Raw genomic sequence first — 72,089 nt, 5'->3', positions numbered from 1 at the left:
ATCTCCACCAGCAGCCCGCTTGATCCCAGGACCTGCAGTGCAAGCTCCAGGACTCAGAGTCCAGGGTCTCAGTTAAGATCAGCAAAGGGGCAGCACAGTGGCAACCCGCAAGACCCGCTGGAGTGTTGTCTCTACCTTGTCCAAGGTCCTGGACCTGGCATCCAGTGTGGCCTGCCTCATGGCTCTCTAGACTCAATCCCCAGAGAACACACACGTGGTGCACCGTTTCTTCTTGGCTCCTCGTTTCCCTGGCCACTGTCTGGACAGGGTCCTTGTAGTGACTTGGCAGCTAAGGACAACATCCTCTGGCTTCTGGTTGCACTGTCTCCGCTTTCCCCAGTGCTCCACAGCTGCGGCCTGGCCCGAGACCACCTTGAGAACCACCTCGCACCCCCGGGCCAGCTTCTCCCGCCTGCCTCACCTCTGCCCAGCCAGGGACGCCCACGAGGCTGACAGGGCCCAGGACAGAAGAGGGCCTCCTCTGAGGGGCGCTCTCCAACACAGTTCAGGTCAGGGACACTGACAACAATGACAGTTACCGGCCTCAGGGCACAGCAGCCACCCTCATTCTTTAGGGCTTGGGGGGAGGGGAGGGAGGAAACCGTTTCAATACTCGTCCCCACCAGCCTCGGGATCAGCGGGATCAGCGGCAGTCCTAGATTCACCGGCCTCAGGGCACAGCGGCCATCCTCTTGATCTCCAGGTTCAGGGTACAGCAGCCACCCTCCGTTCGAACACTTCAGGATCAACGGCATCCTTGGCTCATGAGCATCAGTTACAATGGCCGCACTTGTGCTTGCTGGCTTCAGGTGCGGGCACTGAGCATGCGCAGCGGAAGAGTTCCGTGGGTCACGGGGTCATGCAGGATACACAAGGCGCTTGTGGGCAGAAGAGACTTCCTGAGGGCGGGTGTACAGCTGCAGCTGCGCATGCGTGACCGAGTCAAGCAAGAAAGGCAAAAGGAGCTGAATGAGATAAGGAAAAATGGAGTAACTGATGTGAAAAGCGCTTTGATAGCAACCAAAAGAAGACATTACATAAAAGCAAACTAAAGGGCTATTCAAGATGAACTGTTGATCTTCTGAATACCATCTGCATTATGTAGCAACAGTAAATAGATTCTAATTTAGATTAAAATTTTAATTTCACAAATATAAGATTAGAGAGGAACAAGAGACCAGTGTCGCACCAGTAACTGACAGATTTTTTAAAAGTAAGGAAATCATTTAAAAGGAACTGGTGCATGAACACAGAGAAAGACATCCTAGTTATGAAGTCTTTTTTTTTATTTTTTTAAAGATTTATTTTTATTATTATTTTTTTTATTGGAAAGGCGGATATACAGACAGGAGAGACAGAGAGGAAGATCTTCCGTCCGATGATTCACTCCTCAAATGAGCACAACGGCCGATACTATGCCGATCCGAAGCCAGGAGCCTCTTCCGGGTCTCCCACGCGGGTGCAGGGTCCCAAAGCTTTGGGCCGTCCTCGACTGCTTTCCCAGGCCACAGGCAGGGAGCTGGAAGGGAAGCGGGGCTGCCGGGATTAGAACCGGCGCCCATATGGGATCCCGGGCGTGCACGGTGAGGACCTTAATCACTGCGCCACCGCGCCGGGCCCTAGTTATGAAGTCTTAAGCAGTATTATCAACAGAATATATGACAGTACATCATCTTTCCATTTTCCAAATCCATTTTAAGTAAAATCTCTAAACAGCATTTTGTGCAAAGGAAATTGTGTGGATATATAGAACAGGGAGAAATGAATGTCTGTGGGAATAAATGTGGAAAGATACTGATGTACAAAGTGGTGGGGATACATAAAATCGGTTTCTGTCAAAATTCAATGATTTAACAGAAGAGTAAACTTAAAGGACATTTTATAACTTGTGCTCCTGGTTTTGCACAAAATACATTCAGGCTCATTTGGCATTATTACTTCTTCAAAATCAGTAAGGCACAAGTCTCAAAGATAACAAAACGACCCTAGAATTTGCAGAAAGAACAAAACTGGTCGGCAAAATCTGACAGAGAAACTAGGAATTTAGTTTAAGAATACTTGAATTAAAATAAATGCAAATCTAGAATGTTGTTAATCAGATAAAACATAACTAAGTGGAATCAATTCCAGTGAGAAGGGAGGAATCAGTGGAGCTAAACCCTATTAGTATATAATCAGAGAGAGAATAAACATGATACACCACTCGATGGTGAAGCTATTTGATAATACTAAGCAATAATTTCTGATAACAGTGGTGTTAGCTGAGAGAAAGCAAAAACTTCCCTAAAATTCTAAATCAGGGATGAAACTCCTAAGAGCATAGCACTGTCCTTTTTCCTATTAAATTTTGATTGAAAGCATAGGAATGTATGTATGTGCTTGTATCTGTGTGTCGAATTCAATACACTTATTATCAAATATAAATAAACATTAGCTAAGTTAACACGGAAGGATAAAATTTGTGAATATACTACTAGTGGGTGACAAAAACTACAATAAAAATTTAATGTAATATATGCAAAAGTAGACACCCACTAGCCAGCAGTGAAGCTTAGTGAGTTGAAGTGCTGTCTCCAGGGCCAGCAGCCTAAATAGGCACAGGCTTGAGTCTCAGCTTCTCCACTTTTGATTCAGCTAACTGCTCATTTTCTTGGGAAAGCAATGGAGGACAGCCCAAAATCTTGGGCCCCTTCTGCTCTCTGAAAAAATATGAAAGAAGCTCCCTGTTCGTCCCGGTTCAGTAGTCTAGTGGTAATAGTCTTCAACTTGAATGCATCAGGATCCCATATGGGCGCTGGTTCACGTCCTGGCTGCTCCACTTCCCTTCTAGCTCCCTGCTTGTGGCCTGGGAAAGCAGTAAAGGATGACCCAAGTCCTTGGACCCTGTACTCACGTGGGATACCCAGAAGAAGCTCCTGGCTCTTGACTTTGGTACAGCTCAGCTCTGGCCATTCTGGACACTTGGGAAGTTACTCAGCAGGTAGAAGATCATCCTCTCTCTGTTTGTCCTTCTCTCTGTGAATCTAACCTTCAAAAACAAAAATACAAAAATGCTGAAATGAAATAATATGTTGCCAGGTCTTTAGTCTGGCCTAACCCCAGCTATTTTAACTGCCTGAAGAGTAAACATGGTGAGGGAAGTCTTCTCACTGTAGAAAAAAAAAAAGAAAGAAAAAGAAAAAGAAAGAAAAAGAAAGCAAGAGTAGTAACTGGGCAACACAGACTCCTCCTGACTTCTGAAATCTTCTGTTTTCTTAGTGGACATGTCCTCTATTCTACATGTCCTTTACGTGAGCTACAGGGGGAAAGAAGGAAAAAGTTATCGCTTCTACATTTTGAACAGAATCGTTCAAACTCCTTCTGCCTCCAAGCAAAGAAGTATAAATGTGTCTGGTCAGCAGGTTCTTACATAAAGGTTTGACCTTTGCTCCATTTTGAGAGGCTGATGATGTGCACCAGCAGGTAACACTTCCTGGAGCATCTGGATGTTGAGGAATGTAACGAAACAAAGGAGCAAGAGAAGGAACAGGATTGCTGGTGATGGAAACGTTTCAGTTACGCATTCTTGTTTTCTGTGTTTTGACATAAAACTGGTACTAAGTTTTGTTAGATAATCTCAATAATGAAAGATAGAAATGATACTAAATTAATATTGAATTGAGTTCGATAAATTAGTCTCTGATTTCACTACAGTCTTTACAGAATCCTTCACACTGTTTCCTGGAGCTCCTGAAAAAGGTCCTGGAATTATACTAATGTGAAGAATGCTCACAACCCGTAATGAACATTAGTGTTTTATGCAGGTAATGTCTACTCAGCAACTTGTCCTGACATTTTAATCTATCTATTACACCAAACATAGATCATTTTGCATTTCTTTCTGACGTAGAACTTTGCAAGAATAAATCTGAAGTAATGTTATATATGGGAGGGCAACTAATCTGTGCTCTAAGGTTCGATTTAAGCTGGCCCTGAAGCATCTTATCTTGTATTATTTATTCTTTCTTTACATCTGATCTACAGATTTAACAATGTTACTGCACTTTTTTTACGATTTAGTTATTTTTATTGAAAAGTCAGATATGCAGAGAGAAGGAGAGACCAAGAGGAAGATCTCCCATCTGTTGATTCACTCCCCAAGTGGCCACAACGGCAGACAGGAGCTGATCTGAAGCCAGAAGCCAGGAGCCTCTTCCAGGTCTCTCATGTGTGTGCAGGGTCCCAAGGCTTTGGGCATCCTTGACTGCTTTCCCAGGCCACAAGCAGGGAATGGATGGGAAGCAGGGCCACTGTGATTAGAGCTGGTTGCCCATAAGTTATCCTGGCACATGTAAGTTCAGGACTTTAGCAACTAGGCTACCACTCTGGGCCCTGTTATTGCTTTTATAGAAAGCAATTGTGCTATTTTTGGTCAATGCAGGAGTCACTGCTGTGTTATTCCACCCAAATCTCTTTTTACTTTATGCAGATGGACCTGTTATGTTTTTATTTCATAATACTTTCACTTTATCAAGCAGGAAAAATTTTTTCTGGGATCTTTGATATTTATATTTTATTCTAGTACACGCTGTGAAGGAGATACAAGACTGTGTCTTAGACAGTTAATTATAATTTATTGGGCACTTAATATGTGGCAAGAACCTTGCAGCAGGAAACGTATTCCAATCCACATTTTTCTTTGAGCCATGACAGTGGTATATGAAAAGGAAATTTGAAAATAGTCTGAAGTAGTTTATTAGTAAGAGTCATAAATAAAAGTGACAGAAGCTTTGAAATTGAGTGTAAGATAAAAAACAAATAGAGAGAAATTTGCATAGGGGTGGGGAGGATGCAAGTCAGTGGAGGTAAGTGGGACGGGAGTAGAGATTTATCCTATTCAAGTATAATGTGATTTTGTTAGTGACCATTTATTCATTTACTTTATGGCCATTTGTATTTCTATAGAGAAATATCTGTTCAGATCCTTTGTATATTTCTTAACGGGACTTTTATTCAGGTGTTTTTTTTTTTTTTTTTACATCTTTCAAGAGTCTGGATATGAATCCTTTGTCAGAGGACTCGTTTGTAGGTATCTCCTCCCATCCTGTCCATTACCTCTTTTGTTTTCTTTGCTGTGCCAAAGTTTCTTAGATTAGTATAGTTCTATTTGCCTAATTTAACTTTCCTTGTTTGATTTTAGGGTTTTGTCCTAAAAACTGCTAACTATCCAATACTTGAAGTATTTCTACTGAGTTTTTGTCTAGGTGCTTTGCGGCTTATGTTAAGATTATTGGTCAATTTCTCATTTATATTTGTATAACATGAGAGGTAAGTGGTGATCTTCTGCATGTGAATATCCAACTTACCCAGCATCACTTACTGGAGAAACTGTCCCTATTCAGTGTGTGTTTTGGGCAAAATTATGGAGAATTACTTGGCCTTGATGTTTAGATTTATTCTGGGTAACTCTTTATATCTGTGACTCTGTTTCTATACCTGTGCCATGCTATTTGCTCTAGTAGCTTTGTGAGGTGTTTTAGAATCAAGTATTGTGGTGCTCCTGCTCTGTTCTTGTGGCTCAAAATTGCTCTGACTATTTGGGCCTTTTGTGCTTCCATGCATGTGAAATGAGTCTATATAATTGAACAGTTTCTGAGAAACACAATGCAAAAAAATAATGAAATAGACTATTTTTAGACTTGCATTTATCGAATACTTGCTGCATGCCCAGCACAGTCCTGAGTAGTGGACTCTGGTTATTCATTCATTTCATTCTCCAAAAATTCATTAATTATACTAATCCCTGTCTCCTATTTCAGAGATAAGGGAACTAAGGGACAGACCAGAAGCTCTTGGATTCAGACCAATGTGGCTTTATTTTTCCTTTATGTAGGTTTATGCTGTGACTCTATTGATTGCACAATCTGATTTTGAATTGATGCATAGTAAACTTTCATGGATACAACATCATTTGTTATGCTGTTAATCCTGAAATAATGTTGTCATGCATGTACATTAAATAAAACGTCCATGTGACAGATGGTCTGAATTTGATTCTTGCTTTATGATTTGATGCAGTACTTACCTTCTATGTATTTCAGATTCCTGAGCAAACAAAATGGGAAATATTAATGTCTTAGTGTTACATGAGAATTAAAACATATTAAAGTGTTTTTAACCATTTTGTTTGTGCAGTAGAAGCTCAGGAAATATTAGTGAGTTCTCAATACCAAACTCTAGTAAAATATTGCAGCAAGACTGTTTTTGAACATACATCATGATTTCTTAAGGTATCTTTCTAAAAATAAAATGTTCCAGGCAGGACTAAACACATTTTAGGCTTGGTTTGGGTGTAAAGTGTCTCTCCAGAAGAGTGTGTCTGCCATCAGGTATTTTAATCCAAATCCATCTAAATTTCAGTATATTACTTTAACTTCTACCAGTATTACTTTATTCGATTTTCTTTTGTTTGCATGAGAAAATTATAAATTTTGAAGTGAAATTAAAGAACAAGAAACTGAGACTTTGAAAAACATTGGCAAATTTTTAGAAATTTTTTCAGATTTAAAATGAATTAAATTGAAAATTTTCTGATATAGTCTAAGTAAACTTTTTCTTTGTTAAATGACATTCATTTCAAAAGCAATTCCATCAATGATTTCTTAATGCACTTTGCCTGATTCACTTTCCAACATTAAAATACTCAAGTTTTCTAATTGCTTTTTGTGCTGGTATTTATTTCCAAGATTTTATCATTTATGTAATTGAAATTAAGCAGGCCTAAGAACATAACATTGTGATGAAATATATGCTAGGATGTCAAATGATTTATAATAAACTCTTTAAAACATACGGATTATTTGACTTGAAAATAATCATCCATTTCTGTAATCCACCAGTGTTCCTTTTCTGTTCCCCAGGTCATGTTCTATTCACAATAACACTCCTTTTTTGAAAGATTTACTGAGTTTTCCTGCAAAGGAAGATCTTCTGTCCTTTGATTCACTTCGCAAGTGGCCACAACAGTCATAACTGTGCCTATCTGTGCCTATCTAGAGCATCTTCAAGGTCTCTCACACGGGTACAGAATCCCAAGGCTTTGGGTCTTCCTTAACTGCTTTCCCATGCCAGATGCAGGGAGTTGGATGGCAGCGGGGTTGGTGGGATTAGAACCAGTGCCCATGTGAGATCCTAATGTGTTCAAAGCAAGGTCTTTAAACGCTAGTCTAAGGCACGGGGCCTAGCAGGGAAAATCTATCACGTTTCTCCCATGGCAGAAGTGGCCCAAGCTCTTAGGCTGTCCTCACTGCTTTCCCAAACACATGAGCAGATACCTGGATAGAAAGTGGAGAAGCTGGGACTTGAACAGTACCCATTTGGGCAGCTGGCCCTGGAGACAGCGGTTGATATCACCAAGCTTCACTGCTGGCTAGTAGGTGTCTACTTTTGCATATATAACATTACATTTTAAATTTAGGTTTTGATCACCATTAATAATGTATTCACAAATTTGGTCCTTCCATGTTAATTGGGCTACTTACTCGTGGCTTGTTTATATTCTATAATAAGCATGTAGATTTAGAGACACACACAAGCATACACCTGCATTCCCGAAGCCAGCCAGGGCGGCCGTTGTCCCCCAGGCCAGTGAACCCAGGATGGCCGCTCATCCCAAGGCTGGTGGGTAGGAGGATTGCGCTGACCCAGATACCCACCCCAAGGCCTGAAGCATGAGGGTGGCCACTGTGCCCTGAGGCCAGCAAGCTCGAGGACAGTGGTGGTCCTTGCTCCAGGACCTTCGTGAGGTTGAAGAGCGCCCCTCAGAGGAGCCCATCTTCCGGAATTCTCCCGTCTGCTATGTCCTGGCCCTATTTGCCTTCTGGGCATCCCTGGCTGGGCAGAGGTGAGGAGGGCAGGAGACCCAGGACCAGGTGGTTCTGAAGGCAGTCTTGGCCCAGGCCGCAGCTGTGGGGCACTGCTTACAGTGCATGGGAGACATTGTGCCCAGTGAGTGTCCACACTGGACACGGGGAGGACACGGGACTGGCAGGGCAGGAGGTCGCGAGGTCACAGGTGAGACCCAGGAGAACATGGGATGGTTTAGACAGTGGGACCTGGAGCCAAAGGATGCTGGCCTTGACTGCCAAGTCACCACGAGGAACCTGTCCAGACAGCGGCCAGACTAACCACAAGCCACGAGATGGTGCAGCATGTGTGTGGTCACAGGGCATGGAGGAGGCTACAAAGCCACGAGGTAGGCCACGCTTGGTGCCATGGCCAGGGCTGGGAGCCACCTGGACGTTTGGGCCTTGGACAAAGTAGAGACAACACTCCAGCGGGTCTTGCGGGTTGCCACTGTGCTGCCCCTTTGCTGATCTTGATCCAGACCCTGGACTCTGAGCCCTGGAGCTTGCACTGCAGGTCCTGGGAACAAGCAGGCTGCTGGTGGAGATGCTCAGGGCAGCCCTGGGGTAGGAATGCTGCCAGAGCAGCTCAGGCCTTGCTTTCAGTGAATTGCAGGAAGGAAAGAAGGGGTGCCCTTAGAAACAAAAATGTATCTGGGATTGGGCAAGCTCCTGCTGTGGTTCCTGTGAACAGAGGCCACTAGAAGGCACCCTTCTGAACGGAATCCCTGCTGTGGGGTTGAGTTAGACCCAGGACAGGATTGAGGCTGAGTGGCCATGTCTGACTGGCATGTCCTCCTTGCCTCCTGAGAAGCACTCTATGGGTTTTGGTTTTGGAAGACTTAATACAAGGACACAGGCAGCAAGGACTAGGGACTCCAAGAATCATTCCATCCAAAACAGGGAAGCACAGCATTTATAAATCTGTTTGTCTTCAGATTCCCTAGAAGAGAGAAAACGTGCATAGGAAACTATGCCAACCATGTCCCAGGACTTCTGGGGGCTACACTTCTATCATAGCAGCTGTACATCCACTGCATTCTTACTGAGCTCCTACTGAATACTTGATATTGTACTAAACATTAGTACTTGAAGAACAAAGTCAACCTACTCTAGAGAATTAGAACTTGTATTAATGGTTTCTAGCATGAGATTCACATATGAATTAAAAAGATAAAATGTTACTGATTTATACAATTATGAGGCCAATAAGGTACATATGAAATAAGCATTGCAATATATAACCACAGCATATGACCTATACATGTACACATGTTATAGTTACTGTGTAACCTGTATACTGTTTCTTTCATATGTAACTATCCAATGTTTTAAAGATTTATTTTGTATTGGAAAGCCAGGTTTTCAGAAGGAGAGACAGAGAAAGATCTTCAGTCCACTGGTTCACTTCCCAAGTGGCACCAATGGCTAGAGCTGAGCTGATCCAAAGCTACAAGCATTTTACAGGCCTCCACAGTGGGTTTAGAATCCCAAGTCTTTGAGCCATCCTGAACAGCTTTGGAAGGCCTCAAGCAATGAGCTGGATGTGAAGTGGAGCATCCGGAATATGAACCAGTGCCCATATGGGATCCTGGCAAATGCAACGTTAGGATTTAGCCATGAGGTTCTCACATCAGACCCTATCTGATTATTTAATAACCTCATCTATTTGATCAAAAGCACTGACAGAAGACCTAAAGCTTGCCAGGCTGATTGTTCTTCCAATTGGTCTTTCTTATAGAAGCTGAGTTCTATCAGGTTTCTCCACTAATTCCATCAGCAGATGTTTCATTTTGTTGTGTACTGGTTTTAACGTGCTTGGAGGGGTAGCTACTGATCCCTTCCCTAGAGTCGAAGGGAAACCTGAATCACACCATCATCTGTCTCCACAGCTTCATTTATGCTGCATGATTAATTTTATTATTACAATGGGCTTTGCAATCGTTTCTTTAAAGTTTTTTTTTCCCCCCAGTGGCTGTGAGTGATCTGTTGTCTATTTTAGAACACTTTTATTTAGCCCCACCCTTTTCCTGCCCTCTACCAAACTGCCTCCTTGGTGTGTTCTTGTTTTATGCAGACAATGTGAATCCATGATTTTTTTTTCTCATTCCAAAATCTTACACAATTTGTCCATGTTTGAGGTTGCAAGTAAATAAACTGAATTTTCTGACTGCAGAAAGAGTAGTCAGTTGGTTACCAAAATATCAAAGGATTATTTATGTATTTCTGCTCTAATATCAGAAGACCTACACTGTGCAAGGAAAATGTTGACATGGCTAAGACCATTGCACAACTGCAAAAATCATACCCTGTTTTACTGTGCTTCACAACTGGAGTGTAATTTAATTCTACAATTTTGAGTTTTTCCCTAGACGTTTTTTCATTTCCCTTCTTTATTCTATCACTCCTTTTAATTTTTTAGTTATGTTATCCCAAGCAGAATTCTCAAAGGATGGTCTTCAAAAATCCTGCAGTTCTCCAGAACACCTCAGAATTATGACAGGAGGTCAGTAGTATTTTCATAGTGGTGCTGAGACAGTATTTGTTTTTTGTATGGTGAGCCAGAAGAGGTGAGGGGCCTTTTTCTTACTTCTGGGAATGGATATGCAAATACTACAAGAGCATTTGTTGAAGAGACCCTCCGTCCTTCCTGGGGCATGTTCAGTTCTCTTGTCCAGGATGAGTTGGCTGTCCATGTGTGGGCTGCCTTCTATTCTGTTCCCTTGACCATTTCTGTTTCTGTACCAGTACCAGATTGTTTGGATGACCAATGCCCTGTAGTGTGTCTTGAAATCTGTTATTGTGATTCTTCCAACTTTATTTTTATTCTTCAAGATAGCTTTGGCTAATCATGGTCGTTTGTATTTCCAAATGAACTTTTATATGATTTTACCTATGTCTGAGAAGAATGTGGAGATTTTCATTGGTATTGCCTTGAATCTGTATAGTATGTTCAGCCTTATGGACATTTTGATGATGTTGTTCTGCTGATCCAAGAACATGGTAGACGTATCTGTCTTTCAATGTCATCTTCTATGTCTTTCTGGTTAGGTTTATTTCAGTGTATATCAGGTTCTTCTCTGCTATTTTGAAAGGGATTGGCCTTACAAGATCTTTCTCAGTCTTGGAACTATTTGCGAATACTAGTGCCATCAATGTATGTTCATTAAGTTTGTGTTCCCTGCTTGCTTTCCAAGCTCATTTATTAGTTCCAATAGTGTCTTAAATGAGTCTTCTATATATAACTATCCTCTGTATAGAATCATGTCATCTGCAAACAGAAATTGTTGCTTCTTTGTGTCCAGTTTGAACTTCTTTAATTTCTTCTTGCATAGTAGCTCTAGGGAGGACTTCCAATACTATGTGGACTAGCAGTGGTGAAAGTGGACATCTTAGGAGAAAAGCTTCCCTATTTTCCCCATTCAGTTTGAAGATGGCATTGGATTTTTTATGGATTCCAATGCTTGTGTTGTATAATATTCCTCCTATGTCTATTTTGCTTAGGATTTTTTTAGCATGAAATGGTGTTGGATTTTATGAGATGCCTTCTTCGCATCTAGTGAGATGATCATATGGTTTTTATACTTCATTTTGTAGATTTTGTGTATCATGTGTATTTATTTGGTAAGGTTAAAGCATTCCTGCATGTCAGGGATAGATCCCACCTAGTCCAGGTCAGTCATCTGTCTGGTGTATTTTTGGATTCCACTGGATCATATTTTGTTAATGACTTTTGCATCAGTGGTCATCAGGAATATTAATCTGTAGTTCTCTTTCTCTGTTGTGTCTCAATCTGCTTTGGTGTTAAAGTGATGCTGGCTTCATAGAAAGAGTATGGAAGGCTTGCTTGTGGAGGATGGGGGTATGTTATTGCACTATTTTTTAGAATTCAGCAGTGAAGTCATGTGGTCCAGGGCTTTTCTTTGTTACAAGAGATTGAACTCCTAATTCAATGTATGTCCTGATTATAGGTCTGTTTCAGTTTTGAATGAATTCATGATTCAGGTTTGGTGATTTTTTTGAGCCAGCAGTCTGTCCATTTCTTCTAAGTCTTTTGATTTCTTGGCCTATAATTGCTTATATTATTTCCAGATTATTCTTTGTACGTCGGAGCTACTCTTTATTATATTTTGTCTGTGATGGAATTGATTTGTATCTTCTCCCTCTTTTGCTGATTATTTGGGTTAGTTTTGTGTCTATATGGTTGATTCTTTCTTTAAAAGAACCAGCTTCTTGATTCAGTGATTTTATCCATTGTTATTTTGGTCTCTATTTATTTCATACCTGACTTTGATTATTGCTTGTTTGATATCTTGTATTACCCACTGTCCATTCAGCAGCATGTTGTAGTGTGTGACATGGGTGTGACACATTGCCAAAGGATGTGAATCCAGGAAGGTGGTTAGCCAGTGGAGAACATTAATACTTTCTCTTTCAACAAAGAATAATCCTAGTCATCTCAAATGTAAATTAAATTTTATAAACTTAAAAAGCCACAAAGTTACATGATTTCAATGCACATTTAGGACAAGCTAAAGTATAGGTGTAACTTGCTGCACTAAACAATGTAAAGAAAACAGCTTATTTTTCAGACATGAAGACTGAATGTGTCAGCTGAAATACATTTGTACTCAGTTATCTTTCAGAAAATAAATCAACGTAAAATCACCACAGGGTCAGCAGGCTGGATGATGTGTTGTTGTTGCTGATGATTTAGCTTTGATGTTTTATTCTTTTTTTTTTTTTTTACATGATGACCATTTATTAACAGAAAATAATGTGGCGAGTCCTGTTCACAGGCGGCAACCTTGGCGACCCCCCTTCCTGCGGGTGCTGTCGGAGGGGATGGGGATGACATCCTCAATTCACCCAATTTTCATCCCCGAGCGGGCAAGAGGTCTGAGAGCTGACTGGGCTCCAGGTCCAGGGGTTTTGGTCCTATTTCCTCCTGTGGCCCACAGTTTGATGTGTAGGGCAGTGATACCTAGCTCTTTGGACCTCTGGGCCACATCCTGGGGAGCCAACATGGCAGCATATGGTGAGGATTCATCTCGATCAGCCTTCACCTTCATTCCACCAGTCACACGGCACATGGTTTCCTTGCCAGAAAGATCAGTGATGAGAACAAAGGTGTCATTGAAGGATGAAAAGATGTTGCAGACCCCAAAGACATTCTCCCCTTCTGACGTTTGATTCACTCCCCAAGTGTCTGCAATGGCTGCAGCTGAGCCTATGCAAAGTTAGGAGCCAGGAGCCTCTTCTGGGTCTTCCACATGAGTGCAGGTTCCCAAGGACTTGGCTGGTCCTGGACAGCTCTCCCAGGTAGCAGGATGGGAAGCAGGGCCTCAGGGCTTGAGGTGAGTTCCTGTTAGATCTCATTTGCAGAGGATTTTTACTACACAGTGGTATAGCTATGCCACACAAACACTCCTGATCCTTTTTGTTTCATTGGTGTCAGATGTAGTGTTTCCTTTTTGTTCACTTGTTTTGTGTATTTGAGTTTTTCCTTTTTCTTTTCTTTGTGATTCTGGCTAGGGTTTTATCACATGCTTTTTCTGCATCCATTGAGAGGACCAAATAGATTTCTTCTTCATACTGTTGATGTGATTTGTAACGTTTCTTGGATTTGGGAATGTTGCTGCATTCTCAGAATAAATGTCACTTGATCAAGATGTGGTTTTGGGTTCAATTTACTCGTCTTGTTGAGCATCTTGGCATGGACGTTCATCAAGGATAGGTCTGTGGTTTCTCTTTATCATGACTTTGATTTTTATTATCAGAATGAACTTGACCTCATAGAGAATTTGGCTGAATTCCATTTTGCTCAACATTTTGGAATAGTTGAAAAAGTATAGGAGCTACCTTGTCTTTTGTTATTTTGTGGGTTTTTGTAGTGAGGTCATCAGGCCCCAGAATTCTTCTGAATGGAAGCCTTCTGATTACTACTACCATCTCATTGCTTGTAGTAGGTTTGTTTAGGTTTCCTTGTAACAGAACTGTCTATGTCTTCTGTATTTACTCTCAGCAGGTTACATGCATGCAGGAATTTATGCATTACCTCAGGAGTCTCCAGTTCATTTCCCTGTAGCTCTCAGTATTTTCTTATGATCCTTTCCTTTTAATTTCTTTTCATGTGAAACAGGATTTATTTAGTTATTTATTTGTTTAAATGCCAGTTACAGAGAGAAGGAGCAAGGAGGCTAGCAAGAGAGAGACTTTTTGTCTGTCGGTTACTCCGCAAATGGCTAAAGTATCTGGAGGTGGGCTGGTCTGAAGGCAGGGACCCAAGCAGTCAGGCCATCTTGTGCTGCTGTCCCATGCATATTATCAGAGAGCTAAGTCAGAGGTGGCACTACTAGAACTCAAAGTGATACCTTTGTGGAATGTTGGCACCATAGGCTGAGGATTAGCTTTCTATGCCACAGAGTCATTCCTGATCCTTTTTATTTCTTTGGTGTCAATCGTAATGTCTCCTTTTTCATAAATTTTTCTCACTTGTTTTTTTGTTAGTCGGCCTAGAGGTTTATCTCTCTTTTTATAAATGACTTTTTGTTTTCTTGCATTTTTGGGTGTGTTACAGCCGTGTGTGTGTGTGCCTGTGTGTGTGTATAACATCACTTCAACATCACTTATTTCTACTCGGATTCTTACAGTTTCTCATGCTGCTGATTTTGAGTTTGGTTTGTTCTTTGTTTTTAAGATTTGCTTTTATTAGAAATTCAGATATACAGAGAGGAGGAGAGACAGAGAGGAAGATCTTCCATCTGAAGATTCACTCCCCAAATGAGCACAATGGTCAGTGCTATGCCTATCCAAAGCCGGGAGCCATGAACTTCGTCCAGGTCTCCCACATGGGTGCAGGATCACAAGGCTTGGGGCTGTCCTTGACTGCTGTCCCAGGCCACAAGCAATGTAGTGCCCTGGATTTGAATCCCACCTCAACTCCTGCTTGCAATTTCCTGCTGTGAGCTAGCAGGTGATGGCTCACATAGATGGGTTACTATTACTCACATGCCCATCCAGGTGATGTTCTGCATTTCTGGCTTTACTCTGTCCCAGACCTGGATTTGAAGTCACTCAGGAAGTGAGTCGGAGGATAGAAAATTCTCTGTCTTTCTGTCTCTGTCTCTCTCCACCTCTCTGACCTTTTAGTAAGATGGAATAATAATAATGATGATGAAAGCATCTCTGAGTCTTTGTTTGCTTGAAAGAAGTAATCATGAGATACAGAAATAAAATATATGAATCTTGGTTGGTTCATCCCAAAATGCCTGCAAAAGATTCCATGCAAGTGACAGTGACCTCAGCACCCGAGATACCTCCTGCTGCTATCCCAGGGCAGTGAACAGGAAACTGGCCTGGAAGTGGAGCAGCTATAACTCCAGACTCAAGTGTAAGATCTGCACTATGGGAGGACTACTGCAACACCAGTCCTCAAAGAGGTTTGAAAAAATTGGAACACTCAGTGAATTTTTAGTGAACAATTTTTAATTATATAAACTTTAAGTGTCAGCTAAAAATAAAATTATTTGAATTAATTCATTATTGGAATGCAGAATTCTGGCATGTTCAAAGCATTATATATTTTTTTAAAGATTTATTTATTTTTATTACAAAGTCTGATACATAGAGAGGAGGAGAGATAGAGAGGAAGATTTTCTGCCCGATGATTCACTCTCCAAGTGACCGCAACGACCGGTGATGTGCCCATCCGAAGCCGGGAACCAGGAACCTCTTCCAGGTCTCCCACATGGGTGCAGAGTCCCAAGGCTTTGGGCTGTCCAGGTCACAAGCAGGGAGCTGGATGGGAAGTGGAGCTTCCTGGATTAGAACCGGCACCCATATGGAATCCAGCACGTTCAAGGCGAGGACTTTAGCTGCCAGGCCTCGGCACCAGGCTCCAGAAGCGTTATATTTTGAAGTTAATGATAACATTGGCAAGTGGTTGAAACTGAACTAAACTCATCTGAGTATCCTTTCTAAAGCATTTATCAAGTTTTCATGGAAATAATGGGCCTATGATCATTTCCCATATTTATGAACACAATGGAATGATTTTAATAATCTTCTCATGAACAATGATGCAATAAAATGCAAACTCTTTGTAGTCCAAAAAATAAATAGTCTTTTAAATAAATATTTATTCTAAAAACAATTGAACATTAGCTTTAGTAATCTAAAGCTTAAGAAGTGTTCTAGGACCCGGCGCAGTGGCGCAAGTGGTTAAAGGTCCTCGCCTTGCACGCCTGGGATCCCATATGGGCGCCGGTTCTAATCCTGGCAGCCCCGCTTCCCTTCCAGCTCCCTGCTTGTGGCCTGGGAAAGCAGTCAAGGACAGACCAAAGCTTTGGGACCCTGCACCTGTGTGGGAGACCCGGAAGAGGCTCCTGGCTTTGGATCAGCATAGTATCGGCCCGTTGCGCTCACTTGGGGAGTGAATCATCGGAGGGAAGATCTTCCTCTCTGTCTCTCCTCTCTGTATATCCGCCTTTCCAATGAAAAAATAAAAAAATAAATTTTTAAAAAAAGAAGTGTTCTAGAGTTATTTTTCTTATTTTGATGATTAACTAGTATTTTTAAATTTTTAAAGATAATTTACAATTATAACAGTCAATATAATTTACAGTTCTAGGAATATAATACTTCCTTCTTCTCTCCTTTGGTTTGGTTCAACTTTCTTGAATTTGACACAATATTTACACTCCCTGCAGACAGTTACAATTTTATATATAATAACAAATTCTATATGTAGCAGTTATTATTCTGCTACACTGGAAATAGTAAAATACATCCCTATCAAGGAATAGCTTAGCGGTAAAATCCTCAGATACTGATAATGACTACAAAGTCTCCCCTAAGACTAGAATCTTAGTGCTATTCTGTGTGGATATCACAAGACCAGCTTGAATTCACTAAAAACATTAAGCTTCAAATGATTATGAAACTGCATGAAAAATATTCCCTGTTAAGCCCCTCTCTAAAGTGATAATGAGTGCATACACATTTGAGAGCTATGAGCAACAACATGGCTTACAGAATTTTTTTGTCATCCCATTCCTAAGATTATCTAATATCTTTTCTAACCCCACTGATTGTTTTAAATGTGCTCTTTACTATAGTACTAGATCTTTCTTAAATGTTCAGAATGTGATTCTTAAAAGCAGCATCTTATATCCTGGGCAAAGTTTATACGGTAACTTGGAGTGAGAAAGATAGCTTGTTTGATTCAAAGTCCAGAGTCTATTTTTTCCTCTTTAATGATGCATTTTTTTCTTTGAAAGATTTACAGAGAGAAGGAGAGACATGGAAGGATCAGATCGTCTATGCACTGCCTCACTCTGCAAGTTCCGGATCACCCACGTGGGTGCAGGGTCTCAAAGCTTTGGGCCATCCTCTACTGCTTTCCCAAGCCACAAGCAGAGAGACCTGGCTGGGAAGTGGAGAAGCCAGAACAAGAACTGGCACTCATCTGGGATCTTGGCACATGCAAAGGTGAGGATTTAGGCACTAGGCCATTGGGCCGGGCTTCGTATTCTAGTCTTGACACTTTACAACACTGTTGTCACAGATCCATTGGCAGAAGAATCCAGGGAGTTAAGGGCTCAGCTTTGGCTACTAGCAAGAACAAAGGGAAAAGCAGAGGACTGTGAGTTAGATGATTGGCTGTTGAATTTTCCTCAAAGAGCTGCAGGATATCAGATGAGTCATTTGGCAACATGGCACCCAGTTTGTCATACTAATAAAGCACAAGCAAACACAAGGTTTATATAATTTATTTGTAATATTTTATTTTTCATGCATCAGTTCCATAAACTGCTTCCCATTCCCTTCCCCACATGTTCATTTCTCCTATATTATTTAAATACTGTAGTCTTCAACAGCAGTAGCAAGTCCATCATTGTGCTATTTAAGTGTATCCTGACATTGTAGGTACAGACACTGGTAGAAACTGAAGCATGCTGTTGTCAAGACATATGTCACAATTTCATTGGGAGTTCATCTTTTTTTCAGTAGAGAGGCATACTATAATGTATCTTCACCTGTCAATATGACAATCTCCATTAAAGAGTTCCTAAAAGTGAATATATGTATATACATGTTTATCTAAAATGTATTTATCTTGCATTTTGTATGAAGGTTGATTTAGAATTGAACTGGCTTATTTTGCTGAGCTTAACAAACTCTAGTTGAGCCCATTTTGTTGCAAATGGCAGGATATCCTTTTTCCCCACAGAGTAGATATGCCATATTTTCTATATACTTTCCTCTTTCCGTGGCCATCCGGGTTGTTTCCATTTCATCAGTATTGCAAATTGTGCTGCTGTAAAAATAGGATTACAGGTCATTTTCTCATGCAGATTTAATTTCCTTTGGATATATTCCCACAAGTAGGAAAGGATAAGTCATATGGTAGATCAATATTCGATTCTCTTAGCACTCTCCATCCTGACTTCCACAGTCGTTGTACTAGCCTGCACTCCCATCAACAATGGAATAGGGTGACATTCTTCCCACATCCATGCCAGCAAGTGTTGTTAGTCGAGTTCAGAGCGATGGTCAATCTCACTGGAACTGCTTGAATCTGAGTGTAGTCTTTATTTGTATTTCCCTGATATCCTGAGCATTTTTTCATATGTCTAATTGTTACTTGAGTTTGTTGTTTTGAAAAATGTCTGTTCATTTCCTTCACTAAGTTCTTCACAGGGTTGTTTGTTTTGTTGTCACTGAATTTCTGAAGCTCTTAAAATCCTGGATATTAGTCCCCTCACAGTTGTGTAATGTGCAAAGATTTTCTCACATTCTGCTGGTTTTTCTTCACTTTATTTTTCATTTGCTTTGCTGTACATAAGCTTCCTACTGATGTAATCCCATGTGTTTATTTTAACGTTCACTGCCTATGCTTTTGGAGACTTTTCTAAGAAGTGTGTCTTATGTATTCCTCTGATATCTTGCTGGTTTCTGAGTGAAAACGTATGTTCTTGACTCATTTAGAGCTCATTTTTGTGTAAGGTGACAGGTAGTATTTTTATTTCTTGATACATTTTTTGGTTTTGATCAGATTTTTTCCCCAGATACTCTATTAGTTGTGTGTTCTTATTTTGGTTATCTTCTACATGTGATATTCTTTCCTCTATATTGTTCATGCTGTTGTTAGGCTTGCTATTGTGTTTTTCAGTTGTGAAATTTTATGTTAGACCTACTTAATTTTTGTGATAATGTTATTTTTCAATTCTCTGAGCTCTTCTTAACACTTCTCATTTTCTCTGAAGAGTTTGAAGTTTCTTTCTTTCTTTCTCTTTTCTTTTTTCTTTCTTTCTTTCTCTTCTTCTCTTTCTTCCTTTTTTTTTTTGTAGTTCTTATCTGTTAGCACATTGATGTCTTTGTGTTACAACTCTTTGATTGAAATTGTTTTTTGGCCATTTTTGGGAAGAGTCCTGGCTCTTTCATCTGAATACTTAGTTTTTCTGGTACTCCTCCCCATTCCTTTGTGCTTTCATGTTGTTTTGAGATTTTAGCCTCTGAAGGGCTTTTGGGGGTTTCTGGAAACACTGTATTTGTCTGTTGCTCTGTGGGATTCAAGGTCATCAGGTGGCCAGCCAACTACAGTGTTTGTCACCTGCTGTCACCTTGTACTTTCACTCTCCTCAGCATTTGACTTCCCCAGCCTCAGGCAGGTATTGAGCTTTTCAATTTAAAGCCTACAAATTTTGGTTCCATGTGCAATCCACCTGTCATCTGGCACTTTCACAGCCTCTGCCCGCTGTGCAGTTGCCCAGCCGCTGGCACACAGTGTACAATCAGTACTCTGTGTACTCTGGGTGGCACCGCTCCTACCTTAGCTTCCTACACTGTATTTGGAAATCAAACTCAGGCATTCTACCTTGACACATAAACCGGGTAAGTGATGTCCTCATTGCTAATACAAATTCACACTTTTTCATCAGTATTTCATTTACCTTTACCTGTAACTCACGTGCAAGAACTTTGATCAAACTTTTTTTTTTTAAAGATTTATTTTTATTATTTTTTCATTGGAAAGGCGGATATACAGAGAGGAGAGACAGAGAGGAAGATCTTCCGTCCGATGATTCACTCCCCAAGTGAGCGCAACTAGCCGATACTATGCCGATCCGAAGCCAGGAGCCTCTTCCGGGTCTCCCACGCGGGTGCAGGGTCCCAAAGCTTTGGGCCGTCCTCGACTGCTTTCCCAGGCCACAGGCAGGGAGCTGGAAGGGAAGCGGGGCTGCCGGGATAGAACCGGCGCCCATATGGGATCCCGGGCGTGCAAGGCGAGGACCTTTAACCACTTGCACCACTGCGCCGGGCCCTGATCAAACTTTTAGAATAACAATTTCTTAAAACTATTGCAATTGGACATAGTTATCGTATACAAAGTGAAGAGTCAGCGCTTGTGTTCAGTGAGTGATGATCACATCAGATTAGTAAGCATTTCATTTTTCAATATTAAATAATATTTGATTAAAATAATTACAGATATGGATGAGATGCAGTATGACATGCTAAAGCTGAAATCAATATGTGCAGAGAAAGTCAGGGTGTTTAACATTTTCCCTCTTTGTACTGACTTAAAGTCTGCAGCCTATGAGCTCCTGTCTTCTGTTTGCACAGAAATATCTAATAGGCCACTGTGACCTGTGATCACCCCCAATATGCTGTGTAACACCAGGAGCTTGGTCCTCCTTTCTAGCCAATGTGGGTGGTTTCCTTTATTGCTTCATTCTCCCTCTGCCCTCTCCTTCCCTGCCCCTAGTTATCCCTGTTGTGTGTTCAGCTGCACAGATGTGACACACTGTGGTTTTGTCTTTCTGTGTCTAGATGACTTCATAATGCCCTACAATTCCACCCATTTTGCTACATTATTTGTTTTTATTTATTACTCATTGTATCTTCAAAATCATTTTGCATTACAATATAATAATAAAAATTGGTTAGTTTTTTAAGAGAAGAAAACACATGGTTTACCCAGAGGCTGAATGTGCCAAAAACACAGGACCCAGAGCAGAAGCACATTCTGGCCTAGAAAAGCCACCATGGCGCTGTTAATATATTTTAAAGTATGGCCATGTGCCAGAGTGAAATGGCGCATAACTCATTTTTGTTTTCCACAGGTGAGGCTCCAGGAGCAAGCTAGAACAGGCTTCAATGCACAGCCTTTTGTCCAGTATGCTAGAGAAACTGAGGCAGGACAGTTTTTTTTTTCATTTTTCTACATTTATGCATATTCCTACAAGTATTTTCGATTCAAGTACATATACCCATGTGTACCACCAATTTGGGTGGAGAGGGTTGAGGAATGGGGGAAAGTGGATAAGACAACTGTTTCCAGGTTGCTTTTCCCTTCTTGTATCTGGGGAAGTTGGGGATAGAATGGAACAGTGCTGCTCACAGCAGCCCAGTTGCATCAGTATCCAGGAATGGGGGATGGCCAACCAATGTCATCCTAGGGTACCCAATGTGGAGTATTTTCTAACCTATAGTTTAAGTGGTGTTGATAATTCTGAGATGCTGTTTATTTCATTTCTCTGTAGCTGAGGAAATATTCCCAAGGTCCATTAGCTGACATAATCCACCTTAGAGTCTCCACTAGCCCAGATAATCACTGTCTAAGCTTGAATGGGAGAGCTTTCAAATTTCTTCTACTCTCCAAAGTACTAGATATCCTTTGCAGGCCTCAATGTGCTGGTTCTCATGTTCCCCATGTGCATCTATGCATGCTGTCTGCTACACAGGCTTCAACAACTGAGGAGATCCAGTTCTGACACATGAACTGCATTGGGCAGATCACAGGTCCTATGATTTTCATCATGGTTGGAGTTCCAATACCAGTGATCTATTTGGGGATCCCCAAAGAAACCTCACCAGAGGTGAATCAAAACCCAACTCCTGTGTGTTCCAGCCAGTGCAGGATGCAGCTCAGTTCATCACCCACATCAGCCTACACATACACTGGTGGTTGCAGTCACCCAGTGAGTTCCAGTCCAAAGCCTAAATCATATGCAAACCAATGTATGCTTGTAGTCTAGCCCTTCCCAGCCCATCACACTTGGTCCTCATGCGTCTTAGCAGCACTCTAGCTTAGATGGGGCAAGCCCCAGTAGCCCCCACCCGACCCATCCTCATCTCTGGTTCTTGCACATGCCATTGTAAATAGCAGACTAGTCCAGCCTGTCTTATATCCCATTCAGCTCTTGTACACCTCAAAGCGTGTTGGAACCTAACTCAGCCTGACCAACCCCACTACACAGTACACATCCACCTATGCATGCACTGGTGGGTGCAATTGCTGGGTCAGTTTTTGTCTCCAGGCCTACCTTCCACACAAACCATTGGATGCTGTGGCCCAGCCCAACCCAAACCATTATACACTCAGTCCTCATGTATACCAGTGGGAGCTGCACTTAGTATGAGTGACCACCAGTGCATGCATAGTGGATGTGGGTGAGCAATACTCCATATTGGCAAGCACACATATGTCAGGTCTGGGATCACTTCAGACAAGGTTTCTTTGGGATTCCCCCAATTGAACCACTGAACTCAGAACTCCAACCATGGGCAGAATTGTATGACCTTTGGAATGACTGTGGAGTGCTTGTGTCAGATTTGGGCCTCCTTGGTGGCTTAGATGGAGCAGTAGATGGCATACTAAGATGAATCTGGGCTGGCTATTCTTGATGGGAAACTTTGGCTCCACCTGTGGGTTTTCCGCTTGTCCCTGGGCCCTCTGGGCTAATATTCCCTCCTCTTTGGTATAATAGGGCACCACTGGTCTTATCTGGCTGCTTCCTGCTGAACAGAGGTGACAACTCAGGAGAGGTAGGAACTCAGAAGATGTGGTTGGGAAAAAAGTGTGTGTATGGGCATCTTAGCAGGCAGATTGAAGGGGGCATGGGAAACTTCCACGAGGAGAATTCATTGTGACTCATGGCACCTCCTGTATTAGATATGTTGTTCCTGTTCTATTGGCTGCATGATCCATTGGATGTGGTTATGTTGGCCCATATCCTGGACTCTACCACTATCTCTGTGGCTGTGAAGTGGGACCAAATTCCAGCAGATGGTGAACCCTGGGCATGTACTCAATAACCCCCTTCTGAATCCTCCTGTCTAGTAACTGATTCCCTGATGTAGTCACCTGTTAGAAAATTAGTTTAAACGTTTAAATGGACAGAGAAACATTAAATCAGGATGAAGCAGAGAGGACACATTCCAAGAAGTAGGAAACAGCAGAGGGGTACCTGGAGACTGACTCACACAGGAAAGCAGTGGACACAATTGTGTGGTGTTGCAGTGACTGATACTCCAGTGGCATTCAGCTAACAGTGATCCAAACTCCACCAGCAGTCGGAACTCCACCAGCAACCAGGTGGGAAGAGACTTTCAATGGGAGCCAGACAAAGAACTGTCTGTCCTGCTGGTCAGTTTGATTTGACCAGGAGGAGAGATAGAGCAGCAGATCCCAGACGGTCAGTGCAAGAACAGGGTAAATTTCACAACCCAGTCAGCCCCCTAGAGCCGACTGGGCGCCATTTTGAGTAAGGAGGCAAAGGCAAGGGAAAGGACTGAGCATATGCTTAGCTTGGAGTGAACTCATTTCTGACTCAGTGAACTGCATCAGCATGGCATTCTACAGGTTCCACCCAAGACAGGTCTGGGTAGCCCTCAGATCTGATGGCCAGCAGATCAAGAACTCTAGCAGTGGTGTATCAGGTGCCATTTTGTGCACTGTGGCAAATGCTTTAGGACTGCATGGGACAACAGAGAACTGTGCATGTGCCGAGCTCACGAGAACTCACTGAGTTCCGTGGATTGCACTGGTCCAACATATAATAATACTGACTGTGGCATCGTAAGTCAAAATAGGTCTGTGTGGCAGACAGATCTAACACTCAACAGGTTCTGGCAAGATTAGCACCACCAACAACCTAGATATATAGGATATCTGGTGTCTCTCTAATCCTGGGGCCTACTCCAACCAAAAGTGGGAGAAAGGTTGGAGAGACAATGGTGCAACCTCAGCACGATATCACAGGTGGTGGGGATTTATGAGCCAGGAGTTGGGGCTATGGATTTCTTGCTGGAACTCTAACATAAGAACCCAGACCTGGAGCTCACTGGAGGTTGTGGCACAAGTGGCTGCAAGCAAAAAGTTGTGTACCAATTGCAGTAAGTAAAATTGCTTTGTAGACCTGTGGGTGACAGAGCTTAAAACCTACCCCAAGAAGAAGACTCTGCTAATCAGAGGTACAATGACCAAGAGCAAAAGAAGCAAGAGCAATGAATATTATTGAAAACTCCCCTGCAAAGGAGCAAAATCCTTTGCCAACCTCAGAGTTAATAGAGGAAGACATCGAGAAAGCTAGGCACACAGAATTCATAAAACGCATTGTAAAGCTTCTGATCAACAATGAGAAGCACATACAAGAGTTCAAAGAAGTTAAGGAAGCAGTAAAGCAAATCAAGGCTGATATATCAGAAATTAAGAACACAGTAGAGCAAATTAAAAGTACTATGGAGAGTCTCCAAAGTAGAATGAAGCAAGCAGAAAAAAGAATCTCAGAGTTGGAAGATATTTTCTGTCATCAGGGAAAAGCAAACAAAAAGCTGGAAGCAGAGATGGATCAGGCCAAAAAAGTATTCAAGAATTGAAAGACACTATGAAGAGGCCTAACATAAGAGTTATGGGAGTCCCAGAAGATGCAGAAAGAGAAACTGGTTTTCCAAATATATTTAATGCAATAATAAAGGAAAATTTCCCTAATCTAGAGAAAGAATTGAGAACAACATCCAGCAAGGGTACAGAACTCCCAACAGGCTTGATCAAAAGCGATCTTCGCCACGACACATGATCATCAAGCTCTGTTCAATTGAACATAAGGAAAAGATCCTTAAATGTGCACGTTAAAAAAAATTAGTTGGCATATAAAGGAATGAATGCCACTTAAACTCACGGGAGATCTCTCACAGGAAATTCTACAGGTGAGAAGAGAATGGAGTGACATACTCCAGATTCTAAAAGAAAAAAAAAATGTCAGCCTAGGATAGCATATCCAGCAAAGCTTTCTTTTCACTTCAAAAATGAAATAAAATTCTTCCATAGTAAAGAAACGTTAAAAGAATTTGCCTCTTCCAAACCTGCCCTACAAATGATACTTCAAGTTGTTCTCTTGACAGAGAAGAGGAATAGCACTAAATAAAAACAAAAGCAAATAGGAAGAACATCACAGTAAAATCACAACAGAAGACTAAATCAATGAACAACCCATTCCTAAAATGACAGGGCCAAAGTACCACCCATACATATTATTTCTGAATGTAAATGGCTTAAGTTCAATCAAACGTCATAGATTAGTAGACTGGATTAAAAAACTCATCTATTTGTTGTGTAGAAGAGACACATTTCACAAACAAAAATCAGCGGAAACTATATCGTATGAGATTTGATGTTTTCAGTTAGTTTAATCTCTTCAAAACACTTTCTTCTGATTAAATCATTCAATGACTCATAGATCATAGAGTAGCATCATTTTCTGCAAGAAGGTTCTTGATTTTCATTTCTTCAGCTAACGTTAGTCATTTAGTAGCATGTTATTTAAGTTCTTGGTGTTGTTAATTTCTTTTTTCTCTCTGATGTTTTGTTTGTGGCTCTTCATTTAAGGGGATGTATAGTAGCTGTGTAAAGGAGACTGTCATATCTAGTAACATGTTATTTAACTTCATGGCTATGTAAATTTCTATTTTCTTTCTATTGTTGATTTATTATGACTTTTCATTTGAGGGGATGTACAGTAGCTATGAAATGGAGGCTGACATCCAGATTTGAGGATATGATGCAGTATGCATTTCTACTTCTAGATAAAGATGGACTCCCAATGAAACTGTTTACTATATCTTGACAATAGGATTCTGGAGTCTCTGCCATTGTCCATGCCCACAATGATGGACATATGACTGTGTATGAAGAACTACATTTTAGTAATGATACAGAGGCACTATTCAGTGGGGAGGGAGGAAATGGGGGCTGGGATAAGGGAAATACCAGGAGTCTATGGAACTATATCATAAATTAACAATAATAATAATAATAAAATGTAAAAAAATAAATAAAACTATTATATTTTCTGAAGTGATTGTTAATAATTAAATCTAGCTGTTATTTCATTTGGGGGCTTTTTTCTTTATTTTATTTGTATGTTTGGACATAAAATGTATAAAATTGCTATAGTAAAACAAAGCAGTTCAAATCTGTGTGCTACTAGTTTGGTGCAATGATTTGTACATTTTTAAACTAGAAATGTATGCATTGTCTCAAAATAAATTTAACTGAGGGTACTTTATTTGGCAACACTGTTGGTGACACAGTTTCTTCCTCTGTAAAACAGACATAATATCAAGTCAACAAAGATGTTGTCAAAATGTAGAAGCTATAAAGATGTTAAATAAAATGATTTATGAAAAATAGTTTATTATTTTCTTTCATCCCCCTTTTTACCTAGCACATATTTCAGGGAGCTTCAAAGCAAAAGAAGATAGAACAAACAAACAAGCAAAAACCTCACTGGAAACAAAATTGAAAGATATGTTTATTTCTCTGCAAAAATTTTTGGAATGCATGCATAGTCTTACGACAATAAATGTACAATAAACTTTTGAAGTGGTGTCCTCTAATGGAATATGGCTTCACCTATGAGAGGCTTATCATTACAAAAAAAAACCAGCTTGGAGTAAGAACTTCTTTAATGCATTGAACTTTTAGTGTGTTAATCCAGTAATGCTGAGGTTAAGTGCCTGACCTGAAGATAGGGTGTACAGAGCGATGGAGTGGATTAATTTTGGATTGTGGAGATGGGGACATGTTTCCCACCTTTTTTCCCACTGACATCTCAACTCCTGAAGCAGACAAGTTGGAAGGTAGCCTCTTGTACTTGACTTGATTTCATTTTGGCATCCGTGTCCCACAAGACTCAGCTATTCCTTGTTAAACACCTATTGGATGCTGGGCCTAAAGGTGGCTCGTGTTGATAGCTACATTACCAGTTCCCACCAACATTTCCCCATATGGCTTTTCTTGCATCCTACAGAAAGAGGTAGATTAAGAAAAAACATGGCATGGGAGTTGGGGGTTGGGTAGGAGTCGTTGCTGTGGTGAATACGTACTTGTCTATTATTTGCCTATTCTGGGATAGATAGTGTAAGATTCTCGAGTGTTTTTCGGACAGAGTTTGACCCTGTGTGCAAGGCCTTCTCATGTTTAACCTGATAACTTACCTTCCTTGGATCTGAGGAGCTGAGCTGGTGCTGCACACACTACTGTAAAAGCTGCTCCAGGTACCATACTTTCTGTTCAAGGAGGCACTGAGTGAGGCACTTTCCTTTGGGGGCATTGCATAATAAATTTCTTTATTTATCACATCAGACCCAATTGGGGAAGATCAGAACCACAAACTGAAAGGCATGAGCTCGGCAGCATTCTTATGGTCTCCTTTCAAAGACACGTGTGGTGGCGATGCCTGGGATCTACGCAGCAGGTTAGAGCACTAAGAGAGCATCAGTGGATCTAGTTGTACTTCGTAAACATTGTCTTCCAGGGTTTCCTGCCTCTGGCCCTTGTCAGCAGTTTGTGTGAGGCCTCCTAATTTTGACTGTGTTGGTGATAGCCTACTGGTTTGAGTTGGGCTTGCTTGCTGAGAGGTCGAATAGAAGCAAGTTCTGGGATCCAAACTGTTCCCTGGTGCGTAGGATGGTGGTGCTGTGCTCCTCTTCTCAGAGCTTATTGTGGGGGCAAAACTCAACTCTGTGTTCAACTCTGGTAGCACTGGCATTGTATCTATAATTTCATATTGACAGGACAAAGACACCTCCTCCCTTTCATAAAAGGCCATGCCAAAAGGGATAGCACAAAATACAAGATCCGAGGGGAGCAGCTTAAATTCGTTGGCTGGCCGGGTAATCACAAACCTGTAAGAAAAGCCAGAGAATTGTTAGCTTCTGAAGCTGCAGGGTTGGGTGGCTCCTGGTTCTGTGGCCAACCCAAGAGGCCAAGAGGCCATTTTGCTGGGCTGAAAGATGTGTGTGTGTGTGTGTGTGTGTGTGTGTGTGTGTGTGTGTGTGTTGCCTTGCTTCATTGATTCTTGATAAATAGTAAATCTCTATGGCACCCTGGGATAGGAGAGTCCCTGGAATTGGGATTAGGAGGCTGGCTTTCAACTCTGTCTCTGAATCCAGACACTTTTGGCCTTAGTCATGACTTTCCCCATAATTGGTGGGAGAAGTTAATCTATGGTACTTGCTTTTAAAACACACTCATGAATTTAACTGGCACACTGCTGGGCACTTAGTGATACTTTGTCTAACTGGAATATCACATGTATCCTCTATATTCTGTTCTTGGTTTAAGTGCATGATAACATAATGCATAAGCTGCCAGATTTCACATAGAATAACAGCCTGACTAATAAGAGTTGTGAAAAATGAATGTCAAGAACACTCAGAGACTAGACCTGCATTGGAAGACTGTAGGGAAGCAAGTTGCCTTAACTACTAACCAGGTATAAAGCACATTCTTCATTCATGTGAGATACATTAATCAAAAGCTCAATATTCGTGTCAGAACAGCCTTTCAGGCTCATCTTGCAGGACCCGCAGCCTGCTTTTCTCCCCTCCCATCTACAAGATCACATTAGGGATCCTTCTTTCTTCATGGAATAATCCAGCCACTAGGTCTCTTCCACTCCATCCTCTAGAACCCTATTCTGTCCTAAGCAAAACTCTCAGAAAGCATATACTCCCTAAAACATGGAAATGGCACTTGGGTTCCTGAAGTCTTCTCAGGTGTCAGGGATCTTCCTAAACTCATGGGAGATGGGTATTCAGAGAAAAAGCTGCCTATGGATTTCTGATTTTTTGAGCCAAAAGGGATCTATTTGTTTAAATTACATTTTCCATGAACCTGTTGAAGTACCCTTTTTTAAGCTGAACATTTTCCTAGGATTGTGTTCTATAGACCTCCTAGAGCTGTTGTGGATGGAGGAGAAACTTTAGAGCGGGAGGGAAGGTGGCAGGTAGAAAGAGAATGAAAGAATGAGTGGTGGATGTGGATGTCATTCCTGCTTCCCAGTGCTGCTTTCAAAACATCACTTCTCTTCCAGCCTCCCACTGACTGTCTTCATGAGTTCTGTAGAGCCTCAACACTCTCTCCAGATTCATCAGTGTCATCCATACTCATACAGGTTTATTGAGGTCTTTGAACTCAGAATGAATATTCTTTCAAACTCTAATGCCACTGTCATCTTATGCACCTGTAGTGTCTCTGTGGTTTCTAAGCCCACCATCTGGACCCATCTCTATATCATCTAGCATGCAATGATCTTTTTCTCTAAACCAGTTTCCTGCCCACATTCTGGGTGTCACAATTTACTGGCACTGTATCATCTCAACAATCTTAAGCTTCAATCAATCACTCTGACCACAGTTTCCCATCATCCTTCCTGAGTTATTGCCACACTCAAGAGTTCAACTACCCTTTCATTTCATCAGGATTTCCAATCCTCTCCCTTCACTTTATGGTCTAACGTTACTTCTCAAATCCCCAATAAGCCTCCTCTTCTGCCCCTCTCAGCACTCAGTCTAAGCCTCCATTTTTTTCTCAATTCTCTGTAATGTTTCTTCCCTCTTCTCTCTGAGCATTGGCTGAGAAATCCTGCTGCTAAATAAAAACTCTCACTAGCATGTTCCTTACACAGAGCCATAGCTGCTTTAACATCTTTGCTTTGCTTCCTTTTCTCTCTTATGAACAGAAACATGTTTTTTTCTTTTCTATTCCAGACCATTTCACTGAGTAATTTGGCTTCCCTCCTTTCTCCAGCAACAGGTTCCATTGCTCCATTTCTATTCCATTAACTTTAACTTACTCTTCTTAGCCTTCTAGATGCTGTCTATCTCCACCATGAGAATCTTAATGAGAACATGCTTGATAATGCTCATTTGAAATGCTTCTTTCCTTCTCGTCCCACCCCTTTCACCATTTACTCTTCATTCCACATTGTTATCACATTGATCTTAAAGAAAAAAAAAAACTGAACATACCACTACCATGAATCATATGTGCCAGCGCAGTTGCTAGATAAAAAGCATCCTATGATCCAGCCAAGTCCAACAAGCCCAAAAGAATACAAGGGAGTCTTTACAATGTTGACAATGGCTTTTCAGGTTTAGAAACTTGCATGGACACTGATTAAAGTAACTGCAAAAGAATTCTGATTTAAGATTTTCTTCTCTTTTTCTGTTTTCACTGGGAACAGACTCTACTGTGTTTTGCATTGCAGTTCTTGATGTTTGTAGCCTGTGCCATTATTATTAAATTTGCCTTTCTTGCAACTGTGGACCTCAGGCATTGAAGGAAATTAACCCTGGCTGCTACATTTGGCAAGTTGACACACATTTTCCAAACTAGCATACTCCCCTTTTGTTCTCCGGATTACGCTCCTCATCTTCTATCATGCGGTATAAACCAACACACAGGATTCCAAGATTATCCAATGTGCCACAGAACAGTTGTCCAAAGGTTTCTCTTGGCTAAAGAAAGAAGATAAAAACAAATATCTGCTGGATACTTAAGGCTCGGTAATAACAAGCATCTACTAGCATGCCATTGGCATTTGCGAGAAGTTTGGGAGACAGCAAAACCGTATCTTGTAAAACTTTATGATGATCATATTAATTGGGAATGTAGTTAAGTTTATTATTAGGTTTGAAACTTTAACCTCAGTGGTTAGGCTCGTTATTCTGGTTCTTGCAAGAATTCCAAGCACATGTGGTGTGACGTGTGGTTGTTTGGTAACTACTAAAAATTAACACATAAAAAAAGGCTTGACAACTAATTTTTTGGGTACATGATAACTTGAGTTGGTAAGCATCCTCAAAGAGTCATGTTATTCCACTCTTACATGTCCTTGCTCAGGTTTTGTCCAACCAAACCACTGAGAACAGATAACAGGTTCAAAAGCAGAAGTTAATGAATCCAGTCAAATGAAAAGACAGTATTTGCTCAGTTCCGGTCTTCCTGAGATAAATAGAAAAGTGAGGATGGGAATCATGTGGGTATAAAGAGGAGGAGTCTGGTCTAATCTCCTATAACCTCTAATACAGTAGGAAGTTGTCAGCAGTAGTTTCCAGGGCATAGGGTCACTCACAAGTCAGCTGTCACTAAGGAACACAGGACCAGAGATAGAAAAAGACTGGATGATTCCAAGGGACTTGTTGGAGACTCTTTGTCCATGCACATATGCATATAACAAAGGATTTGCCATTTGTATTGGTAGCATATGTTGAGATGTACACTGGGAACAGAGGCTTGCAAGAGTGGGCTCCTTGTTAAGCTCTCCAGGTGATATACTACAGAGTAACAGAGTTTATTTCCTTGTAAAGACTTATTCTCAACAAGGAACAGCTTGGATCAGACTCCGGGTCAGATATCAGCAAATGGACCCCTGCTCAGGCACTGGTTGACAATTTAGCTTTAAGCGAGTTCCTGCTTCTCTGGGTTTCAGATTCTTACTTTTTTAAAGCAATCAGTAATACTGCCTGCCCTTTAAATCCTCAGACGATGTGAGAAAAACTATATTGGCACAAGGAAAAGATTTAGTAAATATTAGCATTGAAATTGTAATAAACTTCCTGGTGGGGGCACAAAGTCATTGGATGTCTTATGCTGTTGAATATATGAGATTCAGCCCTATATACATAACAGAGATTTATGTGTCAGAGTTCTGAATGATGGCATGTCCTCCAGGTTCAGGAATCTTGTATCATCCAATAAAGGATGGCAGAAGGGCAAGAAAGCATGGCAGGGTGTATGGTAGGGGTGGGAGGATAGAAATAAAGAACAGTGGAGAGAAAGAGAAAGGGGCCAAAGTCATTCATTAATTTTGGAATTCACTCCAGTGATAACTAATCCACTTTGAAGATTACAGCGTTGATCGGGTCCACAGAACAGAGTCCTCCATGACCCCTGGAAGATCCTACCCTTCAATATTATGAGTTTGGGAATTAAGTTTCCAAAAATGAACTTCAGAGACCTCATTCAAGCCATGTCATGTAGAATTCCTGAGGCTTCCTGACTTACTTAGCTAGAAGGTGGGGATAATAGTGGCTGCTTTATTTGCCCCTTAGGATTGTTACAAATGTGAAGGGTGTTGATTGTAGGACTCTATGAAATAGAGTGAATTGTAAAACAGCCTATGTATTACTGATTACTTTTGTGTTAGAAGCTATCTAACACTTCAGAGAGGTTGGATCACCTTCAGAAACTCAAGAGAAGTGAGGAGATGGGAAACTTCATTGTGATAAGAGTATACTCACTTTAACAGATGACAGAATGTTTTGGTCTAAGGACAGAAGCCCCAGCCTACACCGCAATCTTCCAGAGGAGAAAGTACTGCAGCTGTCAGTCATGTCACAGAATTTCTCCTTATCCAGATGTTGTTCCAGCTGGGAGCTTATCCCTCCTGTCACCAGCATCTGGAGTAATTCCAAGACGTGATAGTTGTAGAAGGCCTAGAAAGTAAGGAGAAGCTGTGATCACATCCCAAGGAGCTGATGTGTGAATGGTGGAGGAGGAAACGCTCGGAGAGTGAGTGGACATCACTGCTTGCAATGAATCTGATGGTGCAGAGCAGTGTTTATCATTCCCATCATCAGAGTCTAATCAAATATGGCAGTTCGGGTGGTATTCTGGATTAGGCAAAGTGAGGAAAACACTGACCTAGTTCCTGGTCTCCTCAAATCCACACTGTACAAGAGGGGTGTGGGTCATTAGGCTGCCACCAAGGATTCTTCCCTCAAAACATGACCAGAGGGGCCTGGCGCCGTGGTCTATTGGCTAAAGTCCTCGCCTTGAACGCACCAGGATCCCATGTGGGCGCCGGTTCTAGTCCCGGCAGCTCCACTTCCCATCCAGCTCCCTACTTGTGGCCTGGGAAAGCAGTCAAGGATGGCCCAATGCTTTGGGACCCTGCACCCACGTGGGAGACCTGGAATGAAGTTCCTGGTACCTGGGTTCGGATTGGTGCAGCAATGGCGGTTGCGGTCACTTGGGGAATGAATTATCGGACGAAAGATCTTCCTCTCTGTCTCTCCTCCTCCCTGTATATCTGATTTTGTAATAAAAATAAATAAATCTTTAAAACAAAACATGACCAGAGAAGAACTTTGGGCCCAGATGCCCTAATAATCATATATATGCAAACATATATACATATATAACATATTTATGCATCTCTATAAATGTACACATATTTAATGAGATCACCTTTACTACTATTTTCATTCATATTTGAGTGTTCCTGGTGTGAGTCTACATATATATGTAACATGGGTATGGTCCATTTGGGTTCAGGTACTGGCTCAGATATTATTAATGACTGGATTTAGCCCAATTCTTTTTGTATCTTTCAGAAGCGGCTAGGGAAGAAAAAGTACATGAATGGAGTTTTAGAATCAAATAATTTCCATCATAATGAAACCAGAAGGGGGCATGTAGGTCAATTTCTTATTGTGAAACACATTTCACATTGAATAATCCTCCCCATTTTCACAAATTCCCTTTTCCCAGAATTCAAACCATAATGAATAGACGAGGAATTCATACACATTGCAAATGCCATGGTAGTATACCTATTTCTTCTTCTTTGACTAGTAAATATGTGGTGTTTAAAAATGTTCACCCTCTGCCATATCTGAATTAGCTGTTTAGTCCAGTCAAAGTGAGAATTTCTCTGTTGTTACCAGTACAGTGTGGCTCATCTTCCCCAAACTCATGTAACTGTCTGAACAAATTCTCAAAACACAGATAAACAAACAAACAAAGTTGTGCTCCTCAGAGGATGGACTTTGTCTCTTTAACATTCAAACCCTCACAGATGCATTGGATGCACAAATGTTTGGGTGACGTAAAGTACTGATTGCAATGGTCATTGCTGTGTATGGTGAGCTAAACCTCAAGTTGTGGCACCAGCATCCCATGTGAGTGCAGGTTGGTGGCCTGGCTGCTCTACTTCTATCCATTTCTGTTTACAGTCTGAGAGAGAAGCAAATCATGGCCCAAATTCTTGGACCCCTGCACCCACGTGGGGCACCCAGGAAACTTTCCTGGCCTCTGGCTTCAGATTTGTTTAACTCCATCCACTGCAGCCATTTGGGGAGTGAACTATTGGATGAAAGATCTCTGCCTCTTCTTCTCTCTACCTAATTCTGCCTTACAAAGGAAAACAGAATAAATCTTTAAAACAAACAAACAAACAAACAAAAAGAATACTGATTACAGCAGGCAGGTGATTTCCAACAAATGTGCAAATCCTGCTTATAGAGGCAATGGGTACAAGTTCACCTAAGAAACAATATGAGAATATTTTCAACAGTTGAAAAAACATGGAGATAAAGAGAAGTTGATTTTGGTGGATTTTTTTAATCCCTGTGTGTTCATCATTAACTCTTTAATGAAAAACAAAAATAAAAAGAAAAAGGCTGGGATTTTAAAACTTGGCTGCCAAAATCAACTCATCTTTCACTCTCAGCATCCACCAACTCTTAAAAATGCTCTTTCCAAATTTATGTGAATTCAGAGACAATGAAAAGAACTTCTACACTAGTTTTCAGATGAAGATGCCCAATCGAATGATTAGTCCCACACCTCTGTCCCATCCTGCTATGCTGTTGCTTTGTTCTGCTTCAGAACCACACTGAAAAGCACCTGCCAAGTCAACCGTGACATCCAGGAGAGCTCTGAGGTTGCAAATCCAGGGTTGGGCGACAATCCATTTAAGAAGCATGTGGCCATCACATAGAGTGATCAAGCCTGATACTGTTAGGGTAATTCTCCAATGATTAATGAAAACCCGTAAATTCCAGGGCTATCCTGATGTCAGTGGCTCTAACCCAACATGTGCGTTACATATTTAACTTGGAGGCTTAGCTGTGGAACATGTCATTTCTTCAGCTTTGACATCACAAGCATTGAGAGAATATATTAAGGAGAATAATGGGATTTGTGTGTCACCTTTGTTCTGGGAGCTCCTCTCCTTTTCTGATTATCCTGGCTTCCCTGGCACTGGCCTGTATGAGCCTCTCTTTTTTTCTCCTTTTTCCTCCTCTCTCTCTCTCTTTCTCTCTCTCTCTCTCTCTTTTTCCTTTCTCAAGGATACCTGCAAGTGGAAATGCTCTTGCAATATGTTCAGATTCCTAAACTTGGGCAGTTATTCTATAATGTAATCATGTCTGCTAGAGCTTGGACTTCCAGTATTAAAAAATGCTGCAGCCTTAAGATCAAAAATTTGGGGGGACGGCACTACCCACTCATAGTGAACTGTTCAGCTCAGTGACCTAAGAAACAGCTGTGATGTGGGAGAACTTATCTCCTCATCAGAAAAGGAAAAATACTCCACATGCTCATGATTGTTTTTGAAACTCTTAGTGTACAGCCATCCAGGAGTCCTGTAAGGAGATCTGCCTACTTCATATTTAAATCTTTACAGAATTGAAATACCAGAGGATTAAGAGTGGGTCTAATTGATATAGTGTGTGTACATATTTGCTTTGCGCTGGAGTTTATGATAGACTAGCAGGGCGGTATTTGTTGTCAGCCACTGCTCATTGTATCAGGACATTCAGAGAGAAAGCACATCCAGTTATATTCAACCAAATATCATGGATCTATTGTGCTGATAAAGTTTTAAAAATTATGTAAAAATGTGGGCCTGGGGCAATAGCATAGTGGTTAAAGTCCTTGCCTTGGATGCGCTGGGATCCCATATGGGTGCTGGTTCTAATCCCAGCAGCCCTGCTTCCCATCTAGCTCCCTGCTTGTGGCCTGCGACAGCAGTTGAGGATGACCCAAATCTTTGGGACCCTGCACCTGTGTGGGAGACCCAGAAGAGCTCCTGGCTCCTGGGTTCAGATTGGCTCAACTACAGCCATTATGCTCACTTGGGGAGTGAAGCATCAGATGGAAGATCTTCCTCTCTGTCTCTCCTCTTCTCTGTATATTTGCCTTTCCAATAAAAATAAATAAGTCTTTAAAAATGTATAAAAATGTAACATAAAAACTCAGCATTTCCAAGCAGAACCAAGTTTAAACTCAACCCTGCTATGCCGTGCTACCTCTGGGAGGCACACATTTGTCTCCCATGAAGGGGAGGCAAAGCTGAACAAGCACTGTTTTCTGAGTTCACTGGGGAAGAAAGAGAACCTGGAAATACCATGTCAGGTATAGAGTTCACCAACATGGAAATGAAGGTGGTGCTCATACCTTGATAGGATTGGTCCCTTTCCAGAGGGAGCCTGCTTTGAGCACTGCTGATGCCAGCTTTGCTCCTCCGTGAAAGGAGAGCATAAAGGGAACAGGCCTGTTGAGACTGATATGGCCTCTGCCTCTTCAGCAACCAGCTACATGGCTCCTGTGGTGTCACACTGGGCAGCAGTCACAAGAATGAACCCTAGAGGACGCTCCTTGGGTATGGGATCTTTTTGGGTGAAAGAGACAGGCAAAATGGACTGGAATGACCAGCTCCTGCCTCAACCTACTTTCACAGGACTTCTGCCTGGAGAACGGATGCCTGTCTTAGAACAGAGTTCCAGGATGTTGTCTAGGTTACATCTCTCTCTTGGTGATGTATTTCAACTTAGAGAGAAACTGTCTTGAAAATATTTGCAAAAGAAAATTTTCTTCCAGTACAACCTTTTCCTGGCATATCAGAGAAAAGCAGAGTTGTTCTAACTGCAATGAATGTTATGGGAGCCACATATTTGTGTCTCTTCATCAGCCCTGAGCACTCTTGGTCATGGATTCCTTTAAGCAAGACTTGGAAAGCCCAGCATTGGAAGAAAGTTGGTGACTGAAGATAAATGTCCCCACGAGAGACATGTGGGTGACAATCATATGACTCAGGAATTCCTCACAGGTGAGTATGAAAACCAACGATTGACTTACAAGCAATGTATGACTAATGGCCTAACTGTCAACATCTATATAAGAGGCCGATGATGAGTGTTCTCCTAGCTGAATGGATAGGAGAATTCAGTGAGGCCATGTGTGCTGTGACCTTGGCACAATGTCAGTGCTTGAGCAATGTAATTACTCCTTCTATGGCAGATAGTACTGCTATTGTTGCTGATATAAGCTCAACTTATTATCTAAACTTTTTTGGAGAAAGTTTCATGAAGGTCTGTATCTGGGAAAGAATCAAGCATAAATTAGTGCTGGAGAAGAGGACCACTGCGCTCCCCAGTGATGAATGGCCTGTGCCAGCAATGAGACAAAACTTCTTGGGGAGATGGAGGTCTTTGCCTACCTCCCAGCTTCCAGCAATGTTGAGCATGCATGGCGAAGCAACCCGAGCATTTATGAACATATCCCAGAGCCACTCAGCCACTCTAGTTGTTTTATTAGGAAACAATCAGTATTCTCTTCTTGCTTGGGGTTGTTTCTAAATGATAAGACTGAGTGGGTGGAGGGGAAATTAGTCAAGATCAAATGATAGTCAGAAGAGTAATAATTGGAGACTTGGGCCTGCTCTTGTGTTCTTTCTTTCCATGTGGATGATATGGTAGGAAGGTCCATTCTTAAAAGGTCAAATAGAGGTGTTGGCACCATGTATACCAGGCTAAGCTCCTGCAAATGGAAGCCAGTTAATGCCCTGGGTTGCTTCGCTTCCAATCCAGCTCCCTGATTTTGGGCTAGGAAATCAGTGCAGGACAGCTCAAGTCCTCAGTCCTCTGCACCCACATGGGGAACCTGGAGGATTATCCTGGCTTCCAATTAGCTCAGCTCCAACCATTATGGCCATCTGGGGAGTGAACCAGCAGATGGAAGACCTCTGGCTTTCCTTCTCTCTTTCTCTAGAAAAAGTTAAATAAATCTTTCTAAAAACAATAGAAAGCACAAATAAATCCAGTAGAATATGCCTATAGCAAAAGGAACAGAATTAGGCAGAGCATTTACAGACTGTCAACAATGGTTGCTTCCATTCTTTGTTGCAGCAGCGTTAATGTGAATTCATTTTGCAGCATGATCCTTCACTTATGCTTGAGTAGCTAGAACAGAAGTCCAATGGCCTAGTGAGAGATTTAAAGGTCCTATTAGTGTCCTTAACAGGGATGCTGCCTTGTCCCTTGGGGGTTGCCATCCCCAAACTCTGCTTCAATTGACCAAGTGCCAGTGCTAACTCAGGCCCCCTACTAGGGTTTACTCAGCGCAAGCTGTTGATTCAATGTGAGGTATACCCACATATAACAACCTCTATGTCAGTCCACACTATGTGGTTGCTTTTCTGTCTTGCACATGTCGCCACAAGGCCTCAAATTGCAAAGACTTTATATGATTCATTTTGTTTTCCAGCTTAAACAAAACAAAACCTTTCACTGGGCAGACTGGGGAAGATGCAGCCCTGCTCGAACTGCCCGAGCCAGCAGAACCCTGAGTTGATGGGCAGGCTGAGGACAAAACAGCCATTCTCAGACCACCCTAACCAGTAGAGGGATGGGGAGCCTTGGGCCCAGTGCTGTAACCTCCTGCCGTAAGAGCAATGCTCTTTAGTCTAGGTGTTGTTTTATGGGCTGTTGTGTGGAGTGTGCTCATTTGTTTTCATTTCCATTCTTTCAGCAGGTATCTGTCCTTCCTGCCTGATTTGCTTCAGTATGTTCCCCTTTTAAGTTAGTGTCAAAAACCTTTCCCCCAATGCCATGGTGTTGGGAGATGGGAAGCAGAGCCATCTTCAGCAGACGAATGTCCTTATGCTGGGAGAGTACAAGTTTTCTTGGAGTGGGTGTCTGAGTAAAAGGTTGAGTTTGATATCGAGGCCCTCCCCTCTTTGTCTCTCTTACTCCCCCCCCCCACCTTTTTGCCTTCTTCCATGTTATGACCCAACACCAAGCCCTTAAATATCATGCCAAGTAGACATGGTGCCATGCGTTTGGACATCCCAGCTTCCAGGATGAGGAGGAAGGGATGCACGCAATCTCCTATTGTTTTATCAATTTCCCAGTCTCAGCTACAGCAACACTGCACAGACTGAAATGCTGCCCTTCTGCCCAACTCCAAATGAAATCTGTGACTTTGCTCTTGCCAGTGTGGGCAGGTCTGATTTAATTAAGTCTTCAGCTTAATTTAAGGCATGAATCTGTCTGCCACTGAACAATCTAAAGAGAGCTGGGACCTTAAAACCATCTCATGCCAACAAGTTAAGATCACCTCAAGTCACCTGACACAGCAGTCGTTAATTCCAGGCAAGCTAACTGACATATCAGGAACAGAAAATAGGATGGTGCAACGGGCTTTCTGTCAGAGCCACCTCCCCACCAAAGTCACCAAACCCTCTTCTCTCCAGCAGATCCCTTTCTCCTGCAGTCTAGGTTGAGTCTTGTTTAACCCTTTAATAACTCTGAAGTAACTCTGGTAACCGGCTTGGTTAGTGCTAACTATACCTGAAGTACAGGATTCTGCATCTGAGAGCTCAGTGAGATCCATGATACCTCCAGCACAGCTGGGATGCATAGCACTCCTAACGAGTACCAGATGGCATTGATGTCCAAGGGATATTTGTATGCACCAGCTGTGTTCCTCTCACTTGTGTATGCTGTGCTCAAGGCGTGCCTTCAGCTTAAGAACAATGTTGTTTCTATATGGGGTTTCCAAACAACAATGAACTCATCGTCTTATGCTCGGTCCTTCGCAAACCTGAACACCTGTATATTGATGCTCAGCCATTTTGCAACCCTTTCCACAAATCTGAGTAGGAGGAGAAAAGAGGATGTTCGTTTATAGGAGTTAAATGCAGTCATCCACAAATGGTTATATGTGTGTTATCTTGGGGTAGTCAAATCCAAAATCTTTGAATATCCTTGGCTTGCTGCCACCTCATTGCTTCTGCCTGGGGTATGTCTTGTGTGAGAGGTCTGCATGACCTGTATCAGGTCTTCTGATTTAGAGCTTCATTCACAGGTAGCCTCTCCTGGCCATGTATTATAACCTACACCCTTTTGCCCCATCCCTACGACTCCCAACTAACATTTCCTTAGACCTGTGACTGCTTGTTACTTAGGATGTTCTTGCCAAACTCCTCCACTTGGTGCAAACTCTACATGGTGGAGATGTCTTCTTGTTTTATCACTACTCTAGACATCACACATTGTGCAGTGTAAAATTTCACTAGGCATTTGTAGGATGATGAGTTATGTCTGCTTATGGAAATCTTATCATGGATGAAGGTGTGTGTTTATTGCCTGAAGAAATGCTGAGAACAACTACGATGTTAAAGAAAAAATACATATGCCCGTTATATATTTGAATTAACTCTGAACCCCAGGATTTCATGATGGCCAGTTTCAGTAGGTGTTGCCAGGGTGACGCTAGGCAGAGCAGAGAGAATATCATCCAGGCTGCAATACCAAAGGCCTGGTTGTTGATCCACAGTTGAAGTGGAAGGATCAGAATTCCTTCCTCCTGGTTTTGGCTACTCTGGCTTCATGGGCATCAATTTTTTCGTGTCAAGAATGTGAACTTTTTTTTTAAAATCTTTCCTTGCAGTCATGCATGGAGATGAGATGATGTACATGGATAAGATTCAGCTTTGAAGATCAGAGAGGACTTGGAATGGTGAAGTATTGTCGTCTGCCCAGCTCTAACTTACCCAGTCACCCCTCGGCCTGGGACCCCTTTTGGACCCGACTACACTTACCGTGGCCAGGAGGGAGTCCAGGAAGTTGCCAGAAAAGACGGTTCCCGCGGAAAAGGAAGTGCTAAGGAGCAGGTTGTTTTCTTTCAGGTTCCCCTCCAGCCCACCAAGTTGTTCGATAAAGTGGATGTTGGAAGGATTTTCTGCAAGGCAGATGGCAAAGAAGACACACATATTGAGAGGTTTAAAAATACAAGGACATCCACAAAACACAGGCTGATGTGGCCCCCTGGTCCAGGGACAGAGCCTCTTTGGGGTCTCTGTGGGATTGGCCCCCACTTGATGTCTCTGTGTGATTGACCCCCCACTTGGAGGCATTTTTTTCTTTTTATGCATCTTCCTCCCTTGAAATCATGCCTGCCCCACCTCCTGGCATCCGTCTGTCCTCTTAGGGACAGTTTGCCACAGCAGGTCCAAGTTGCTGCAGATCAATATTCTGGGTGCCCCATTGCTGTGAGGACGCTTTCAACATTTTGTGTGAAAATTGAATAAAATGGTAGTGATTTGGGTGCAGAATATTTGAAAATCAGGCACATTGCTTTTTTCAGAGTATACATTTTCCTTGACCATTTGATAGATCCCTTGTGTTGCTTGTCTTTCCAAACAAAGCAATTTGGGGACCAAAGGGAACATTGAGTAACTGTACTGGGGCAAAAGGCACAATAGAGGAACCTATGGTCATCCCAGCTGTAATCTTCTCACAATACAATGTCACAGATTTCCACATGTCTGCTGGGATTCCTAGAATTACTTGAGTCCAGATTGAACTGGAGCAGTACTTTGAACCACCTGGTGATCTTGTGACAATGCAAACTCTTAACTCATTCCATTTAGGGTGGGGTCTGGAAGTCCACATATCTAGCCAGCCCCCAGAAGCTATTGATGCTCCTGATTCATGCTCTATATAGAGTAGCAAGGGTTTACAGAATCATTCTAATTGAGGCTAGTGCAATGACAGCTAAATTGTTCATTTCTTTTTTTCTATCTGTCTCCAGCCTGCAACTATTACTCCATACATGGTCTCTGCCATGAATAATACTGATCATTGTTAAAAGTGAGATTGGATGCATTGGCTGCTGCCTTCCTGAACTATTGCTTCAAAAATATTTGTCCAGGGAGAGAACAGCAGATGGAAAAGCATGCTTACTCTCCATCATATAAGATTGTGATTCCCTAAACTCAGGTTCTTTTTCTATAGACTCTTGATACGGTTGTGTCTTTGCTCTCATTCATGTCTCCCTTTGGGAAGTAAGATTTGAGCAATAAGCACCAAAATGGTGATCCTCTAGCTACTCTTACTCTTGTAAAGAATATAAGATGCAAGTTTTGCTTTGTTTTGCGTTCTGGCTAGCATCCACGAGACCTGTGGTTAACTTCTTGGTTTGTTAGCAGAATGAAGATGTCAGCAGTTCACAGATCTGGCCATTGAAGTTCTTGATAATACAGATCAAAACAAACCCACTGGACATAAAGGTCAGAATACATTCTTCAATTAGAGTTGTTTATTCCTTAATCCCCTAAAGTGTTAATAAATTGGGGGGAAGTGAAACAATCTTTTTTTACCCCAAGTACAATAGTATTTTTGATAAAACATGAACAAGAGGGGACTAATCCCACCCCACCCCTCCGTATACTCAGACTTTCTTATCCTTGTGTCACCAGGATAAGAAACATGCATGGAGCTTTGTCCAAATATTGCTGTGTCATCTTATACCCATGGCCTCAACTTTTCTAGCCATGTTCCTGTAGACCTTGGTATGTTCTCTACCAAAATGCTGGCAGTCAGCCCTACAGTTGTCATATCTGTATGGCCCTTTTCAGCCATCCAAAGAACAAGTACTTGGGCTAAGTGACAGGTGAATTGTTAGGTGCATCTATTCTTTGATTGAACTGAGATTAGAAGTCCCAAGAGAGTGAGTGGGTGTTCCTCAGGGCCAGCAAGGCAGTTAACTGATTTTCTTACAACCACTCTAATAGACAGTCTGTTTTTACTTAATGTACTTAGTATGTATATATACCTCAGAAGATAGAGATGGCCCCAAATGGAAGAAAAAATAGAAGTAATTACCAATAGGCTGACAGGTTCGGGTCATAATCCAGGAGTTTCAGATGCTCGAAGATGAATCTTAGGAATGTCTGCTCCAGAATGAGAGCGATGAGGCTAGGGTCCCACCTACTACAATGTCACCTCAAGCTCACGTGGCACTGGGACCTTCTGATTCCTCTCCAACTGCCCCTGATTTGTTTCTAAGACCAAGAGATCTGTTCGTCTATTGTTACATGGCTCCAACTCAGCTAAATCTCTGTCAGGCATTTCACTATATTACAATTCCCTGGACCAGCTTTAGAGATTGACTTTGGGTTGGCTTAATCTGTGTGGGTTGAGGGCGGGGCAAGGTAATGTTCTGTAATTCTACAGTATCTTTCCCCTTCTCTTCAATGACTTACTGTGAGTAGTGAATTCTAATGGGTCTCCTAAAGACCCCTCAATGCATATTGGGTAACTTTCCTTGTATTCCCCTGCATAGCTTCCTGGCCCCAGAATTGCTGCCATCAAAGGAAGTCGAATGTTAGTAAGGGGTTGGCATAAGACAACAGCTTATTCTGTCATTGCTCACAAGAGTGTTTCCATTTTAGAGGAGCACCACTCAAAGCTGGGATTGAAATGATGCAATGAGATACCCGGGACACAAAATTTAAAAGCTTCCCAGGTGAGTGCCTCCTCAAAGTCAGCTTTGCAAGATTCACATTCTTCCTAGACTTGACTGAAAGTCCCAGGATGGGTAGAAAAGTCAGTCCAGGGAAATTCTGTCAGTCTTCAGATTCATATCCTCTCCTGTTGCCTAAGACTGAGCCAGTTGTTGGTCTTCCTTTAACTCCTGGTAACTAGAAAGTAGCAAATGAAGATCTCATCTCTAACCCCAGACCTCAGAGGTGGCAGGCTTGGCCCACTTGTCAGGAACGGGTCTAGTGTAACATCCAGCAGACATTTCCAGCTCTCTGGGCTCCATTCTTGTTCCTCTGTCCTTTGACTACATGCTACAAAGAACCTTGGGACATCAGTATGCTTCAGAAGGATTTCTCCCTGCAATTTTGCTCTTGAAACATCACTTACTCAGTTCAGTGATAATGGGGATTCTTCGGTATTTTGGTCTCATCAAATCTTCATTATAGATAGTTGATCTTCTATCTATAGGCAATACAGAAAAGTCAAGGAGAAAAAACAAGATGATAAATGCCAGGAAATTAGCTTGCAGAACCTGACAAGGACATTAAAAAAAAAAACATGTTAACTTGTTGCTTTATTTTAGCACAGTCCTCTCATTTCCAAATCAAAATATATACATTATGATCACTCCTCAGTCCTTTTTGGAGAATGTTGACAAGATGTTCAAGCTCCCAAAATTCAATGATGTACAAGTCCCTAATATATATTCTTCTTATATGGCTTAATTTTCTAGATTTCTTATAAAGCCTAATACAATGGAAATAGTGTATTGTTAAGGAAACAATGAGAAGAAAAAAACATTCTGTGTGTGTTCAGTGCCGCACACCTGAGTATTTTTCCAAGTATTGTTGGTATAGTTGGTTGTGTGATTGTAGAACCTGTTGATACGGAAGGCTGGTGGTTATCTGAATTTCCTGAGCATCTCCTTTAGAGAAGTGGTGAGAGAAGGATCAGAGTGTGGTGTGTGCAAACACATGTTGGCCAAACTGCTCTTTCAATGAATGACAGCAGTGGCTGAGCCCTCTCTCAAGAGCTGCTTGCTGACATCATACCTAAGATGTGATTCTTCCCTTAGCAGCAGTAGCACTGAGTGACCACTCAGTCCAGCAGGACCCCCCCTCCCCACCCCTACTATGTCAATCTGTTTCCAGAATGCTTAGGAAATGGATTTAATCAGCAGCAGCATTCTGGAAGTACTCATGAGCCACTGCTTCCACTTCCTGCTATCACCTGTCTGAGTCTTGTGGATCCTCTCTGGCCTGCAGGGTTACTTATGGCTTTGTTTACCTCTGGAGAAGAGGCTGCTTGCTGCTCTCATAAAATGACACTGACTGTGAGCACTTGAGGAGGCTGGTGCGACTCAGTTATACATGCCTTTTTCCCTGCTTCGGATGTGATATAGTCACCCAGGCAAGGGATGAAGCATCACACATGGTTTTGTCATGCAGCTACCTGCTTGAAGAATAAGCCTGATACCAGAAATTTGCTGTTACACGAAAACTGTAGCGAGCAGAGAGATATTGCAAGCTAGGCTGCACTTAAGCACACGTTCTCTCGGTGGGAGTTATGCTTTCAACTATTAATAACTGTCCTGGAACTTCTGTGAGAGTGCTGTGTAACAGGCTGAAAATACCAGGAAAGTTCAAAATGTGTTATCAATTAAGACTCTGTTGCTTTGGAAGAAAAGGAAATACTTGGAGAGTCCTTCGCTAATTTAGGTCATTGGAAGAGGAAGGCAGAATAGGAGAAGTAGTAAATGGAGGTGAGTGACATAGGAAAGCCATACAGGTACAGACAAAAGTGAAGATGATGAGGCATTCAGGCAATAAAGTAGAGATGGGCAAGAGGAAATCCAAAGGGAGATGTAATTTTTTACAGAAGGAGTGCTGTGTGTTGCAATATTTAACACCCCTTCATCTCTCCAAGAAATGAAAAAGTACTTCAAAAAGTTCATGGACAATGTGCATTTTGAAAAAAAAGAAAACACTGTATGGATTTCAAGCTGTTTTTGCACCACAACAAATTTATCTCAATTCCACTTTCACATGAGATTTTTAAAGTACTCTGTGTTAATCGAAAGAACCACATTAGTGCAAAACAGAGCTGAATATATTTCTAATGTCCACGAAAAATTTTGAGTCATTTAACTACGCTAAGCCCTGAAGCTCCATGTGAAGAATCCAAGCATTTGGTTCATGATAGAGCCAGCAGTTGCCCCTTATGTTTGATCAAAAACCTTCAAGATTGAGTAGACCAACACAGCTATTTAATAAGGAATAATACCTTGGTGCCAAGATAAGCAGTTCATCAGGAAATGTTACTCGTGATGGGACATGAATAACATGGGCTATTTTTCCTTTTAAAATGTGAATTTTGTAGAACTTGATACCTAGAACTATGCCAGATGCTCTCTCCACTTATGTTCTCAAACTTCACCCTTTCCTGTCTCCCATTCTCCTTCTTCCCCTACTTTCCTACCTCTTTCCCTTCCTTTGTCCTGAGCACAAACATCTAAAAGGCACCTGTTCCACACTAGGGTTGTGGACAGTTCCTGCTGAATCTATTTGTCATATGTTGCTATAAGCATCAAAAAAGTCTGAATTTTAAGGCAGGAATAGGGAATATTTGATACATGGTGAATATATGTTGACAGAGAGGTAAATATTTTTGAAAGATCCCTCTGATATTATCAGTAGTAGACACTGCAGGGGATAAGACGTGTGTATCTGTGACATAACCTCCATGACTGCAGTGTAGCTACACCATCTTTGAAGGTGAGGAAGTCAGAACTCCAATTCAAGTTTGGCATAACTTTTCCAGAATCATGTGGCTTGTCACGGATGTATGGGGTTTCATATCCTGACTAGTGCCAAACTCAAAGTGCATGCCTTTTCCATGGTATCTCTTTTAAAGTCCCTTTAAAATATAAGGAGATACTTCAACAGGTTTATGGATATTGGAATTAATGGTATATTTATATTAGTGTAAAATTAAACATATACATACACATGTGGGTCTTCAAAACGTTCATGAGGATGAGTATATTGAAAAAAAAACCTGCATACATTTAAAAGTCTTTCTGTGGGAAAAAGAATTTTATTAAAATCAATTTTATTTGAAAAGTAGTTCACTTTCCAAAAATCCATCCCAGCCCTGATTGGGCCTGATGAAGCAGGGGAGTGAGAAATCAGTCTAGGTTTCTTATGTAGAAGATGGTGATCCAAGGCCCGGCAGCGTGGCCTAGCGGCTAAACTCCTTGCCTTGAATGCGCCCGGGATCCCATGTGGGCTCCGGTCCTAATCCCGGCAGCTCCACTTGCCATCTACCTTCCTGCTTGTGCCCTGGGAAAACAGTCGAGGACGGCCCAATGCTTTGAGACCCTGCATCATGTGGGATACCCGAAAGAAGTTCCTGGATCCTGGCTTCGGATCAGCATAGCATCAGCCATTGCGCTCACTTGGGGAGTGAATCATCTGACAGAAGATCTTTTTCTCTGTCTCTCCTCCTCTCTGTATATCTGACTTTCCAATAAATAAATCCTTAAAAAAAAAAAAAAAAGAAGATGGTGATCCAGTTACATGAGGCATTTCCTGCTTCCTCTCAAACATGCACTGGCAGGAGGCCAGAACTGGGAGTGCAGCTGGAACTCACACTTTGGCACCGAATCATGGGATGTGGGCATCTCAAGGAGCAGTTTGACACCTGCTACAAGGTTTGAATGGCATTTTCAGAAAAGCCTGAGATCATCTCTCCTCAGTGAGCAAACCCCTGTCTGGAGAAACTCTCCTTTGAACCTCACTTTCCGGTTTCAGCCCCCTGCCAGTGAACAGCTTTGAAAATCCAGCTTTCAGGGCCCGGCACCATATATTAGTGGTTAAAGTCCTTGCCTTGAACAAATTGGGATCCCATATGGATGCTGGTTCTAACCCAGCAGCTCTGCTTCCCATCCAGCTCCCTGCTTGTGGCCTGGGAAAGCAGTCAAGGACGGCCCAAAGCCTTGGGATCCTGCACCCGCGTGGGAGATAGGGAGGAAGCTCCTGGCTGCTGGCTTCGGATTGGCTAGCTCCAGCTGTTGCGGCCACTTGGGGAATGAATTTCCAGGAAGAAGATTTTCCTCTCTGTATATCTGCCTTTCCAAAATAAATGAATATTAAATCTTTAAAAATAAAAGAAAATCCAGGTTTCAGAATCCAGCGTTTTGATTGAATACAGATACACCCACCTTCACTGAAGGGGCTGCACAAATATTTATTTGGGTTATTCCATTGAAGGATCGTAACTGGATTTCTGTCTGTTACTCTATTCTCTTGTAGAGCAATGGTTAATTTAAGCATGTGTCCAATCATAGCCCCAGTACATTTTACTAATGTCAATATTTTTGCTACCTAATAGCGCATGATATACCTGGAATCTTCCAGCCTTGCAGGGCGCTACTCCAAAAGCTTGCTTAATGATAGATTCCTACTATACATTTCAATTTCAGTAACACATTAAGTTGTCAGACTTAATTACCATTATATATGTACAGATTATGCCACGGATTATTCAGTTTTGTATCGAGGTTTGCCAACCTGTTCTCTGGGTGACATGACAGGGCAGTAATGAGAGCACTAGTGGAAAACCTGATGTTTTCCGGGGACATGTCCAGGAGGCCTGATGTTCTTACTGATCCTCTGGATTCTGCTGTCCCTCAATCCTTAAGCTCCCCTGGCAAATCTGTGTGGAAGTCTTGGCAGCTCGGGCTTGGCTTTGTAAGTTTTTAATGGTTGTGAAGATGTGGGAAAAGCCCACTGATCTTAGAGTTGTCACCAGATATCCAATGGCAAAGTCTCTGACACTGTTGACATGCCTTTCCTTTTTGAGAGAAAGGGTTTGCTGCTCTTATCCATGGATTCACTTCCTAGAAGCCTACAATAGCCAGGGTTGGCATGGGAATTCAATTAATTCTCCAATGGAGGTAAGAGGGATCCAACTACACTTGAGTAATGCAGTTTGCATTGGTGTGAAGCTAGCAATTGCAGCAGGAGCCAGGGATGAAGCCTGGAGAGTACAAAGTGGAGTACTGGATTCTTACTAAACTGAACACCACATCCCACTTTTGTACCATGTGGAGTTGTCTTTGGCAGTATAAGAGGTTTATCAGCATCTCAGACGTCTCCCTGCTAGATAAGCTATCAATTCTTCAATTGTGATAGCTAAAAGAATGATCAAAAGACATTAGGTGACAAAATCACACCTGGATGAGAACCACAGAGCTACAGAGAGGGAATGAAAACTGTGCATCAACCAGCATCTTCTGAAGCACACTATCAAAGATGTTTTCTACCTCCTGGGAGAATCCCACCTGTTATACTTCAAATTCTTGAAAGTATTCACATTTCTATCTTGAAGCTGGGATAGAAGAGGAATGTAGACATGAAACAGGAAGAAGGGCAAGGGGGCCAGACACATTTCTCTAGAGAATGAGATTGTGTGCTAACAAACTCTAGCTAGATTCCTTCATCAGCAATTGTAACTGGAAAAATGCATGTGCTTTTCATGTCTCCTTGAAATAGGCTCACAGTCTGGCCGTGGCTTTATATTAGGTAAACAGACTTGACGATTTTTGCTAGATGGGTCATTGAAGCCTCTACAGACCTGTATTATTTCTACACAGAAAGGAAAATCCCCACCTCAAGGAAGTGTCACAAAGCCTGCCTATGCTGTACAATGCTCCTTCATCTGTTCTTTTCATCTTTGGGAAAAGCACCTCTTCAGACTGTACTACCACTCAAATACTACAACATCACATTCCTTTCTGTTCCTCTTTCGCAATCCTCTCCTCGCGCCACCATCCCCACCATCACATCTCTTCTTCAACCAAGCCCATCATTTATTCTTGCTTCTTCTGGCCTGTGCCGGAGTACCTGACATGGATTACAAAAGCAATCTGTATCTGTTAGAGGAAGGCATGTTGAAAATTGCTAGGTATAAAGGAAATCAGAGTTAGAATCATGGGTTTATGTCTTTCTAGCTGATATAGGAGGTGAGGTTTCAAAACGAATCATAGTGGGAAGCCCTCTACTCACACTCATCATTAACCAAATGGTTTACAGTGTTGTCAGTTCATCCTGGACTTTTGTGTGCAAATTTTCATCTGTACATGGATAATTTTTTCCCCTTACAGTAGATACTTCTTCTTTGTCCCATTATGGAGAGTCACAACATGCACATAAACACTCGTAAATCATATACAAATATGAACAGTGACCCAAGTAGCTGAACTAAGGCTTTGTGTGGCAGAATGCAACAGCATGTTTTGGGAGCCTCTGATGTTTTTGTTTTTTTTGTTTGTTTGTTTGCTTTGTTTTAGTTTGCTTTTGTGCAGCACTTTGTTAGCCACAAAGAGCTGCTTTGCAAAGGCTATGACACCCTGATACCCTGGATACTGAGTCAGGTTTGATTGCCTGGTGAGGGTGTGCCTAATCTTGTAGCAGTTTTTGTTCAACAACTGTAGTCCCATGCTTTCGTGGAATCAAAATTTATAACTTATATATCTGTAAGATCCAATGAGAACTGATTTATAATGAACACAACAATTGCTCTGCTCACCGATATTCAAATAACCACAGAAATAATAGTTGTTACAACTCTGTGAACTTTCTTTCTAAAGTAGGAAAACAATACTGCATATAACTCCTTATGGTTTTTCCTCTTAGTACTAAATTATAGGGCGATGTAGTATTACAATCCTGCTACAGAATTGCAAGAGGTGGGCAGGGTCTTAAAGGAAATCCTTTTCAGGGAAAAGATCTTGATTGTTCAACCTCTTTCTCCCCTGTGTTTCAAGCTCATTAGAGACAAGTTTTCCTCCTTGCCTATTCCATGTTTCCTAGCATCTTCCTGCCACAAGTGCTGCTCTGACCTGTCGTGGTGTGGGCACTGGTGCTGACGCGCAGGGATCCGATGTTCAAGGTAGCCATGATTGCCTCTGTGTCTACCTGAATCTTGCTGCTGGACGGCCTGGAGGGGGGTGATAAGATGGCACACATGGAGCAGTACTCTATGTTGGCCACACGCAGGTCTGCAGGGTAGAGTGCCGATCCCTAAGGAGAGAGAGATGGTTGTAGGGACAAGTTTGTCAGGTGGTGGACTTTGTTTCCCGGCTCAGGGGACTGATGGGTGGCTTGATGCAAAGCCCTTCAGCCTTCACTGGTTTGGTTTTTGTAACTTATTTAGCTGCTATCTGACACAGTTTTCCCTATCATTTGTTAGCAGCTGTGTGTAAGTTTCTCAGAGCCAATGTGTATCTATCCACTTGTCCATCTAGATAGATTTCTAGAAGTTTCAGAACAGTTTCTGGTACTCAACATGTATGACACAAAGGCAAGTTATTATTACTATTATCATATCAATGCTAGTACTATTGTATTATGTATTATATTATAACAAACATTCACAATTATGTGTGGTACACTTACAGGCATAACATAAATCTGTGGGAAATTCCGAAGAAACCTCCATTCTTTCTGCATATAATCCAGAGACCCGATGAACACAATGTCCTTCAGCTCCCGCCGAGTGTAGTTGCTTGCTCTCAAGGGCATTACAAAGTTCCGAAGACCCATCAGTGTGGAGTGATTGTCCCCAAAGACACATGCGACGATGTGGTTCCGAAACTTGAGTTTTGATTTACCTGAGCGTTTCTAAGCAGAAGCATGTTAGAATGTGATCACTTTCAGTGTTTACCCTTGAAATCTGTTCCATCACATATCATATTCTCTTTCTTTCCACCTCTGCCTCCCTTTCTTCCTCACTTCTTTTTTTTCCTTCTCCCTCCCTCCCTTCCTTTCTTTCTTCCTTCCTTCCTTCCTTCCTTCCTTCCTTCTCTTTCTTATTTACTTAAAAGTAATTGGATACTGGCAGCTTCACATGATTCAAATTGATACACTAAACTGATTAAACAGATCCAATTGAGGAAATTCATTTTGCAAAGTACACAAAAAAATGTCATGGCTATGAGAATTCTATTTCATCCTAAACATTTGAATATGCCTTATGTGAAACATTGCATATTAATACATGCCCCCTGTACTTTTAAGCTGAAAACAATACATTTAAATTAGGTGTCTCCCAAATACTTCTGTAGGGGACTTATGGCAAACCTATGTCTGGTTTCCTTCAGTGATTGGACCACTCACCTCAGGATGTAATAAAAGAGAGCACCCAACTTGGAGGGGGTGGAATTTCATCTTGTATTCTTAAACTACCCTTCCCTTACGACTGAACAAAATGCCTAACCTTTCTTATCACCAAGTAGTTATTTTTAAATGGTAAAACACCCCTCCCATCGGTGAAAATGAACTCATAAGCTGAAAACATTGTATAGGCCACTCTTCACATTTTGGGTATGTACATTGACAGATTGAACGAACACAAGATTATAAACCAAAGAAAACTAAAATGGGTCTGTTCTCAACACATACGGACTTCTTTTTCCTTGTCATTATTCCCTAATACAGTTAATACCTATTTCCATGGAGCTTACATTGTAGTATTTATAAGTGATTTATAAGTAATGGGTATTTATAAGTAATCTAGAAATGATACTAAGTATCCAAGCTTGTGTGAGTTAGTTACTACTGTGCCATTTTATTTAGGGAACTTGTGCTGCTGTGTGTTTTAGCATACCCTGGAAATTTTGAGACATACCACCACAAAAATCAAAGGAATACCATGCTCAACACATGAATTAACTTAATTCAGTGTAAATCTCACTGAATTTCTAGCTCTTCAAAGGACCTGGAAGCTTACACAGGAGAAATGAAATGGATTTAAATTTCATGTAAGTGCATCTTATGCCTTTCCAGGTACATAAAATTTTAGAATATTTCCCATGGATCTATGATGTTTCCCTTGTCGATCCCCATGTAGGTTTTCCTGATTGCAATTGTCAACATCTTTCAGGATAAGTAAGTAACGTGTGACATTTCAAACATTAAAGTGGATCAAATTAGTGTTTACAAGGAACTCTTATTAAACTATTGAATCTCCCTGTGAAGGGAAATAAAGATACCTGTCTAGAGACCCTTCCTATACAGTGGTAGAATCTTAACCAAATCTATTAAATAATTCTTTCTAGCTATTCTGATTAGGCTTTACATGAATAATGAAGCCTCTAATGGTATTTAATGCAGTGTTTGAAATCCACCAACTGTTCTTCTGAGTGGAGATAAACAATTAAAAACAAGATCTACAGTGGAGTGTGCTGATGGGCACAGCTCAGGAGGCAATTTCGCACAAAACTATGTCACAATTTTAAAAGATGGTGCCTTTTATAAGAGAATGATGTGCTATGTGTGCAAAAGTACCCCAGATCAACCATTTCCAGTTGACTTTCCTGCAGAAAAATATCCAGCTCAAAGACTCCCTGTACTTTGCAATATAGACATTCCTCCCATAAGGATGAAAGTTTCGAAGTCTTAGTTTTTCTAAAGCAAGAAGCCATTGCTTAACTTTACCAGTCAGCTGCCATCCTGAACTAATTCACATCAAATTTAATAAGGGGAATAGCTGTCATAGAGATCTGTGTGCCTAGTCAATATGCACTAATACAAGGTCTGCTCTTTCCATGTGTTAACCTCTTGGGACCTCAGTCTGCAACCAACCTCCCAAACTTTCTGAAGCTTTGCCTTCCACTGAAATTGTGTTTGGCCTTCTTAATGGATATTGATTCTGTGTACTTTACCATAGAACATTGCTGCTAATATGCTGAGAAAAATGATGAGTTTCTATAGCCCTTAGTTTTTCTGTTGATGCTACAGCTCTGTTGATACTATCTGCTTCTGATCAAATGAGTGATTGTCATGTCAAAAAAAAAAAAAAAAAGAAAGGAACTGGATCACATTCTGTTAAGACACAAGGACACAGACCATGATTCACAAGGAGTATGTGTGTGTGTGTGTGACAGGAAAAAATGAACTAAACTGATTTTGGAAGGAGAAATGATGAGGATGATTTATTGCTAATTATTGCCATTATCTGAAATTAGCCAAAGATGAGAAAATGAATTGTCACTCACACAACATGGAATGGGTCATTACTATTAGTTGGATTTACTAAATATTTCTTGTGAAGTAAACACCCAAGATTATACTTAAGTTTTTAAATCTGGGAAAAAGCATATATGGGGTTTCAGAAAAATGGCGTCAGAGCCTAGATTAGGTGAGCAGGCTTTGGAAATCCCAGCTGTCGCTATTCCCGTAAGCTGAGTGAGTTCACCTCTTTTAGACAGAGATAGGCCGTATCAAGATTGTATGGGCCTGAAAAGCGAAGCAATTAAGAAACACTTTCTTGGTTAAAGTATTAACTATAAATACAGCATTAAGGAAAAGCCAAGTTTAACTATGAAAAGAAGTCCAAAAAATTCAAACCAATAAATTAGAGAAATGTGCATTTACTTTAAAATAGAGCAAAGACTATTCAGTCCTTGAAAGCTGCGCATTTCTTGTGTGCTTTCAAGTTTGTCAGATTCACTAGCAAATTTCAGGAGAGCATGACTCTGTAACTGATTCAGCTGACATGTAAAAAGGAGAAATAAACAGATGAGGATATCTAATTGCATTAAACCCAGAGTTTGTTGAGTACCACATATGTTGCATACCACTTATGTACCAAGGGAGGTATGAATTTGTCCTATCAAATTCGCAGGTGACAGAGAAATGACAGATGGCCATAAGAGAGCATTTAACCAGAGATGCTAGGTGCTATCCTGAGTGTTGATGAGAGATGACCTACCAAGATCACCTTTTCCAGAGCGACTGCTTTGCACCAGTGGAACATGCCGCTGCTGTCCAGCTGCTCATTTTCTCTCTCCACATCACTGAGATAAGTCCTAGGCAGAGAGAAGGCCAGAATTCATGTGAGAACATTTGGGGCTCCACATAACAATGCCAGGATGTCAACCTCATCATCAGAGCCTTGGCCCAAGGAAGAAACAAAACAAACAAACAAACAAACAAATAAACAAAACGTAAGGAGAGTGATGTCTGTGTTGTGAGACTCCAGAATAAGTTTTCATGAAGGGCAACAGAAGCCGAATGACCAGACCCAGCCATGGTTAAAGAACATCTTAGTACTTTAAGCTAAACCCTCTTTTTAACTTACACAATGTGTACTTTGACAACCATTATGTCTGCTCTTAACATTGCTGCCATGATTCTATGGTGGGAATCATGACTAGTTTGTGGCACTTCCATGTAGAACTGAACAGGCAGTGACAGAATCATCACCGGAGACCTCCCTATCCTTAACCTATTTTCTATTCCCAAGTCTCTTCCAGATCTTTGGCCTTAAGTCCCTATTGAAACCCCCTTACATACCAAATGCATTTTGCCCTCCTGACAGTTTCTGTCACTAGCCTCCTCACTGGAGCTTGGACCTGGCTCCATCCTGACCTAGGTCCTGACAAAAATTGTCCACATGACCATCACACACTGCTGCTAGGCACAATGCTGCTCTGCAATAATTTTAATCAAATCATTAGATGACATCTCAAAAAGCGATACAAATGCTAGGGCATACACATTTGAATTTGGGGGGAAACTGAATTATCCCTCTGGAGTCACAGAAAGTTCAGGGTTAGAGATGTCAGAGGTACATCCGGGGAATTCTAGACTCAGGCGGGAGAAGAGCCTCAGAATCCCAGGATATCTAACATAGCATCATGTGCTCCCAACCCACACTGTATTCAACAACCTTCAAAGAGTCCATGCATATCATGAAAACATCTGTGCATAGATTTCCACATTTCTTTGCTTCAAAATAAGTTATCCTTCCCATATATTTTTAAATTTCCCTTTTATTTTACTCAGTTAAATAGGCATCAACCGCATACAGCTATTCAAATCCTTGTTACATCTATCACCTGGGCCAGAGGAAGGGAAATTACCTTCTCTCCATCAGCAGCCAGGGGATTAGAGAGCCACTGGAGAATCAAGCTCACACTTCTAATCACTACTGGCACAAAGTGACTGGTAGCATTGCAGCATACATCTCATTGGGCAGAACTAGTCATATGGCTTCTGCTAACTTTATGAGGGCTGGGGAGCATGGGAAGCAATAGACAAATCCGGTGAGCATTTATTTCTGCCAGACACTGTCAGTGCTACAAATCAAAGAACTACCAAATTGTAGAGTTGGCAGCTTAATACGATGCTGAGGTTGAGACTAGCCATTTTCACAATAGCCCTTTCAGTTAGTCTCTTGTATATGGACAGTTTGATGGAGCCATTGGACTGATTTGGTTCCATGAAATTCCAATGCTGGCAGAGGTGATGAAGGGCCCCTGCATGATGCTTCAGCCTCTCTCACAGCTCGGGTCATTGTGTGCATGGGTGATTACTTGACCTGCTCTGCACATATAGCATAAACAAGAAACAAACCTGCATGATGTTGAGCTGCCAAGATCTCAGAGATTTCCATAGCACAAATCTACTGTAAAACCCTTCCCCCAAAATACTTTCCAAGGCATATTAGCAACAGAAAAAGTCCTTATGAAATGTTTCTGTTGTCAAATAAAATCAAGGGGACATGGTCCCTCTTGGAAATTCACACTGTGCTTTAGCAAAGGAAAGATTCTAAAAAGTCTCACAATAAAGACAATAAATCACATAATCCAGCATACCAGGAGCTCCTCTGGCCACAAGAGCTTTTACTTATCTGCCTCTATGCTTATTTCTTTCTTTACGTTATTCACATATTTAAAAATATCTGTCATTGTTCCCAAAACATCTTTTGGTGGCATTCTGTGCTATGTCACCAAATCCAGCCCTGGCGGTGGGCAGCTTGTGAGAGCTCTCTCCTGTGACTCTTTGCTTCACATCCTAGGAGAAGCACAACCTTTTGCTATCCAAGTTTAAGGATTAGGGTTTACCCCTTGGAGCTAAAACACCTTGTTACTTAGCACTTCATCTGAAGATATCATGCTTAGAAAGTGGTCAGCAAATTTGTTTTCCCCAGTCACCTTCATTTCTAATTTGCTATCATAAAGTCATAGTTTCAGGCAAAATAAAGTTACTCAAAGTGAGACACAAGTATCAGACATAAGCTTGTGGGACAGGAAGAGGAACAAAGCAGGGAAAAGTTCTTGGAAACACTGAGAAGGTAATTTTCTCCTCAGATCAGCCAAGGTCATGATGCAATCCTTTATCTTCTTCTGCACTTAGGGCCTGCCTATACATTTAGTAGATTTAGTGAGCTCTTGCCCTTTATCTAACTGCAAGATATTGCAATATCTGCCTTGATGTCAGCTTGACTGAAATGACTTATTCTTCCTGATTATTGTGCCACGCATCCGGTGGTTTAAACAACCATAAATCATGAGCCTATAATCTTTGATGGTGCTGGGAATTTTGTATCTTTCAGGCAACAACTATCTTCTGTCTGGCAACTTTGTACATAGCAAAAACGTGAGGCAGTACATGTCTGTCTTGAAAAACCTGATTTATTGTTGACTTTGACCATTGCTTTTAGTCATATGGGAAAAAAATAGAGAAATCACCAAACTTGTGACTCTAAGGGAAGTTTAAGTAGTCACTTTTTCCCACTGTATCCTGCTTCATTTCTTCCCTTCTAACTCTCTTTCTTTCCTCTCTCTTTTTCTCACACACACACACATCTGTAAAACCTGCACATACACACCCCAGTCAAATAGAAGAATCTGAGTCTAATCTAATGTCAGTTTTCTGTGTTTGTTGGTTTGACATCATTTTTTTAACCTGTTAGAGAAAAAGTTTCAAAAAGCAAATGCTGTTAGATTGTTTCTTTTCTCCTAATGAAGCAGCATCTGACAAGCCAAAGAGGATCTTGTGAACTCCAAGAAATAGTCAGGACCAATCATGGAAGGATCTCCAGAGGAAGAGGGTGCAGTCCCTTTTCTAGGTTGGGGAGATCTTTGTGGTCATTTCCTGTGCCATGAGCTGCCATCTGAGCTGCCACTCAGCAGCGTCGCCAGCCATCCCTGCTGAGTTCACCCTATTGGATAAAATGGGAGCACATCTATCATGATATCTCATGGGACATGATGCATGAAGATATTTCACCAAGTTTGAGTTGGGGATAGTTGCAGCATCATGATGTAGCCGGTAGAACTGCCACCTGTGACACTGGCATCCCAATTTTTGTCCTTGCTGCTCCATTTCTGATCCTGCTCCCTTGCAAATGAACCTGAGAAAGCAGCAGAGAATGGGCCAAGTTCTTGGGCCCCTGCCACCCATGCTTCAGCCTGGACCAGCACTGGCTTACTACACTCACCTGGAGAGCTTTTTCTCTCTGGTTGCGGTTGTTCCCTTCGAATAAAAAATCTTAAAAAAAAAAACTTTGTGGAAAAGGAAAATGAAAACATAAATTTATTTTGATGGCAAACTTTTAGAAATCCACATGTAATTTTTTATATATATAACACACATTTCCTGTGAACTTCTGAAGGATCATTCATATGACCAGGTTTTATTTTTTAAAGTTTTTTATTCCTTTTAAAGGGTCTCTCTCTCTCTCTCTCTCTCTCTCTCTCAATATATATATATCCTGGCCCTCTTCCTTCATCCAGAAAGGCGGAGCAGATGGAAAGAGCAAGTACCTTATCAAGAAGGTTGCTTCAACACAGCGTACCCGGGGGTCCTCATCCCCAAGTAGGTAGATGACAACCTTTAAAGGGTATCTCTCTCTCTCTCTCTGTATATATATACATACATACAGAGATACAGAGAGAGAGAGAGAGAGAGAGAGAGAGAGAGAGAGAGAGAGAGAGAGAGAGAGAGCACCATTCCCTAAATGGCTAAATCACTACCACATCCAGGGCTGGGCCAGCTGGGAGCCAGGAAACAGCAGGCTATTCAGTGTCTCCCACATGTGTACATGGCTTAAGCCATCATCTGCTGCTTTCCCAAGCACTTTATCAGTGAGCTGTGTCAGAACTGGTGCAATCAGGACATGAACTGCTACCACATGGGATGCTGGCATTGCAGGGATGGCTTAATTGGCCAGGTCACAACACTGGCTCCTAAATCTCTAAATTTATTTTGCATGAAAGCAAACATATTTTAATTCCTTACTGTATGATTTGAAGCTAAGTCAGATGTGGCCAATAGCCAGACTGTCATCTGGAAAAACCTGTAGAACATATTTGGAAAGACAAAAATTAAAAAAAAAAATGTGCTCTTGGCCATTGAAATGTGATCCACTGCTCCACTTTGCTTGTGACTGGGGTTTCCTGGGATATAACACTCGCAAGACTTAAATTGGTCACTTCAATGCTACAAGAGAAATGCTTCTCCTGCCCATTGGAAAAGCTGGCAAGGCAGGAGGAAGAATGCATGTGAGAGAGAGAACACTTGAAACCCTCTGCCCAGATAGCCTTCTGTACCTCCCGTGTTTATGAATGATCTTTGGCCATTTTCAGTGGTAGGAGCACAATTACATGGCCCCAAAGCATTGAATGCATGAGTGTAACTGGGCTTCTGGTGAGTTTTATTTTCTACCCTTCCCGGTGGATCCTGGCATGTTCTGATTTTCTGCATACACAAAGTCTTCAATAGACCATGAACCACTGTAAACTATTGACAGCAGAGATCACGTTGAATAGCAAAGGATGGTATGACAGTTCCATTTGCAAACGCTGTCTTAAACTAAAGGTGGATCTAAATTCAGGTTATCATTTGAGTCAATGTAATCTTATCTGAGTTCATGTAGGAAAGTGTAAACTATGTTCTAAGGCAAACCTCATCTGCTATGGATAGCACTTTGTTTGCCTTTAAAGCAGCATTACAGAGGGATTCTATCAAATCCATGTTCGCATTTTCTGTTTATAAAGTCTCCACAAAGACCTATCACTCCTCCGTCCCTCTTCGTTGCTGAAAAGTGTGAGCCAAGATCAGAGTGGTCCAGCACAGGTGAAAGCAGCAACTGGATGGTGTTTCCATTATATAAACCCAAGGCTGAGCTCACAGAGGAACGTGTCTCTGTAAAGCTTTGCTTTGTGTCTGGTAAGTACAAACTGACAGCTTTTGTGCAGAAGAGTTTCTGGGAAAACATGCGTGTGGGTTTCTCGGAGCTGAAATCATTAGAAGATGGAAGATCAAGGAGAAAGATAAAAAAGATAATTTCCCTCTTTCTCACTCATTCCCCACAGGGACCATCATTTAAATCCCTTCATATCTTATGAATCTTGTATTGGGGATTTTCTACAATGTGAGAACAAATGAGACATAACCCAGAACAGTTGACACCATTAATAAAAGCCAGTATCTGTGTCCTGGGCGGGAAAGTTTGGGGCTCAGGGTAAGCTGCATATCTGTTGAGAGCAATTTCCTCTGTCGATCTGTTCAGCATGAAGATGTATTTTGAAGTGCTCTTTCCCACATCTCCCAACACTTTACAAACACCAAATGGCAGTGTAAGCTATATATAAATACCCATGATAAAGTCCAACTTAAAACTCACGCCACCTTAGAGGTTAACAATCATAACAACAAAATAGAACTACTACAATAATATATTAAGATGACTTCAAAATCATATGAATTTTTTTCTTTCTGGAATTTTCTACTGAATATTTTTGAGCCCTGATTGACTTCAACTAAAGTGGTAGAAGGCAAAATCGCCAAAACATGGTAGCTGCATGTGAGAGGATCAACAGTGTGGCTTTAGTCGTCCTTCCGAGTTGTGTGGGTCAATTCAAGAACAACACATCTTGTTACTGAATTAAGAAGTGAAATTGAATTGATCCTCAATTGCAGAAATGATCTGGCCGGGTTCCTATAATGTGCTTGACCCTTTCTAGGGCTTTTAAAGCGATTTGGGGGATTCTTTAACTAAATGCATGACTGATGGAGGAGGTGTACAGGTGGACCAGACTGCCTGCACCAATCCTACATGAAGCCCATTTCCTCCTTTATCATGAACAACGAGACAAATCACAGTGATATTTTGTGTTTGCAGCTGGGCTAAAGTAAAAAGCCAGTAAAGCAATGCTGAGAATTTCATTTCAGAATTTCCTGGGACTTTTGGTGATCTATGGCTTGCTAAGCTTTTGCTACCAGAGAGGAAACAATGTGGACAAGTACATAAGAAAGCACAAATGTGATTGGAGCATTTTATAGGCTATTGCATATGCTGGCTTCATAGCCTCAAGACCATTTCTGAATCTGAATGATGTTCTTGTGACAACTTTGCATGAACATAAGCATAACGTACAGAGACATACACATGCCCAATGCTAATACTCAGAAGTATGTTTTCCTGAGAAACGTGAAATATTGTTTTTCATGACATTGCCCCTCAGGCTGGCCAGAGAAGGTGCCATGTTGTCCGTGTCACAGTTTACCTAGTTCTTGCTGACCTATTCCTTCTCCAACTTTCTTTTAGAACTATCCCTGTACCTGTTGAAAGAATGCTGCTTCAGCTGGCCTCTGTATTTTCTGCTTTTCTGGATTTACCTTGTTTACTGAACTATTGTGTGAGGGTTGGCAACACAGTTTCTAATGTCCACAAAAGTACCTCACAATGCCTAATTAGTACACAACAATCACCCCATGAAAACTAATTTTCCAATGATTTTCAAAGGCAAACCAAAATAAAAATAATTTGCACTCCTAATTCTAGTGTATAGCTTTTGGTTGTTAGAAATAGTGAAGAAAAATTAGAGTTCCAGAAATTGGTTAGTGCCTTTTTTCTCATACAGTTCTTCACCCTCTCCCAGAAATAATCACAACTCTATCACCATGTTTCATAAAACCCTGGAAAGGCAGAAATTAATTACCCCCATGTTACAAAGTTCATGTACCAAGTGGTGGCTCAAACACTTGATAATCTGCCATGCTTTGTTTGGAAGTTATGGGAGAACCTCCATCAACCAGACATGTAAACCCAGAATCTTCAGTTAAATGGAAGCATGATTCTTCATATTTGAAGGGAGTTAAGCTATATAAAAAGCAAGATCAAGTACCATGGACTGATATGTATTTACTTAGCCCATTTTCATATACTTTCCTGGACATGAGGCTTGATAATTACAACAATAAGAAACATTTAGCCAGTGCTTACTGATAGCAGGATTTTACACACTGTATTTTTTGCACCCTTTTGATAACATCACCCTCTTTCTTCCACCACACAACCTCAGCCAGCCATCATTCTACTCTCCGATCCTGTGAGTGCTCTCAGAATTTTCACACATGAGTGAGATCATGTAATATGTTTTTCTGTATCTGGATTACTTCAGTGCAGTGTCCTCCAGGTCCATCTGTGTTGTTGCAATGGCAGCATTTCCTTCTTTTAAAAGAATGAATATTAGTCCAGTGTGAGAATGTGAGTGTATATGACTCTGTGTGTGTGCCATTTGCTTAATCACTCATCTTTATCTGACACTGAGGTTGATTATGGGACATAAGAGCACAGTAAAATTTGAGATTCTGATTTCACTACCTTTGCATAAATACCCAGAAATGAGATTGCTACATCATGTGTGTGTTATTTTCAATGTTTTAGAAAGCTTCATACTGTCTTCTATAATGGCTGTACATCAAAATGCCTTAAATACTTAATCTCATTCCGGCATTACATAAAGGCTTCTACAAAGTATGCAATGCATTATATAATGCTAGAGCATCATGGTTATGCTCTACTGGTAATATAATGCTTACTTACACAATCACTATCCTCAATCACTGCAGATCTTCTTAGTTTATTGTATCTGCCAAACTGGAATGTTTTCAATACACACACAGTTTTTTCCCTTAAAGTTCAAAATGACAGAACTTCTGGATTCATTATTTAAAATCAAGTAAACCATTTATCCTCCATCTAAAGACTTGATAGGGGTTTAAATGTATTAAGGAGCTGAGGGAGAAAAAAAAAAGGTGGAAGGGGAGCAACGCATTGGTAGTGTTCTGCAGATGCAAACACTAAGACCATTTCTTCACCAATTCATTTGTAAAAGGGAATGGAAAAGACACATTTAGGAGAAGCTAAACTTAGCCCCAGCAATATTTCTGTAGGACCTAAAAGGTTATATAAGAGAATGGGTGTATAGCATTTGATTGTTATGAGTATAGATAATGTGATCAATGATGAAAGAAGCTATATTTGCTTGGCTTAACAATATGGGGGAAAGTAGATATGAATTCATTGTGCTGAGGAGCAGTCCCATTGGTTAGTATAGGAGCTGATAAAAACAAAACTGTTCTGGTATGTGTTTTATTTGCAAGAGAGTCTAAGGATACCTTAGGGATCAAAGTTCTTTCAGGTTCTTACCTGCTGGCCAGGCTGCTCCAGCTGTCCATGCTTAATGGCCTCACTATTATATGATTCTGTGCTGCTGAAGCTGAGGGATTTTCTTTTATGTTGCTTTTAATTGCTTTTATTGTACCTGCAATATCATTACAAACTCAGTTAGTTGACCTGATGACCCTTCACAAAGGGTGTTAGCCAATAAGTTTGTATTCTGCAGTTATTAAAAAAAATGATAGTTACTAAGAAGAAAAAAATGGAGTAGAAATATTTTGCATACAAAAGAGCAAGTTGGGAGCCATGTTAGGCTAATCTTTTGCCAGTGCACCAGTACCCCATATAGTTCCTGGTTCAAGGCCCAGCTGCTACACTTTCAATCCAGCTCACTGCTTATGGCCTGGGAAAGCTGCAGAGGATGGCTCAGGTTCTTGGGTCCCTGCACCTATGTGGGAGACCCAGGTGAGGTTGCTGGCTCCTAGCTGCAGATAGGCACAGCTATGGCTATTGTAGCTATTTGGGGAGTGAACCAACAGATGAAAGATTGCTCTCTCTCATTTTTTTCTCTCTCATTTTCTCTGTAAAGTTACCTTTTAAATAAATAAGTTAATATTTTTACAAATAAAAGTAAATTGGTAAAATGTCAGAGAATTGTGTGTGGGGGGGAGGGTGGAGCTCTCCAAACTAACCAGCAGTAACCCAAGGAGTATTTAATAAAGTAAAGCAAACAATTTCAGTAATAACAGCATGATAACACCCATGTGGGAGACCTAGGGGAGGTTGCTGGCTCCTAGCTGCAGATAGGCACAGCTATGGCTATTGTAGCTATTTGGGGAGTGAACCAACAGATGAAAGATTGCTCTCTCTCTCTCTCTCTCATTTTCTCTGTAAAGTTACTTTTCAGGACCCGGCGCGGTGGCGCAAGTGGTTAAAGTCCTCGCCTTGCACGCCCGGGATCCCATATGGGCGCTGGTTCTAATCCCAGCAGCTCCACTTCCCTTCCAGCTCCCTGCCTGTGGCCAGGGAAAGCAGTCCAGGAGGGCCCAAAGCTTTGGGACCCTGCACCTGCGTGGGAGACCTGGAAGAGGCTCCTGGCTTCGGATCGGCCTAGCATCAGCCATTGCGCTCACTTGGGGAGTGAATCATTGGACGGAAGATCTTCCTCTCTGTCCCTCCTCTCTGTATATCCGCCTTTCCAATAAAAAAATAATAAAAATAAATCTTTAAAAAAAAGTTACCTTTCAAATAAATAATTTTTTTTACAAATAAAAATAAATTGATAAAATGTCAGAGAATTGGAGGGGGTGGCTCTCCAAACTAGCCAGCAGTAACCCAAGAAGTATTTAATAAAGTAAAGCAAACAATTTCAGTATAACAGCATGATAATTAAAACAGAAAATATGAATGATGGATTAATTTGCACTAGTACCATATCTAGCTCATCAACAAATCAGTAGTTTGAAAAATACTGTATATTCTCAGGACTAGAGAGAACATGTTCATTTGTGTGTAATGCATGCACTTTAGAGCAGAATGTAATTCTCTGCATGACATATATATATATGACATATATATATATATATGACACAGTTTCATAGGCTCTGGGATTCCCCCAAACCCTCCCCGTACCCTCCCCCCATGGTGGATTCCTCCACCTTGTTGCTGAATTACATTTCAGATTCAGTCAAGATTCTTTCATTGCAAGCATGTACCAAGCATAGAGTCCAGCTTCTTATTGTCCAGATAAATTCAACAGTTTCTTGGGGAGACCATCTCTGGTCTGAAGGCAGAGCTGGCAGAATATCATCCCGATCAATTTAAAGCCACAACATAACATCAACGACAATTTACAACATTATGGAATTAATTGACATGGTATTGAGTAACCAATATGCTAAAAAAAAAAAACCACGCAGTTTCTTAACCACACCCTGTGACTACTTCATTGACATTTCAATTTTAGTTTATATACTACTGGCTTTTATACGCCTTAAAATGGCTATAGATTACTATTCAGCTGTCTCATGTATATTTTCACTTTAGTATTTAGCAGTTCATTGTGTTGAAGCATTAATTTTGCTGAACTTGGCAGAATTTAGGATAGTCTAAACTGGGTTATAACTCTTAACAACAGGTGAGGTGCAGAACAATTTTAGGAGGGGTGTGCAGAGAAATCTTTAATACCTTAGTGAGGAGTAACTAATCTTTGTGTCCTACCTGGTAAGGTATGTGTGAGTCCACGCTGACCATTTCCTGTCTGGTTCCAAGCTTTCCTTTTTATTCTCTATCTGACTCTGACTAGTCTAATTTGTGTGTGTGTGTGTGTGTGTGTGTGTGTGTGTGTGTGTGTGTGTGTTTATGGTGGAGCTGTGAAGCAATCCTGATGGTCATTGCAAGAGAGGGTGTGGATCCAAAGTTGGAACTAAGCAAGGACCAGAGAAAACTCCTCCCCCTAGTCCCGAAGGAAGTTTATTATTCTGTTTCTGCAGACCGCTCAGGGTTCCTGGCTGTTGTTCTGATGACCTTGGATCATTTAAAGGAAGGATTTGGTCTTCTTCCATCCCGTGTGGTAGATCCAAATGGCAGTGGATGACCTCAGAGTTCTCAGCCTCTGAAGGCACTCCAATTCCCCGTAGTCTCTTTGGCAGTTGGGATATAGTTCTTGGTGCAGGGTTGGGATACAAGCTTCCTCCTGTCCCCCTGCTCCACTCTGGCATTCCCCCCTTGCTCTGTGTATATGACCTCCTCTTACTAGGTTGTCAGGATTGATCTTGATTCCCTCTGTATGTCTTTGTAGTTTTACTGTTGTCTAATGCTGATTTGAATCTGTTGTCTATAAGTTACCTTTTATGTTCCTGACAGGCGATACTTCACGTCTTCCTCACACATTCTAAGGAGATGGAAGATTTCTCTGCCCTCCCACCCCATTTCCAAGTAGCATAGTGTTTTAAAGGTATATTGGGTTTTACAATTTTTTGATGTAGATCATAAGCACTCTGATTCACATTGATTGTGGGTTCATTGGTTGTTTCCATGTCTTCGGTATTGTAGATTATGCTACTGTAATATATGGTTACTCCTCCTAGGAATATACCCAATCTGCATGTGAGAAGGGGGATCTGGTGACAGATTCTAAGTCAGTTATTTGAAGTGTGCTCACAGATCTAAAGGAAATCATGTTGAGAAAATAAAAGGGAAAACTGAAAGGATTATAAGAGTGTTATCTACCAAAACGGAAACTATGTTATGGAGTGTCTGTTATATGTTATGAAGTGCCTGTTATACATTATGGAGTGTCTGTGAACAGTATGATAATTAAAATAGAAAAGAGTGCAGCAACTCAAGATGAGATTAATCCATGTAAAAGAAAGTGTCAACAAAGTGAAAGGTAAGTGAATGAAAAGTATCCAATCTGAGAGACAAAAGAAAGATTAAATAAGAACAGAATCTAACAGATCTCTTGGATAACTGGGATATTGTCAAATGAACCAACATATCTAATGAAAGCCCCCAAAAAAGGAAAAAGAAAAATGAGTAGAAACAACATTGTAGAAAATAATTATCTGAAGTTTCCTTAAATTAGATGAATACACACTAACCTTACGCAGCCAGGAATTGCACTGATCACAAGTGAAATATTGATATCCACCTTCCTGGACATATTGTAATGAAGTTGGTTTAATCCAAAGATACAGAGTCTTGAAAGCAACAAGTGAAGTGACTCACCATGTACACAAGGTTCTCAATATGACATAGAGCTGACCTATTATCAGACACAATGGAAGTGGGAAAGCAGGATGCTGGTGTATGGGGCAGGTGGGTTAGAGCTGATGAAGAATCATTGGCTGGGGTGAAGCACAGAGGGCAGATTGCAGGAAAGGTTGGAGGAAGGGGTGATGGTGGAGGGGTGCCTAGATACCTTTAGGCACAGTGGAGTGATGGAGACAGTAGAGCAGTATTGCAGTGACCAGATGACCCAGCAGCAGCTGGCAAGTGACAACCCAAGGTCCACTGGCAGCTGGAGCTCTGGAGACAGCCAATTGTGTGTGTGTGGTTGGGGTAGGGAGCTTCACCAGGGGCTCAGGATATGAAAACAGTTAGGGAATCGCCAAATTTTCTAATTTGTTTGACCCAGCCACAAGCAGAGATGAAGCAGTGGACTCCAATAGGCTGTGCAGGCACAGGGCAAATATTACTGTACAGACCCACAACAGTGCTGTATCTGGCACTGTTTTGTGTAGTGGGGCAAAACTTGTGGGACTGGAGAGACAGCCAAGAACAGGCTTATTTCTAGCTCAGCAGATTACACTGATCACACAAGGAACGCAGTGCCAACTTTGCATCCTGCAGGTTCAACACAAAGTGGGTCCATGTGGCTCCCAGATCTAACAACCAGCAGATCCAGAACTCCACCAGTGCCACATTGGGTGTCATTTTGTGTAGTGGGGCAAAGGCTATGGGACTGGAGGAAGAACAGTGAGCTTTGCATGCACTGAACAAGGAGTGATCAGGCATCATTTTGTGCACAGGACCAAAGGCTGTGGGACTGGAGAGACCATGATGAGCTACACATACACTAGAGTAGGAGCGAGTTCACTTCCAGCTCAGTGTTTTGTAGTGCTTCTCCAGAGGAAACAGCTCCGATGTGGCATTCCACAAGTTCTACCCAAAATAGGTCTGGGTGGCCCCTACAAACCCATTGGTACCATGTCAGGAATCATTTTGTGTAGTGTGACAAAGGCTGTGGGACTATTGGGACAGCAGTTAACAGCAAAAAAAAAATCATTTCAGACTCAGTGCATTACCCTGATTTTCCAGAGAAGATCATACTGACATAATACCTTGCAAATTCCAACCAAGATAGATGCACATGTCCCTCAGATATAACAGCCAGCAGGTTTGGGCAAGATCAGCACTACAGAAAACCCAGTTATTTACAACAGCAGATGTTCCCCTGATCCTGGGCACTGCTTGAACTGGAAGTGGGGGAAAGACTGTATAGACAATGATGTGGTCACAGCACAGGATTATGCACAGTGCATAGTGGTGATCCACAAACTGGGGCTATGGAGGGAGTCTGTGGTGGAAGCATAGCACAAAAGCCCAGCCCTGAACCTCACTAGAGGGAGTGGCACAAATGACTACAAACAAAGAGCCAGGTACCAAGCACAATCAATAACATTAACCTGTAGACCAGCGGGTAAGAGAGTGCAGAAATCCGCCCCAAGGAGAAGAATATTTCAGCCAGAAGTACAATGACCAAGAGCAAAAGCACAGACAGAGGCATAATTAAAAGTACTGAAGACTCCCCTGCAAAGGAGCAAAAGCCTTTGCCAACCTCAGTGTTAATAGGGGAAACAGATTTCAGAAAACTAATTATAAAGTTTTTTTTTTTTTTTACAATGAGAAGCACATACAGGATTTCAAGGAATTTAAAGAATAAGACATACAGGGACTAGCAACACTGAAGCAAAATTGAGCCATATTGTGGGGAATGAAGGACATAATATAGCAAATTAAAAACTCAGTGGAAAGTCTCAATAAAAGAATGAATGAGGCAGAAGAAAGAATCTCAAATTGGAAGACATTTCTTGTCAAAATGGAGAAACAATCAAAAAGCTAGAAGAGCTGGGTCAAGCTAAAAAAAGTATTCAAGATTTAAGAGACGCTATTAAAAGGTCAAATATAAGAGTTATGGGAGATCCAGAAGGCACAGAAAGCTAGGTTTAAACCTGTAACCTATAACATTGACTGAGATTGAATCAATAATTAAAGCCCTCTCAACCAAGAAAGGTCCTAGATCAGACGGGTTTACTCTTGCATTCTACCTAATGGTTCAAGAGGAATTTACCCCAACTCTCTACACGCTTTTCTCAACAACAGAAACGGAGAGAATACTTCCAAAAATCTTTCTATGAAGCTAACATCACCTTAATACTAAAGCCAGAGGGAGAAACAACAAAAAAACAGAACTATAAACCAATATCCTTGATGAACATAGATGCAAAGATCCTCAACAAAATACTAGCCAGCAGGATCCAACAGCACATCAGGGAGATTATTCACTCAGACCAGGTATTCATCTCAGGCATGCAGAGATGGTTCAACATTTGCAAATCAATGAATCTGATACATCACATTAACAAATTGAAAAATAAAAATCATATTATCATCTCAATAGGTGCAGAGAAGGCATCTGATAAAATGAAACACCACTTCATGCTGAAAATGCTAAGCAAGATAGGCATAGAAGGAACATACTACAACCCATCAAAGCAATTTACAAAAACCCAATGCAGCATCATACTAATGGGGAAATATTGGAATCCTTCCCATTAAAATCTGTAACTAAACAGGGGCATTCAATGTCACCACTACTCTATAATATAGTATTAGAAGTCATTGCCACAGCTACTAAGCAAGACAAAGGAATTAAAGGACTCTAAATTGGAAATGAAGAACTGAAATTATCTCTATTTGCAGATGGCATGATTATCTACAGAGGAGAGCCAAAAGAGTCAGTCAAGAGATTACTGGATCTCATAAGAGGTTTTGGCAGAGTAGCAGGACACAAAAATAAGAAACACAAATCAATGGCACTAGTGTATACTAATAATTCCATGGGTGAGAAAGAAATTGTAAGTGTAGTCACTTTTGAAATAGCATAGAGGAATTTAAATACCTAGGAATTGAGCTAACTAGGTGCAAGACCTTTATGGTGAAAAATGTAAAACATTAAAAAGGATTTAAAAGAAGACATTGAAACAAGGAGAAACGTACCATGTTTCTGGAGTGGCAGGATCAACATCATCAAAATGAACATATCACCAAAAGTAATATACAGATTTAATGCAATCCCAATCAAAATCCCAACATCATCCTTCTCAGAAATAGAAAAGATGATACAAAAGTTCATCTGGAATCGCAAAAGATCACGAATAGCCAAAGCTATCCTGAAAAATAGAAATCAAGCTGGACGAATCACAATTCCAGACCTCAAGACATAATATAGAGAAGTGGTTCTCAAAACAGTCTGGGACTGGCACAGAAACAGAGAAGATCAATGGAACAGGATAGGAACACTAGAAGGGAGCCCGCACATGTGTAGCCAACTAATCTTTGACAAGAAAACTGAAAACAAGCCAGGCAAAACGCCTGGTCTATTCAACAAATGCTGTTGGTACAACTGGATAGCAGCCTGCAGAATTAAGAAGCAAGACCCACATCAGTCACATTATACGAAAATCAGCTCTAAATGGATCAAGGACCTAAATCTACACTCAGACACCATCAAACTATTAAAGGGAAACAGAGTAGGCACACTCCAAGATTAGGAACAGTGCAAGACTTCTTTAAAAAGACGCCAAAAGCACAGGCAACCAAAGCCAAAATGAACAAATGGGTCTACATCAAATAAGAAGCTTCTGTACACAAAGGAAAATGATCAATAAAGTGAAGAAAATCCAAGAGAATGGGAGAAAATGTTTGCACACTACACAAATGATAGGGGAGTAATATCCAGGATTTACAAAGAGTGTCAAAAATACAGGGACAGTTAAAAAAAAAACTGTTAAAACTGGACTAAGGAAATGAACAGACCTCTTTTCTTTCTTTCTTTTTTTTTAAGGAAAGAATTCAAATGGCTAACAGATATGTGAAAAGATGCTCAGGCACACTAGCCGTCAGAGAGCTACAAACAAAACCATAATGAGGTACCACCTAACTCCAGTGAGACTGACCTACGTTCAAAATTCTACTAACAACACCTGCTGGCATGGATATGTGGAGAAAGGCACCCTCCTTCACTGCTGATTGGTGTGCAGGATAGTACAACCACTGTGAAAATCAATAGTGCTTGGAGAATTGCAAATAAGACTGTCATATGAACCAACTACCCACTCCTAGGAATATACCCAAAAGAAATGAAAACTGTTTATGAGAAAGGTATCTATAATCTTATATTTACCACAGCACAATCTATGATAGCAAAACGATCAAAACAATCCAGATGCCCATCCAAAGAGGGGTGGTTAAAAAAACTGTGCTACATCTACTCCATGGAATGTTATTCAGCTATTGAGAAGAATGAAAGCATACTATTTACAAATAGGTGGTCCCAACTACAGACCCTTATGCTCAGTGAAATGAATCAATCACAAAAGAACAAATACCATATGTTCTCTCTATGATAAGGAAACCAGCATGGAATGTGTAACTTCAATCATCTGATCCATACTGGTTTTTTTTTTTCCTGCATCCCATGTGTTTTAATGTTTTTTATTTCAGTTTCATTTATCCAGATTCTTCTCTTTTCTTGTTGAATTCATTGCTGGCTCATAGGTTACACAGTGGCATCATTATCATTTTCCCAAGAGACTTTTGCATTTCCTTTTTGTCACCCATAAGTTGGTTACTTAGTGGTGCAATTTTTTCAACTCCATGGTGCTGTAATTTTGGTTTTTTGTTATTGTTTTTATTGTTCTAATTCATACCAATTGTTGACCTTATTTTGAGGTTTCTCATTTATGGGAATGTATAATGATAGAATAATAGAGACTGCCACATCCAGATGTGAGAATACAATGCAATATGTATTCCTGATTCCAAATCAATCATGGACTCCCAATGAAACTGTTGGACATGAGTGTACAATATGATACTGACTGCCTGACATTGTCTGTACCAACAATGTTGGGGTACACTTAAATAACAGACTGATGGAATCATGACTCCTATGAAGGACTATACTATTGTAGCAATGTGGGAAAAATCTGTTGGGGTATGGTATTTTTCTTGGGGGGGGAACCCCAGTCTCTATGAAATTGTACCACAAAACTCAAAAATTCAAAATAAAACTTTAGCGAAAGAAAGAAAGAAAGAAAGAAAGAGAAAGAAAGAAAGAAAGAGAAAGAAAGAAAGAAAGAAAGAGAAAGAATGAATTTAGTACTAGAAGGAAACTTTTCCCACTCCACATTTCCAGGAAAAAAGACTCAAAACAAACCTCACAGCTAACATCAGCCCTAAAGGCTGAAGGATTTTTCCTTGTGGTCAGGAAGAAAACAATAGTAAAGGTTATCTGATTTCTAGTCTGCAATGTACTACAAGTTTTTCCATAGCAATTAGATACAAAGGGAAATGGAAAGCAATCAAGAAATCTAATAGAACTAATCAACAGATGTAACAAGGTTGCATAATACAAGATCAATATACAAAAACCAATTTAATTTAATTTGTGCTTCATAGTGTCAAAAAACATGGCAAACTGTAGCAATCAAGAGAGTATGCTTCTGGCATAGGGCTAGAAAGATGAATTAATAAAACAGAATTAAGAATCCAGAATCCTATGCATTTATTATAAACTACATTAAAATATTGTATTATTTATTTGATAGGAGAGAGAGAGAAAGAATTTCCCATCTGGTGAATCACTCCCTGGATGTCTACAACAACTAGGATGAGGTTATACAATAG

General features: G+C 41.2%; 1 protein-coding gene across 1 annotated transcript; it reads right to left on the bottom strand.

The window, feature by feature from the left end:
* Positions 1–27,439: 27,439 nt before the first annotated feature.
* LOC121152599 (potassium channel subfamily U member 1-like) lies at positions 27,440–62,674 on the bottom strand. Its single transcript, XM_040974716.1, is given in 10 exon segments — positions 27,440–27,860; positions 30,352–30,476; positions 32,262–32,456; positions 40,631–40,770; positions 43,743–43,810; positions 44,943–44,952; positions 50,245–50,440; positions 50,816–51,040; positions 54,132–54,228; positions 62,646–62,674. Coding segments are annotated over 10 exon segments (1,506 nt in total).
* Between the last annotated feature and the right edge of the window lie 9,415 nt (positions 62,675–72,089).

The sequence above is a fragment of the Ochotona curzoniae genome, unplaced genomic scaffold (genome assembly GCF_017591425.1).
Source record: "Ochotona curzoniae isolate NIBS_2020 unplaced genomic scaffold, NIBS_Ocur_1.0 contig_2508, whole genome shotgun sequence".
Lineage (NCBI taxonomy): Eukaryota > Metazoa > Chordata > Mammalia > Lagomorpha > Ochotonidae > Ochotona > Ochotona curzoniae.
This window is presented reverse-complemented; position numbering and strand designations above follow the sequence as displayed.